The sequence below is a fragment of the Acipenser ruthenus genome, chromosome 54, assembly GCF_902713425.1.
Source record: "Acipenser ruthenus chromosome 54, fAciRut3.2 maternal haplotype, whole genome shotgun sequence".
Lineage (NCBI taxonomy): Eukaryota > Metazoa > Chordata > Actinopteri > Acipenseriformes > Acipenseridae > Acipenser > Acipenser ruthenus.
This window is the reverse complement of record NC_081242.1, coordinates 6589897-6661985: the sequence shown is the minus strand read 5'-3', so window position 1 is coordinate 6661985 and position 72089 is coordinate 6589897. Positions and strand designations below refer to the sequence as shown.

Genomic DNA, 72089 nt, shown 5'->3' with positions numbered 1-72089 from the left:
GGAAGCAGCCATGTTGGTGAGGGAAGCTTTTATTGACATCCCTAAGTACTGACTTCCTGTAGTCAGGGCAGTACCTGTAGAAGATATTGAAAGGGGGGAGAGGTGATTTTAAGTACGTTTCAATCTGCTTGTTTTGAAGCATAGTTTTAATGCACGTGTTAGATTAATGTTTACTTATATATATATATATTCATTGATTTGTTTCTTTTTGAATACTTTATTTATTATTGATAACTGTTTGCTGGTTTGTTTCTATATACCCACCTGCATAATGGTTTATTTTGGGGGAGGGGGAGGTCTGGAAGGGTATAAAGGCTGTTAGTTTTGTTCAGTCAGGATCGTCTTTTTGTGCAGATCAGAGGGCAGTTTTGCAGCTCTGTGGTTGGACTCAGTTATTGGAGTCAGTACCTGTGATTAGGTGACTAGAAATAGTTCTTTTTGGTTTTCACTTTTTCTTTCCTCAGATTGTTTGATATTTTGTTCAATTAGCTTTTTGTTTATCATTGTTCTTAAATAAAAATAATTGGTTTGGCACCAAACTTCTCTGTGATCCGTGTGCGCGTGTGTGTGTCTGTGTGCGGGTCAGTACCTGTGTGTGTGTGTGGTGTGTGTGTCAGTCAGACACACACACACAGACACTGAGACACACACACACTGTGACACTCACAAGCTGAAACACACACACACACTGAGTCACACACACACCGAGACACACACTGAGACACTCACACACTGAGACAAACACACTGAGACACACACACACTGAGACACACACTGAGACACACACACACTGAGAGACACACACACACTGAGACACACACACACTGTGAGACAAACACACACTGAGACAAACACACTGAGACACACACACACACTCTGAGACACACACACACACAGACACACACACACAGAGACACACACTGTGAGCCAAACACATACACACTGAGACACACATACAGGCACTGACACACCCAAACACACACACACACACACACACACAGGTACTGACACACACACACATACACACGCTAAGCGGGAGGACCTCATTTGCATACAAACTCCAGATTTAGCTGCCAGTTAAATATTTAACTAAATGTTAAATCTAGTTAAGAGATTTAAGAGTTATTGAGACACACACTGAGACACACACTGTGAGACAAACACACTGAGACACACACTGAGACACACACACACTGTGAGACAAACACACACTGAGACACACTCACACTGTGAGACAAACACACTGAGACACACACTGAGACACACACACACTGTGAGACAAACACACACTGAGACACACACACAGTGTGAGACAAACACACACTGAGACAAACACACTGAGACACACACACAGAGACACACACTGTAAGACAAACACACTGAGACACACACTGAGACACACACACTGTGAGACAAACACACACTGAGACACACACACACTGTGAGACAAACGCACACTGAGACAAACACACTGAGACACACACACACTGAGACACACTCACACTGTGAGACAAACACACACTGAGACACACACACTGTGAGACAAACACACACTGAGACAAACACACTGAGACACACACACACAGAGACACACACTGTGAGCCAAACACACTGAGACACACACACACACACACACACACACACTGAGACACTCACACACTGAGACACACACACACCGAGACACACACACACACACTGAGACACACAGTGACACAAATACACTGAGACACAAACACACCGAGACACACACTGAGACACAATGTGAGACAAACACACACTGAGACACACACACACTGTGAGACAAACACACTGAGACACACACACACTGAGACACACACACACACAGGTACTGACACTCACACACACACTAAGCGGGCGGAGCTCATTTGCATACAAACTCCAGATTTAGCTGGAAGTTAAATATTTAACTAAATGTTAAATCTGGTTAAGAGATTTAAGATTTATTTAAATATTTAACTAAATGTCAACTCTAGCTAAGAGATTTAAGATTTATTTAAATATTTAGCTAAATGTTAAATTTTTTTAAGAGATTTAAGTGTTATTGAGACACACACTGAGACACACACTGTGAGAGAAACACACACTGAGACAAACACACTGAGACACACATACAGGCACTGACACTCACACACTGAGACACAAACACACCGAGACACACACTGAGACACACACACACAATGAGACAAAAACACTGAGACACACACAGAGGGACTGAGATACACACACACTGAGACACACACACACTGAGACACACACACACTGAGACACACACAATGAGACACTCACACACACTGAGTCACACACACACTGAGACACACACACTGTGACACAAATACACTGAGACACACACTGAGACACTCACACACTGAGACATACACACACTGAGTCAAACACACACCGAGACACACACTGAGACACTCACACACTGAGACACACACACTGAGACACTCACACACTGAGACACACACACACTGAGACACACACTGAGACACACACACACTGAGAGACAAACACACACTGAGACACACACACACTGTGAGACAAACACACACTGAGACACACACAATGAGACACTCACACACACTGAGTCACACACACACTGAGACACACACACACACTGAGACACTCACACACTGAGACACACACACACCGAGACACACACACACATTTATTTAAATATTTAACTAAATGTCAACTCTAGCTAAGAGATTTAAGATTTATTTTAATTTTTAGCTAAATGTTAAATCTAGCTAAGAGATTTAAGATTGTAATATTGTGTTAAATCTTGTAACTAGATTTCTAAATGATATCTGAATGCACACATTTATAAAAAGCTGTATTTATTTTCTCCTCATTTCTGGCAGCCCATACTAACGGCTCTCGGAACTTTCGCATTTTTAAATCCTAACGGTCTCTGCTCAGCGGAGTGGAATGTTCAGGAGCCGGTTGCCTAGCAGCGTCTCCGCCTCCTTCTCTGCCCCGCCCCCTCTCTCCCTCTCTCGTTGCTCCAGCTAGGAGTTCACATTCAGCTTCCTTAGATTATATAGCGCCATTCTTTACTAACTTTTACAAATGAGCTTATTGGAGGCTTCGTGTTTTTAAGATGGTTCAGGTGCAGTCCGGGCAGACTGACTGCAGCATCATTACAGTATACAGCACTGCGCTCGGCTTTGTGTGGAGGCTGATACACAAAATAATGAACGACTGGTAAAGAAATCACATGGATTGCTTTTTAATGTTGAATGTGTATCTGGTATTCTAAGTATTACCTACAATTAATAACTCAGCTATATTCATATTCAGAATGGATACTTCCACCACAGCATAGCTACAAATGAACAGCCTGAAGACTGAAGACACTGCCGTGTATTACTGTGCTCGAGACTCACAGTGAAAGAAGTGAAGCCTGAGCCCTTACAAAAACCCACTCGTGTGAATCCACTCATTCATGTCAATGGAGAATTCATCCCATGTGCATGTGTTGTTTCAGTTAACACACAACGGCATCATTACAGTTACAGAGACAGAATATAACAATGTGGTTTAGAATATCCTACGTGTGGCTCAAGCCTTTACTCAAACACAAGCACTGACTATCTTCATTACAATGTCCTCCCCATTTCCCCCAATACAATAAAACAGCACAGTGACCCACACAGAGACAAGCAATCCAACAGTAAATTCACACAGACAGGTCAGACCCCTTCCCTAGCAAGTATTGGGACAGACTCAGGCTGGGGGAACATTACCCCAAAACAATGGGTTTCTGCAATGAAAAAGTCAATACAAAGCTCTAGTAACTCTCGTATTAGTTTGCTCAGGATTTCCAGAGACTGCTCCTCCACCCTGGTGTAGCTGCAAATGAACAGCCTGCAATCTGAAGACTGCTGTACCAGTGCATTGTCTCTTTCCTTCTCATTGTGTGATATTGCTTTACATGCAGCAGTTCTCATTTCCTGACAGTAGATGGCAGCTTCACAGGAACAGAGAGATCAGTCTGCTGTTCTGCCTGCAAAACACAGTCACACTTCACCACCTCAGCAGCTTCATAGGACACAGAGAAGTCAAGAAGCATTTAGGGTTTATTGGAAACAGTTTACGGCTGGATATTGTTAAAAATACAGCAAACAAAAAACCCAACTATCTCCCCCTCTCTTTCGCTCTATTTTCTTTCTCTAAAATATGATCATAATGTTTGTGTTTAAAATGCCACTGATCAACACTGTTCCAAGGTTGTGGATTTCCCCAGCCCCTCTATCATAGTCGAGGGATTCCAGTGTGCAGTGTTTCTGGGAGTCAGCAATATAAACAAGCTGCTTTAAATAATGCAGAGAAACATATGCAAATGTCCAGGGCTTCACTTCCTATTTAACTCTGCTGCAGTGCAGATAGGAGCAGGAGGAGAGGTAGCCTGTCTGCTGGTTACAACACTTTCTTCTTTCAATAACCACAATACTGCAGTACAATGGGGATTTTAACAGCTCTCTGTATAATAATGACAGCTCTATCAAGTAAGTATCTGACACTTGTGGAAATTAGCCTGCATTGATTCTGTATATTACTTGATGTTTTAGCAGTAGTTACTGTACGTTGTTTGCTTTTTTCCTCAAGGTGTCCGGTCTGATGTAGTGTTGACTGAGTCCGGACCAGCAGTTGTAAAGCCTGGAGAGTCCCATAAACTGTCCTGTAAAGCCTCTGGATTCACATTCAGCAGCTATGGAATGCACTGGGTTCGACAAGCTCCTAGAAAGGGTCTGGAATGGGTGGCTCTTATTTACTATGACAGCAGTCGTACAGTTTATGCCCAGTCTGTCCAGGGAAGATTCACCATCTCCAGAGACAATTCCAACAGCATGCTGTATTTACAAATGAACAGCCTGAAGACTAAAGACACTGCCGTGTATTACTGTGCTCGATACCCACAGTGATGCAATCAAACCAAGCAGCCGTACAAAAACCCCTCTCTTCAGGACTGCAGCACTGATCACTCACAGGTTCTGCTTTCTTTTTCATGGTTGAGTTGTGGTAGATCAACCATGAAATGTCTGTCTGTTAGAACACCAGACCACACTTTCTACAGGAAAATACAAACTGTAAAAGCGACCATGCTGAGATTGTTACCCCCCCCCCCCCCTCCCCCCTCCCTCCCCACCAGGTGTAATTTAGAACTTTATTCATTACACAAAACATCTCGGCTAAAAGCTCAAACACTTTTTCATGGTCCTCCCTACTGACAATCCCAGCTGCTGCTGGGGAGTAATCAGGTTTGGTTAATTTACCAATACTTGGTGGAGGGAAGTATTAAAATAGGTAGAGCCTCTAAGTTAGTAAATACCAGAACACACTATTGACATGTCCAGTGGCTTCCTCCAATATTCCAGAGTGCAATCCATCATAAATGGATACCATGTGAAAGGGCTGCAGTTCCATTGTCTGCCAATAGATGACGATGTCCTCAAAGGAAAGGTTCACATGTGTTTTAAAAGAATGATCTATAAAAAGGTTATTTTCTCAATCTAAGTCAAACTGCTATTTCCACTGGAGTATCTGAACAATAAGCAACCTCCCTCCTTTATAATCAACACGTCCAGGCAGTCAGCTTATTCTTTAGAGTGAAGGATTTTATTCCATCTTAATAACAATCCTCACCTCTCTTTACCAGGAAAAATAAAGACACAAACCCCAGAAATCAATGTGTTCAAATCTCTTCCCATCTGTCTGTCTAATGAATAGATAGCCCATTATAAAACACTATAGCCTGCTAGTACTAATAGTACACTAAACCTATAATGTTTTTACCCAGGTATATTTGCAGAGTATTGCTTTTTTTTGTAAGGGACATGTCATTCTAAAGTGAAGCATCTAAATGGAAGCAGTCAGTTACAGAATTGGATTGTGTGTTTCTGTCTTATCAGTATTTATTACACGATGAACTGTTTATTCAGAGACTCTTCAATGCTCCTCCTCTACACAATTGTTGCCTAATGATCCATTGAACTGTTTGCTGTTTTATATGAAAAAATCACAGCTCCATTTGAATGCACTGCACACAAAGCCTCTATGCAAAGCAGGTGGCAGCTCCTCTCTACTTAAATACCTGAAGCAGCTCTCAGTGTTAGTCTGAGGAGAGACTGAAGCATCTGATACAGTAGAAGCCAAGCCTTCAAACAATGCGTTTCCTGAGAGATTTACTGCTGCTCTGTATGGGTTTGCAGTGTAAGGAATCACAATCTAATATGAGAAACCAATTCTAATCAAAATTATTATTATTATTATTATTATTATTATTATTATTATTATTATTACAACTTGTGTGTGTTTGTTATTTTCAGATGCAGGCTGTGCTGAGGTTATAACCCAGCCCATTTCAGAAGTCGGAAAGCCAGGAGAATCTCTCAAGCTGTCTTGTAAAATCTCTGGATACTCTTTGACTGACAGCAGTAGCTGGTACGCCACAGGCTGGATTCGTCAGCCCCCCGGGAAAGCACTGGAGTGGCTGAGTACTATCTACTATGATGCAGATACACGCTATGCATCATCAATCCAGGGCCGGTTCACAGTCAGCAAGTCTGATTCCAGCAGCACTGTGTTCTTACAGATGAACAGCCTAAAGACTGAAGACTCTGCCGTGTATTACTGTGCTCGAGGCCCACAGTGAGGAAGTGCAATGCAGGACTCGTACAAAAACTATTCCATTAGATACATGTGCATAGAAAGAGGAAGTGTGACTGGTAACTGGTATTCTGATCTCTACATGAACTTCATGAAGTGCATCAAACTTTATTAAATGTGTTCAAAAGAATGAACATAAAGAGAGCCCCTGATATTATTGAGTCGGGTCACAGAGCTGAGGCCTGTGTGGAACACAGTTCTATTGTCTCTACAGAGAAGCTGTTCAGGATCAGTTCTGTTGGAAGGACTGGCTCACTCTTTCAGCTCCAGGACTCTTTGTTGTGTAGTAATGATTTGTAACAGCACAGGCTGAACCTTTAATTTAGTTAAGCTATTAATTTTTTTTCATCATTTTTTGCAGTTGTGCTTAATGTATTATGTCCATAGCCTATATATTATTATTTGTTTATTTAGCAGATGCCTTTATCCAAGGCGACTTACAGAGACTAGGGTGTGTGAACTATGCATCAGCTGCGGAGTCACTTACAACTACGTCTCACCCGAAAGACGGAGCACAAGGAGGTGAAGTGACTTGCTCAGGGTCACACAATGAGTCAGTGGCTGAGGTGGGATTTGAACCAGGGACCTCCTGGTTACAAGCCCTTTTCTTGAACCACTGGACCACACAGCCTCCATATTGATGCGTAACAAGTTTAGAGTGAATTCACTAAACAGTTCACCAGTCTACAAGTTACAATCTGAAGATAGTTCTCATTTATACACCTCTCCCCAATCAGAAATTAACACAGAATTCAATATTATATTAAAAAATCATAGAAACTATTTACAATATTCTGTGTCAGTATTTTTCAGTTCAATTACAGCATGTCTCGTCTCACTGCTTTCATCTACAAATCCTGCAGTGCTGAAGTAGGGGTTGAATCCTTCGCAAACTGCACACAGACATGACTTTGGTTTTTTTTCGCATAAAATGGTTGCTTGGTGTTTTTTTTTTGGGGGGGGGGGGTGGAGGTGGGGAGTCCAGTTCACAGTCTTCCAACAGGGTCCAAAACTCCCAGCGCGTCACTTTGCACTTGTTTCTATTCTCACGAGACCAGTTTCAAGGTCTCCTTCCCACTCATGCCCTGGCAACGACCCTGCAGTGGAAATGTACCCAGGATTCTCTCCTGCAGTACCAGCCCATCGGGGCAGTGGAGACAGAAACCAGCAATGTACCATTGAGGCTTCATTCACACACTCTGAAGCGTTTTCTAAGCTCTTTCAGTCACGTTTATTCAGAGCTAAAATAAATGCTATACTACTAACTGAAATAATCACTGTATTTGATAGACTGCTGTACCAGTGCATTGTCTCTTTCCTTCTCATTGTGAGCACAACACAGTGACCCACACAGAGAGACGTTCTCCAACAGTAAATTCACACAGACAGGTCAGACCCCTTCCCTAGCAAGTATTGGGACAGACTCGGGCTGGGGGGACATTACCCAAAAACAATTGGTTTCTGCAATGAAAAAGTCAGTACAAAGCTGTATTAAATATATTATTAGTTTGCTCAGGATTTCCAGAGACTGCTCCTCCACCCTGGTGTAGCTGCAAATGAACAGCCTGCAATCTGAAGACTGCTATACCAGTGCATTGTCTCTTTCCTTCTCATTGTGTGCTATTGCTTTACATGCAGCAGGTCTCATTTCCTGCCAGTAGATGGCAGTGTCTCCCTCAGAATGGCAGCACTGTAACAGTATAAAGATCTGACACATGTGCATTACTGAGCTTCACAGGAACAGTGAGATCAGTCTGCTGTTCTGCCTGCAAAACACAGTCACACTTCACCACCTCAGCAGCTTCATAGGACACAGAGAAGTCAAGAAGCATTTAGGGTTTATTGGAAACAGTTTACGGCTGGATATTGTTCAAAATATAGCAAAACAAAAAACCCAACTATCTCCCCCTCTCTTTCGCTCTATTTTCTTTCTACAAAACATGAACATAATGTTTGTGTTTAAAATGCCACTGATCAACACTGTTCCAAGGTTGTGGATTTCCCCAGCCCCTGTATCATAGTCGAGGGATTCCAGTGTGCAGTGTTTCTGGGAGTCAGCAATATAAACAAGCTGCTTTAAATAATGCAGAGAAACGTATGCAAATGTCCAGGGCTTCACTTCCTATTTAACTCTGCTGCAGTGCAGATAGGAGCAGGAGGAGAGGTAGCCTGTCTGCTGGTTACAACACTTTCTTCTTTCAATAACCACAATACTGCAGTACAATGGGGATTTTAACAGCTCTCTGTATAATAATGACAGCTCTATCAAGTAAGTATCTGACACTTGTGGAAATTAGCCTGCATTGATTCTGTATATTACTTGATGTTTTAGCAGTAGTTACTGTACGTTGTTTGCTTTTTTCCTCAAGGTGTCCGGTCTGATGTAGTGTTGACTGAGTCCGGACCAGCAGTTGTAAAGCCTGGAGAGTCCCATAAACTGTCCTGTAAAGCCTCTGGATTCACATTCAGCAGCTACTACATGGTCTGGGTTCGACAAGCTCCTGGAAAGGGTCTGGAATGGCTGGCTTATATTAGCAGCTCTGGTAGTAGTACAAGCTATGCCCAGTCTGTCCAGGGAAGATTCACCATCTCCAGAGACGATTCCAACAGCATGCTGTATTTACAAATGAACAGCCTGAAGACTGAAGACACTGCCGTGTATTACTGTGCTCGATACCCACAGTGATGCAATCAAACCAAGCAGCCGTACAAAATCCCCTCTCTTCAGGACTGCAGCACTGATCACTCACAGGTTCTGCTTTCTTTTTCATGGTTGAGTTGTGGTAGATCAACCATGAGATTCAGACTCTTGTCTTTAGAAAACCACATACTCAATTTCAAAGAAAACACAAACAAGTGGCAGCTTCTATCTGTCGTGTTTTACTTGTACCTGCAGTCAGGGCCAGCGTGACGAAGTGCAATGCAGGACTCGTAGAAAAACTATTCCATTAGATACATGTGCATAGAAAGAGGAAGTGTGACTGGAAACTGGTATTGTGATCTCTACATGAACTTCATAAAGTGCATCAAACTTTATTAAATGTGTTCAAAAGAATGAACATAAAGAGAGCCCCTGATATTATTGAGTCGGGTCACAGAACTGAGGCCTGTGTGTCTCAGTCACAATGCTGGTATTGAGTTCAGGATCAGCTCCATTACTGTGTGTCTCAGTCACAATGCTGGGATTGAGTTCAGGATCAGCTCCATTACTGTGTGTCTCAGTCACAATGCTGGTATTGAGTTCAGGATCAGCTCCATTACTGTGTGTCTCAGTCACAATGCTGGGATTGAGTTGAGGATCAGCTCCATTACTGTGTGTCTCAGTCACAATGCTGGTATTGAGTTGAGGATCAGCTCCATTACTGTGTGTCTCAGTCACAATGCTGGGATTGAGTTGAGGATCAGCTCCATTACTGTGTGTCTCAGTCACAATGCTGGGATTGAGTTGAGGATCAGCTCCATTACTGTGTGTCTCAGTCACAATGCTGGTATTGAGTTCAGGATCAGCTCCATTACTGTGTGTCTCACTCACAATGCTGGGATTGAGTTCAGGATCAGCTCCATTACTGTGTGTCTCAGTCACAATGCTGGGATTGAGTTGAGGATCAGCTCCATTACTGTGTGTCTCAGTCACAATGCTGGGATTGAGTTCAGGATCAGCTCCATTACTGTGTGTCTCAGTCACAATGCTGGGATTGAGTTGAGGATCAGCTCCATTACTGTGTGTCTCAGTCACAATGCTGGGATTGAGTTGAGGATCAGCTCCATTACTGTGTGTCTCAGTCACAATGCTGGTATTGAGTTCAGGATCAGCTCCATTACTGTGTGTCTCAGTCACAATGCTGGGATTGAGTTCAGGATCAGCTCCATTACTGTGTGTCTCAGTCACAATGCTGGGATTGAGTTCAGGATCAGCTCCATTACTGTGTGTCTCAGTCACAATGCTGGTATTGAGTTGAGGATCAGCTCCATTACTGTGTGTCTCAGTCACAATGCTGGGATTGAGTTCAGGATCAGCTCCATTACTGTGTGTCTCAGTCACAATGCTGGGATTGAGTTGAGGATCAGCTCCATTACTGTGTGTCTCAGTCACAATGCTGGGATTGAGTTGAGGATCAGCTCCATTACTGTGTGTCTCAGTCACAATGCTGGTATTGAGTTCAGGATCAGCTCCATTACTGTGTGTCTCAGTCACAATGCTGGGATTGAGTTGAGGATCAGCTCCATTACTGTGTGTCTCAGTCACAATGCTGGTATTGAGTTGAGGATCAGCTCCATTACTGTGTGTCTCAGTCACAATGCTGGTATTGAGTTCAGGATCAGCTCCATTACTGTGTGTCTCAGTCACAATGCTGGGATTGAGTTGAGGATCAGCTCCATTACTGTGTGTCTCAGTCACAATGCTGGTATTGAGTTGAGGATCAGCTCCATTACTGTGTGTCTCAGTCACAATGCTGGTATTGAGTTCAGGATCAGCTCCATTACTGTGTGTCTCAGTCACAATGCTGGGATTGAGTTGAGGATCAGCTCCATTACTGTGTGTCTCAGTCACAATGCTGGTATTGAGTTGAGGATCAGCTCCATTACTGTGTGTCTCAGTCACAATGCTGGTATTGAGTTCAGGATCAGCTCCATTACTGTGTGTCTCAGTCACAATGCTGGGATTGAGTTCAGGATCAGCTCCATTACTGTGTGTCTCAGTCACAATGCTGGTATTGTGTTCAGGATCAGCTCCATTACTTGTGGAAGGATTGGCTCACTTTTTCAGTTCCAGGGCACATGTTATTCTATAGTAATCACTGAGGAACTAGAAGGAAAGCACACTTAGTGTAAGGCTGAAACAATGCCCTTCTAATTCCATTAATTCCACTGCAGTTACCACATGCCTATGTTGTCACTTCAATGGAATGTGTGCCCTGTAAGTGAAAGTCTCTCTGCAGTCCAGTCTAGAAGCATTGTTCTAAACAGCTGTCCACATCACTGGAGGAGATTCATGCAGACTCACAGGGCTTCATTCTCCAGTGATCACACTGCACTGAGGAGGTTCATGCAGACTCACAGGGCTTCATTCTCCAGTGATCACACTGCACTGAGGAGGTTCATTCTCCAGTGATCACACTGCACTGAGGAGGTTCATGCAGACTCACAGGGCTTCATAATCCAGTGATCACACTGCACTGAGGAGGTTCATTCTCCAGTGATCACACTGCACTGAGGAGGTTCATGCAGACTCACAGGGCTTTATTCTCCAGTGATCACACTGCACTGAGGAGGTTCATGCAGACTCACAGGGCTTCATTATCCAGTGATCACACTGCACTAAGGAGGTTCATGCAGACTCACAGGGCTTCATTCTCCAGTGATCACACTGCACTGAGGAGGTTCATGCAGACTCACAGGGCTTCATTCTCCAGTGATCACACTGCACTGAGGAGGTTCATGCAGACTCACAGGGCTTCATTCTCCAGTGATCACACTGCACTGAGGAGGTTCATGCAGACTCACAGGGCTTCATTCTCCAGTGATCACACTGCACTGAGGAGGTTCATGCAGACTCACAGGGCTTCATTCTCCAGTGATCACACTGCACTGAGAAGGTTCATGCAGACTCACAGGGCTTCATAATCCAGTGATCACACTGCTCTGAGGAGGTTCATTCTCCAGTGATCACACTGCACTGAGGAGGTTCATGCAGACTCACAGGGCTTCATTCTGCAGTGATCACACTGCACTGAGGAGGTTCATGCAGACTCACAGGGCTTCATTCTCCAGTGATCACACTGCACTGAGGAGGTTCATGCAGACTCACAGGGCTTCATTCTCCAGTGATCACACTGCACTGACACAGGGATTATCAGCATCACCACAATCTAATAATCATTTCAGCTGTTAGAAATGGAGCTCTTCAGCGCATGCTTCTCATGTGCACTGCGATCGCTTCTTCTAATGATTGTATTAGGAATGACTTCCTCAGCATTGCTCAAGAGCACAGGGCATTTCAAACCATGTCCTTCTCACAGATGTCCAGTTGGAAGAGTCTGAACCAGCAGGTATAAAGTGTGGGAGCCCACCAGTCTGAATCTGCCCATTCATGTCAATGTGGAATTCATCACATCTGCTGTGTCAGTAAATACATAACGGCATCATTAAAGTAACACAGAGTGAATATATCACTGTGATTTCAAATAGCCAGCGATTGACTGAAGAGATGAATCCCCTCATGTGCTCCACATCAAGCAAGACAAGAGAGAGGTTTAAAAAACAAGAAGACTTTGAACAAGGACTGAGAGAATGAATAAAGGGTTACAAATCAAACATCTGTCCTGTTTCAATGTTTATTCAGTTTATTTTTCTTGAGCTCATAATAATACCTATTGGCAAACGGTATGAGGCTTTTGAGAGTTTGCTAAGTGTGATTTACAGCAACTCCACACACTGCAGTTCTCATCTCCTGACAGTAGATGGCAGTGTCTCCCTCAGAATGGCAGCACTGGAACAGAGCAAAGTTCAATGTGAAAACACTGCAGGCTGTGTATTACTGAGCTCCAGAGTAACAGTGAGAGCAGCCTGCTGTGCTTCCCTGCAAAACAGATTCACACTCCCCCACCTAATCAGCTCACTGCAGCATGGATGTGTGGAAGACTGCATGTGTGCAGCATGGATTTATGCACAGAATATCTGCTTTGAACGCATTTCTCCAGATCTCTAACATGCAGGATCAAGGAGATGGGATTACAACAGTTTACTCGTGAATTCTCAAAAGAAATATTGAAAAAGCTTCTTTCCTAAAATCAATAAGGGGTGTATATTTCAAGCCTGATGCCTGTGCCAGTTACCCTTTAAACAATGATCTGTGTGAATCAGTCAGGGCCCAGGTGTTTGTTAATAATCTGTGCTAATGGTCTGATTGTTCTATTAGTGCTCAATACACTGTCTAGGCTGAGTCTAAACTGACACATGGGACTGAATTAAAGAGGAGAAAATCCCTCCTTGAAATACTCAAGGTCCTGATTAGAAATGAGAAATGATCAATTATAAAACACATGGCTTGAGTTGATGAGAATAATCAGATTTGTTTGACACATTTCTCCAGCCCCTCTATCATAGTCGAGGGATTCCAGTGTGCAGTGTTTCTGGGAGTCAGCAATATAAACAAGCTGCTTTAAATAATGCAGAGAAACGTATGCAAATGTCCAGGGCTTCACTTCCTATTTAACTCTGCTGCAGTGCAGATAGGAGCAGGAGAGGTAGCCTGTCTGCTGGTTACAACACTTTCTTCTTTCAATAACCACAATACTGCAGTACAATGGGGATTTTAACAGCTCTCTGTATAATAATGACAGCTCTATCAAGTAAGTATCTGACACTTGTGGAAATTAGCCTGCATTGATTCTGTATATTACTTGATGTTTTAGCAGTAGTTACTGTACGTTGTTTGTTTTTTTCCCTCAAGGTGTCCGGTCTGATGTAGTGTTGACTGAGTCCGGACCAGCAGTTGTAAAGCCTGGAGAGTCCCATAAACTGTCCTGTAAAGCCTCTGGATTCACATTAAGCAGCTACTGGATGCACTGGGTTCGACAAGCTCCTGGAAAGGGTCTGGAATGGGTGTCTGCTGTTAATGGTGGTACTACATACTATGCCCAGTCTGTCCAGGGAAGATTCACCGTCTCCAGTGACAATTCCAACAGCATGGTGTATTTACAAATGAACAGCCTGAAGACTGAAGACACTGCCGTGTATTACTGTGCTCGAGACCCACAGTGATGCAATCAAACCAAGCAGCCGTACAAAAACCCCTCTCTTCAGGACTGCAGCACTGATCACTCACAGGTTCTGCTTTCTTTTTCATGGTTGAGTTGTGGTAGATCAACCATGAGATTCAAACTGTCTGTCTGTTAGAACAACAGACCACACTTTCTACAGGAAAATACAAACTGTAAAAGCGGCCATGCTGAGATTGTTACACCCCTCCCTCCCTCCCCACCACCAGGTGTAATTTAGAACTTTATTCATTACACAAAACATCTCAGCTAAAAGCTCAAACACTTTTTCATGGTCCTCCCTACTGACAATCCCAGCTGCTGCTGGGGAGTAATCAGGTTTGGTTTATTTGCCAATACTTGATGGAGGGAAGTATTAAAATAGGTAGAGCCTCTAAGTTAGAAAATACCAGAACACACTATTGACATGTCCAGTGGCTTCCTCCAATATTCCAGAGTGCAATCCATCATAAATGGATACCATGTGAAAGGGACTGCAGTTCCATTGTCTGCCAATAGATGGTGATGTCCTCAAGGAAAAGGTTTAGATGTGTTTTAAAAAAATGATCTATAAAAAGGTTATTTTCTCATTAGCAAGTCAAACTGCTATTTCCACTGGAGTATCTGAACAATAAGCAACCTCCCTCCTTTATAATCAACACGTCCGGGCAGTCAGCTTGTTCTTTAGTGTGAAGGATTTTATTCCATCTCAATAACAATCCTCACCTCTCTTTACCAGGAAAAATAAAGACACAAACCCCAGAAATCAATGTGTTCAAATCTCTTCCCATCTGTCTGTCTAATGAATAGATAGCCCTTATAAAACAGTAATATAAAACAATATAGCCTACTAGTACTAATAGTCCACTAAACTTATAATATTTTTACCCAGGTATATTTGCAGTATATTACTTTTTTATATAAGGGACATGTCATTCTAAAGTGAAGCATCTAAATGGAAGCAGTCAGTTACAGAATTGGATTGTGTGTTTCTGTCTTATCAGTATTTATTACACGATGAACTGTTTATTCAGAGACTCTTCAATGCTCCTCCTCTACACAATTGTTGCCTAATGATCCATTGAACTGTTTGCTGTTTTATATGAAAAAATCACAGCTCCATTTGAATGCACTGCACACAAAGCCTCTATGCAAAGCAGGTGGCAGCTCCTCTCTACTTAAATACCTGAAGCAGCTCTCAGTGTTAGTCTGAGGAGAGACTGAAGCATCTGATACAGTAGAAGCCAAGCCTTCAAACAATGTGTTTCCTGAGAGATTTACTGCTGCTCTGCTTGGGTTTGCAATGTAAGCATCTCCACTCCTCATGAAGTCATGTTAATGATTATTATCACTCCTCTAATCATTCTTATTAAAAGCCTTGTCTCTTCATTGTTTCCAGATGCACGCTGTGAGGTTGTATTGACCCAGTCTGGGGCAGAGCTGAGGAAGCCTGGAGAAGCTCTCCAGTTGAAATGTGAAGTCAGCGGGTTCACTTTGAGCAGCACATGGATGGGTTGGATCCGCCAGGCTCCTGGGCAAGGACTGGAATGGCTTATCTGGTATCACAGCTCTGGAAATGAGCACTACAACTCGGCTATCAAAGGAAGATTCATTCCTTCTAAAGACAGCTCAAACTTCTACTTGCAAATGAACAGCCTGAAGACTGAAGACACTGCCGTGTATTACTGTGCTCGAGACCCACAGTGAGGAAGTGCAATGCAGGACTCGTACAAAAACTATTACATTAGGTACATGTGCATAGAAAGAGGAAGTGTGAATGTTTACAGATGTCTGATCTGATATTGTTTTGAGGCAGTCTGGTTCTTAACTGAGAAAGTGAAGCCTGAGCCCTTACAAAAACCCACTAGTGTGAATCCACTCATTCATGTCAATGGGGATTTCATCCCATCTGCATGTGTTGTTTCAGTTAACACACAACTGCATCATTACAGTTACAGAGACAGAATATAACAATGTGGTTTAGAATATCCTACGTGTGGCTCAAGCCTTTACTCAAACACAAGACCTGAATATCTTCATTACAATGTCCGTCCCCATTTCTCCCAATACAATAAAACAACACAGTGACCAACACAGAGAGACGCTCTCCAACAGTAAATTCACACAGACAGGTCAGACCCCTTCCCTAGCAAGTATTGGGACAGACTCGGGCTGGGGCAACATTACCCCAAAACAATGGGTTTCTGCAATGGCACCACATTGATGGACAATTCTCTGTTCAGGGATGCTGAGATATTGAGTTGTCAAGGAGTCTGATCTTCTATATTTTAGCAGCTAACCAAAATACAATTTGCTAAGCAAGGGCAGGGCTTGTTTGTCTTGTTTTATGCTCTTTCAGTCAATACAAAGCTGTAGTAACTCTAGTATTAGTTTGCTCAGGATTTCCAGACACTGCTCCTCCACCCTGGTGTAGCTGCAAATGAACAGCCTGCAATCTGAAGACTGCTGTACCAGTGCATTGTCTCTCTCCTTCTCATTGTGTGCTATTGCTTTACATGCAGCAGTTCTCATTTCCTGACAGTAGATGGCAGTGTCTCCTACAGAATGGCAGCACTGTAACAGTATAAAGATCTGACACATGTGCATTACTGAGCTTCACAGGAACAGAGAGATCAGTCTGCTGTTCTGCCTGCAAAACACAGTCACATTTCACCATGTCAGCAGCTTCATATGACACAGAGAAGTCAAGAAGCATTTAGGGTTTATTGGAAACAGTTTACAGATGGATATTGTTAAAGATACAGCAAACAAAAAACCCAACTATCTTCCCCTCTCTTTCACTCTATTTTCGTTCACCAAAATATAAACATAATGTTTGTGTTTAAAATGCCACTGATCAACACTGTTCCAAGGTTGTGGATTTCCCCAGCCCCTCTATCATAGTCGATGACTTACAGTGTGCAGTGTTTCTGGAAGGCAGCAATATAAACAAGCTGCTTTAAATAATGCAGAGAAACGTATGCAAATGTCCAGGGCTTCACTTCCTATTTAACTCTGCTGCAGTGCAGATAGGAGCAGGAGGAGAGGTAGCCTGTCTGCTGGTTACAACACTTTCTTCTTTCAATAACCACAATACTGCAGTACAATGGGGATTTTAACAGCTCTCTGTATAATAATGACAGCTCTATCAAGTAAGTATCTGACACTTGTGGAAATTAGCCTGCATTGATTCTGTATATTACTTGATGTTTTAGCAGTAGTTACTGTACGTTGTTTGCTTTTTTCCTCAAGGTGTCCGGTCTGATGTAGTGTTGACTGAGTCCGGACCAGCAGTTGTAAAGCCTGGAGAGTCCCATAAACTGTCCTGTAAAGCCTCTGGATTCACAATCAGCAGCTATGAAATGGGCTGGGTTCGACAAGCTCCTGGAAAGGGTCTGGAATGGCTGGCTTGGATTAGCAGCTCTGGTAGTAGTACAAGCTATGCCCCGTCTGTCCAGGGAAGATTCACCATCTCCAGAGACAATTCCAACAGCATGCTGTATTTACAAATGAACAGCCTGAAGACTGAAGACACTGCCGTGTATTACTGTGCTCGAGAGCCACAGTGAAGAAGTGCAATGCAGGACTCGTACAAAAACTATTCCATTAGATACATGTGCATAGAAAGAGGAAGTGTGACTGGTAACTGGTATTCTGGTCTCTACATGAACTTCATGAAGTGCATCAAACTTTATTAAATGTGTTCAAAAGAATGAACATAAAGAGAGCCCCTGATATTATTGAGTCTGGTCACAGAACTGAGGCCTGTGTGTCTCAGTCACAATGCTGGGATTGAGTTCAGGATCAGCTCCATTACTGTGTGTCTCAGTCACAATGCTGGTATTGAGTTCAGGATCAGCTCCATTACTGTGCGTCTCAGTCACAATGCTGGTATTGAGTTCAGGATCAGCTCCATTACTGTGTGTCTCAGTCACAATGCTGGTATTGTGTTCAGGATCAGCTCCATTACTGTGTGTCTCAGTCACAATGCTGGGATTGAGTTCAGGATCAGCTCCATTACTGTGTGTCTCAGTCACAATGCTGGTATTGTGTTCAGGATCAGCTCCATTACTTGTGGAAGGATTGGCTCACTTTTTCAGTTCCAGGGCACATGTTATTCTGTAGTAATCACTGAGGAACTAGAAGGAAAGCACACTTAGTGTAATGCTGAAACAATGCCCTTCTAATTCCATTAATTCCACTGCAGTTACCACATGCCTATGTTGTCACTTCAATGGAATGTGTGCCCTGTAAGTGAAAGTCTCTCTGCAGTCCAGTCTAGAAGCATTATTCTAAAGAGCTGTCCACATCCCTGGAGGAGGTTCATGCAGACTCACAGGGCTTCATTCTACAGTGATCACACTGCACTGAGGAGGTTCATGCAGACTCACAGGGCTTCATTCTCCAGTGTTCACACTGCACTGAGGAGGTTCATGCAGACTCACAGGGCTTCATTCTCCAGTGATCACACTGCACTGAGGAGGTTCATGCAGACTCACAGGGCTTCATTCTCCAGTGATCACACTGCACTGAGGAGGTTCATGCAGACTCACAGGGCTTCATTCTCCAGTGATCACACTGCACTGAGGAGGTTCATGCAGACTCACAGGGCTTCATTCTCCAGTGATCACACTGCACTGAGGAGGTTCATGCAGACTCACAGGGCTTCATTCTCCAGTGATCACACTGCACTGAGGAGGTTCATGCAGACTCACAGGGCTTCATTCTCCAGTGATCACACTGCACTGAGGAGGTTCATGCAGACTCACAGGGCTTCATTCTCCAGTGATCACACTGCACTGAGGAGGTTCATGGAGACTCACAGGGCTTCATTCTCCAGTGATCACACTGCACTGAGGAGGTTCATGCAGACTCACAGGGCTTCATTCTCCAGTGATCACACTGCACTGAGGAGGTTCATGCAGACTCACAGGGCTTCATTCTCCAGTGATCACACTGCACTGAGGAGGTTCATGCAGACTCACAGGGCTTCATTCTCCAGTGATCACACTGCACTGACACAGGGATTATCAGCATCACCACAATCTAATAATCATTTCAGCTGTTAGAAATTGAGCTCTTCAGCGCATGCTTCTCATCTGCACTGCGATCACTTCTTCTAATGATTGTATTAGGAATGACTTCCTCAGCATTGCACAAGAGCACAGGGCATTTAAAACCATGTCCTTCTCACAGATGTCCAGTTGGAAGAGTCTGAACCAGCAGGTAATAAGTGTGGGAGCCCACCAGTCTGAATCTGCCCATTCATGTCAATGTGGAATTCATCACATCTGCTGTGTCAGTAAATACATAACGGCATCATTAAAGTATCACAGAGTGAATATATCACTGTGATTTCAAATAGCCAGCGATTGACTGAAGAGATGAATCCCCTCATGTGCTCCACATCAAGCAAGACAAGAGACAGGTTTAAAAAACAAGAAGACTTTGAAGAAGGACTGAGAGAATGAATAAAGGGTTACAAATCAAACATCCTGTCCTGATTCAATGTTTATTCAGTTTATTTTTCTTGAGCTCATAATAAAACCTATTGGCAAATGGTATGAGGCTTTTGAGAGTTTGCTAAGTGTGATTTACAGCACCTCCACACACTCCAGTTCTCATCTCCTGACAGTAGATGGCAGTGTCTCCCTCAGAATGGCAGCACTGGAACAGAACAAAGTTCAATGTGAAAACACTGCAGGCTGTGTATTACTGAGCTCCAGAGTAACAGTGAGAGCAGCCTGCTGTGCTTCCCTGCAAAACAGATTCACACTCCCCCACCTAATCAGCTCACTGCAGCATGGATGTGTGGAAGACTGCATGTGTGCAGCATGGATTTCTGCACAGAATATCTGCTTTGAACGCATTTCTCCAGATCTCTTACATGCAGGATCAAGGAGATGGAATTAAAACAGTTTACTTGTGAATTCTCAAAAGAAATATTAAAAAAAGTTTCTTTCCTAAAATCAATAAGGGGTGTATATTTCAAGCCTGATACCTGTGCCAGTCTTTGCAGAGGGATTCCAGTGTGCAGTGTTTCTGGGAGTCAGAAATATAAACAAGCTGCTTTAAATAATGCAGAGAAACGTATGCAAATGTCCAGGGCTTCACTTCCTATTTAACTCTGCTGCAGTGCAGATAGGAGCAGGAGGAGAGGTAGCCTGTCTGCTGGTTACAACACTTTCTTCTTTCAATAACCACAATACTGCAGTACAATGGGGATTTTAACAGCTCTCTGTATAATAATGACAGCTCTATCAAGTAAGTATCTGACACTTGTGGAAATTAGCCTGCATTGATTCTGTATATTACTTGATGTTTTAGCAGTAGTTACTGTACGTTGTTTGCTTTTTTCCTCAAGGTGTCCGGTCTGATGTAGTGTTGACTGAGTCCGGACCAGCAGATGTAAAGCCTGGAGAGTCCCATAAACTGTCCTGTAAAGCCTCTGGATTCACATTCAGCAGCTATCACATGGGCTGGGTTCGACAAGGTCCTGGAAAAGGTCTGGAATGGGTGGCTTATATTTACACTGACAGCAGTGGTACATTTTACGCCCCTTCTGTTCAGGGAAGATTCACCATCTCCAGAGAGAATTCCAACAGCATGCTGTATTTACAAATGAACAGCCTGAAGACTGAAGACACTGCCGTGTATTACTGTGCTCGATACCCACAGTGATGCAATCAAACCAAGCAGCCGTACAAAATCCCCTCTCTTCAGGACTGCAGCACTGATCACTCACAGGTTCTGCTTTCTTTTTCATGGTTGAGTTGTGGTCGATCAACCATGAGATTCAGACTCTTGTCTGTTAGAAAACCACACCCTCAATTTCAATGAAAACACAAACAAGTGGCAGCTTCTATCTGTCGTGTTTTACTTGTACCTGCAGTCAGGGCCAGCGGGACCATATAGGCAGAACAGGGCGGCAAATTGAAGGGGGCGGCAAAAACGCGACAGAATTACATGTTATACTTCACATTCCTTTAATCGTAAAATGCTCCACATCTCAGATCACTGTTTCTTGTTCTGCCGGGGTGAAATCTGCTCTCCCCTGGGAACAGACTCGTGGCTGTTGAGCCCGTTGCTAATCAAAGGACGCTTTGAAGTTCCTTGCGTAATCAAAAGGGGCGGGGTTTCATTCGCCGCACCCCTCGTTCCAGCGCCCCTGGTTGTTTGATATTTAAGCATTTTCATAACACATCAGTAAAGATTCTTTCATTCTTTAAAGGATCTGCCTGTATTAAAATGTACCGGATGATCTGCTGTGCACGATTATATGATCACTAACCTACACGTTAGATCCCAGTTTTATAGTAGTTAAGGAACGCAGTACGGTGATGTACAAATAAGGACCAATGAAAATGCGATGTGTTTGAAGCAGCCTGCGTATCCTGTATCAAGTGTTATTTATAACTCTAAGCTCATGCATGGGGGTAGAATCCATTGATCATAAATATTGTCATTGTAAAACCTGTTTGTAACCAGTGATGATTGGATATAGTCGTATATCGTTTTGTGACGATGTAAAAACACATAATGTGGTGTACAGTAATTTGTTTACACGTTGATCTATATTGTAAGGATCGTGGCGATGGCCTCGTCCTGCACATTGGGTTTGTCTTGTGTGTCTTGTTTGTTGGGTCTCGTTTAGTGTTCTGTGTATTGCAGGGCTGTCGCGAGGGGTACATTTTGACCTTCGAAGGTTCGGAACACGTCACCGAAGGAAGGTTCGAACCTTCGATGGGGCTCATTTACATAATTTATTGGTGACGTCACCCTAGCTGCTTGTTTATATTTGATTGATTTACAGGTAATCCATATCAATGGAATAAAACACTTACATGTAGTTTAAAAATACGTTATCTAGAACAGCAATCATATTTCATAATTTAATAAGCACATGTACAGCGTGTAACGTCTTCAGGTTGCTCATTGAATTGAAAAAGTAAGACTTCATTTCCCAGCGTCGCTCTCCCTTTTCACAGCTGCGCTTGCGCATTGAAGTGAAGACTAAAGACTGACGATGCGTTCACTTAGATCATTCTGCGCAGATTCTGACCAGTTTAGCCAATGATCTTCTAAAAATTGGTCAGATTCTGCACAGAATCTGCAGAGAATGGTCTCCGTGAACACACCCTTAATCAGCCTATCAGTGCGTCTGTACTGGCTTTTCTGTGACCTGCTGTACTGTGCGGAGCAGGTGGGACACAGGCACGGCTGCATTGTTTTCATTCAGGTTGCTAAAATCTAGTTTTCAGCATTAGACGTAAAATACCAAAAATGGACGACAAAGCAAAACAAGCACAGTATATTTCGGGTGAGGATCGTGTCGAGACATTCCCCAAAGAAACTGTACATTAGTTTTGTATTTTCTTTTTCAATATTCACCCTTTGTCCCCGGGTGACCTCACTGTATTTGATAACTGCATTCTTTACACTGTCCTGCTTATTACCTGCTACAGTACAGTATTCAAAAATATGATTTTGTGAACAGTATGAGGCTTTTGAGGGTCCGATTCTGTCATGATCACGGGCCCAACAATACAAAGCTCTAGTAACTCTAGTATTAGTTTGCTCAGGATTTCCAGAGACTGCTCCTCCACCCTGGTGTAGCTGCAAATGAACAGCCTGCAATCTGAAGACTGCTGTACCAGTGCATTGTCTCTTTCCTTCTCATTGTGTGCTATTGCTTTACATGCAGCAGTTCTCATTTCCTGACAGTAGATGGCAGGGTCTCCTACAGGATGGCAGCACTGTAACAGTATAAAGATCTGACACATGTGCATTAGTGAGCTTCACAGGAACAGAGAGATCAGTCTGCTGATCTGCCTGCAAAACACAGTCACACTTCACCACCTCAGCAGCTTCATAGCACACAGAGAAGTCAAGAAGCATTTAGGGTTTATTGGAAACAGTTTACGGCTGGATATTGTTAAAAATACAGCAAACAAAAAACCCAACTATCTCCCCCTCTCTTTCGCTCTATTTTCTTTCTCCAAAATATGAACATAATGTTTGTGTTTAAAATGCCACTGATCAACACTGTTCCAAGGTTGTGGATTTCCCCAGCCCCTCTATCATAGTCGAGGGATTCCAGTGTGCAGTGTTTCTGGGAGGCAGCAATATAAACAAGCTGCTTTAAATAATGCAGAGAAACGTATGCAAATGTCCAGGGCTTCACTTCCTATTTAACTCTGCTGCAGTGCAGATAGGAGCAGGAGGAGAGGTAGCCTGTCTGCTGGTTACAACACTTTCTTCTTTCAATAACCACAATACTGCAGTACAATGGGGATTTTAACAGCTCTCTGTATAATAATGACAGCTCTATCAAGTAAGTGTCTGACACTTGTGGAAATTAGCCTGCATTGATTCTGTATATTCCTTGATGTTTTAGCAGTAGTTACTGTACGTTGTTTGCTTTTTTCCTCAAGGTGTCCGGTCTGATGTAGTGTTGACTGAGTCCGGACCAGCAGTTATAAAGCCTGGAGAGTCCCATAAACTGTCCTGTAAAGCCTCTGGATTCACATTCAGCAGCTACTACATGGACTGGGTTCGACAAGCTCCTGGAAAGGTTCTGGAATGGGTGGCTCGTATTAGCGATGGTGGTGGTAGTACATACTATGGTCCTTCTTTCCAGGGAAGATTCATCATCTCCAGAGACAATTCCAACAGCATGCTGTATTTACAAATGAACAGCCTGAAGACTGAAGACACTGCCGTGTATTACTGTGCTCGAGACTCACAGTGAGAGAAGTGAAGCCTGAGCCCTTACAAAAACCCACTCGTGTGAATCCACTCATTCATGTCAATGGGGAATTCATCCCATGTGCATGTGTTGTTTCAGTTAACACACAACGGCATCATTACAGTTACAGAGACAGAATAGAACAATGTGGTTTAGAATATCCTACGTGTGGCTCAAGCCTTTACTCAAACACAAGACCTGAATATCCTCATCTGCTCCACAGCAAGCAAGATAAGACACAGTTCAGAAAACCGAAAAACACACAGCAGTAAAGTAACAAATGCTTTGATGGGTCATTCAGTGAACCAATCAGATATGGGACTGCTGGTTCAGTGCCCTTCAAGGTAGCCACTGTGGAGAAACTACAGTCCAATATAGAACATGTTTCTGAGAGTTTACACCATGCCATTAAAACACCCCTCCCTCTCTCCCCCCTCCCTCTCTCCCCCACTCCCACTCCTCACACAGACACACAACCCCCAACAGCAAACACAGGCCAGGCTCCCCTTCCCTACAACAAGTATTGGGACAGACAAGTAAAGGCACATACAGATGGGTTTCTGCAATGGTGACTTCCAAGACTGGTATCACACTGATGGGTCGAGCCTCTATTCAGGGATGGAGAGATGTTTATGTGATAGTTATATGTATTAAACTGGAAGAGCCACTAGAGGGCACTGCAGCACCTTTCTTTGGCTGAAGCTGAGGGAACACAAAGCCACTTTTTCAGGGACAGTGGCTGGAAAACTGGTTCCAGGAGACCTAGTTTGAGGCAACTTTGCTGAATCAAACCCCAAGTCTCCCCTGGTGTGCCGTGCAGGGGCCTGAAACCTAGTCTCCTGAAACCAAGCTCCAAGCCTCAAAGTGGCTTCATGTTCCCTCATCTTTAGATGGACACACTGCAAAAACAACACACACTTTAGTTAGTTTGTATCTTTCTCAAATTCATGAAGAAAATCAGCCAGAGAAGTGCATCACAATCAAAATGAATCAAATACAATGAAAGCACAGAAGCTGTTGCATTGTGATATTATCTGTTGTCTTGACCTCATTCAGAACCAAGCACAGAATCATCCACAGTGAACCCACTGCTTTTCAATCACTGCAAACGACCCTGGCAGCGTGAATAAAACAGGAGCGTGATGTATTATTAATATCATTTCAAAGAATATTCTCATAGCAGAATCCAATAATACAATAACATGCAATCACAAATCCACAGTCTATTGTATTGTAAGCAACTGAAAGCAAACTGTAACAGGGGTTCCTGTCTTGTGTTCAGTGAACTCTGTATCCTGCTGAATTTATCCAGCCGTATGCAAACTCAGAGCCCCCACTTCCTATTTAATGCAGAGCAGAGGCACCCAGAAGGCAAGTGCCAGGGACCCGGGCAACGGTATAGAAGTGACACACAGTGTAGCGTCTCATTACTGAACAAGACATGGGAGGCATTGCACAGCTCTGCATCGTACTGTACTGCTTGGCAGGTAGGAGCCTGGACTGACTGAATTACAGTCATTCACACACACACACACACTGTAAACCCAAGTCATGGGCTTGTGAATAATATATGGCTTTTGCAGCAGCCATTTCGAACAGCGTTGTGTGTTGCTTTGAGGTCAGTGAAGGGTTTTGATGTGCTTTTCTGCTTTCAGGTGTTTGGGCGGACATTGTGTTGAAGCAGTCCGATCCTGAGGTTAGAAAGCCAGGAGACTCTGTGAAACTGTCCTGTCAAGGCTCCGGGGAAGATGAGTATGGGTATTCCTTCAGTGATTCTGACATGAGCTGGATTCGACAAGCTCCTGGGAAGGGGCTGGAGTGGCTGGGTTACATTAACAGTGATGGTGACAGAACAGAGTATGCCCAGTCTGTCCAGGGAAGATTCACCATCTCCAGAGACAATTCCAACAGCATGCTGTATTTACAAATGAACAGCCTGAAGACTGAAGACACTGCCGTGTATTACTGTGCTCGAGACCCACAGTGAGGAAGTGCAATGCAGGACCCGTACAAAAACTATAGCAATATTATAATGTGGATAAAAAGGGGAACTGTGAATGCTAATTAGTATTGTGGCATCTACATGAGCTTGAATAACTCATATCAGACTGTATTAAATGTGATTAACAATAATAGAAGGAAGAGACTCCTGTAGCACTGATATTTAGTGCTGTGAACCCGACTCCCCCCATGATCCCCTTTACACTCGTGGGAAACTTGTAAAGAAATAATACAGAAAGAAACCCAAGCCCAGAGAATCCCAACACAACACTGAGCTATTGCATTGAAACAAAAGGAATTGATGAGAAATAAAGAGAAAGAAAGACTGGATGGCACTTTCATTCCAGGGAACATATTCCATAGTATTGAGTGAGAAACCACAGTGGAATGATTCATTATACCGGGATCACTTGGGAATGAATCAAGCATGGCTTTGTGATCACAGTACTGTCCTTGATAACTGCTGCCTTTTATACCGCTGTGTATAATTAGTTCATCTTTGTTATGCAGATCAAAGTGAACCGCAGATGAAAAAAAAACAAACAGAATCTATCAGGTGCACCTTTTCCACGTGTACGCATGCGCGATTTCGATTGCGCGCATTCCCGCTCTGATATCCAGGTGAAGCAGGAGAGCGCTCTGCGCTGCTCGTGGTCTTTGCTGTTTGCAGCTTGTGGTATCAATCAGTGAAGCTCAGTGTTTCTGCGTTTTTTACAGGTATAAATGCTCCGGTAAACATGAATAGTCATCACACGGTCATACTTTGACGGTTTGTGTTTTATTTATTACCGCGGCTGCATTTTCGTATCAGCCGGCTGGTTGAATATGTGTTCGGTGTTTGAAACATTTCATACTAGCAAAAGAAAAACGAAGGGAGAAAACACAAGAAAGGACAGAAAGAGCAAAGAGACAGAAACTTCTACAGAGCGCATTTGGATACTTTTTATACTGGCTTTAATAAAAAAAAAACTTATTGTTAGTAATGAATTATAGTTTTCTCTTGAGGTTAATGGTTTTGATACTGTAAACATTTTAAACAGCACACATAATTATGCTGAGGTGGGAAGTAAATAGTCACGTGATAAACATTTACAGCGCAGACTATTTTGTATTATTTATAATGACTTTGCCCAATAGGAAGCGAATACGAGTGTTTCCAAAGATTCCTAAATACTGTCTTTTAATTCTGTGCCTCCAAAGACATGTACTTAGGTTTTAAGAATGAAGCGTACTGTTTGGTTTTGTGTCTCAGCAGTTTGTCAGTCCCAGACTCTTGTGAAAAATTATATGTTAAATAAACGGGGGGGAATGCGTTAAGCAGATTATTACCATAAAACACAAAACAAATTCAGATAGGGAAGTATAACATGCAAACACCAAACCTCTGCAATGCATCTATCCATGCTGTTCTGAAAACCAGGAGCAATAACTCCTCAGAAAAAACAACAGTTTGCAGGTGTAGCTGCAAATGAACAGCCTGCAATCTGAAGACTGCTGTACCAGTGCATTGTCTCTTTCCTTCTCATTGTGTGCTATTGCTTTACATGCAGCAGTTCTCATAGCCGGCCAGTAGATGGCAGTGTCTCCAACAGAATGGCAGCACTGTAACAGTATAAAGATCTGACACATGTGCATTACTGAGCTTCACAGGAACAGAGAGATCAGTCTGCTGTTCTGCCTGCAAAACACAGTCACACTTCACCACCTCAGCAGCTTCATAGGACACAGAGAAGTCAAGAAGCATTTAGGGTTTATTGGAAACAGTTTACATCTGGATAGTGTTAAAAATACAGCAAACAAAAAACCCAACTATCTCCCACTGTCTCGTTATATTTTCTTTCATCAATATATGAACATAACTTTGTATTTGAAATGCCACTGATCAACACTGTTCCAAGGTTGTGGATTTCCCCAGCCCCTCTATCATAGTCGAGGGATTCCAGTGTGCAGTGTTTCTGGGAGTCAGCAATATAAACAAGCTGCTTTAAATAATGCAGAGAAACGTATGCAAATGTCCAGGGCTTCACTTCCTATTTAACTCTGCTGCAGTGCAGATAGGAGCAGGAGGAGAGGTAGCCTGTCTGCTGGTTACAACACTTTCTTCTTTCAATAACCACAATACTGCAGTACAATGGGGATTTTAACAGCTCTCTGTATAATAATGACAGCTCTATCAAGTAAGTATCTGACACTTGTGGAAATTAGCCTGCATTGATTCTGTATATTACTTGATGTTTTAGCAGTAGTTACTGTACGTTGTTTGCTTTTTTCCTCAAGGTGTCCGGTCTGATGTAGTGTTGACTGAGTCCGGACCAGCAGTTGTAAAGCCTGGAGAGTCCCATAAACTGTCCTGTAAAGCCTCTGGATTCACATTCAGCAGCGCCTACATGAACTGGGTTCGACAAGCTCCTGGAAAGGGTCTGGAATGGGTTGCTCTTATTGGGTCATACAATAGCCCTATAAACTATGCCCCGTCTGTTCAGGGAAGATTCACCATCTCCAGAGACGATTCCAACAGCATGCTGTATTTACAAATGAACAGCCTGAAGACTGAAGACACTGCCGTGTATTACTGTGCTCAAGGCCCACAGTGAGGAAGTGCAATGCAGGACTCGTACAAAAACTATTCCATTAGATAGATGTGCATAGAAAGAGGAAGTGTGACTGGTAACTGGTATTCTGGTCTCTACATGCTGCTGATGAATTCACACTTTGATAAATGTGTTTCATGAAAATAAAATAAAGAGAGACGCTGTTCTGCTTTGATAATTACCCTAATATTGAATTAAAATGTCACTGCTGTATTTATTTTGAAGTGATCATCAATATGTATAATTCCACTACTCTAACAGAAATGGGAATTTTCACAGTGAACCACATATTACACAACAATGGGAACGTTTCACTGAAATCATGAAATCTGTGAGAACCATGAAAAAATACAGCCTTACTTATATGGTACTGTGAAAGAGTGGGGGGATCTGCTGTGAGAGAAACAGAGAGACAGAGACAGAGAGAGATGGAGAGACAAAGGGACAGACAGAGAGACACAGGAACAGAGATAGAGAGATACAGAGACTGAGAAACAGAGAGACAGAGGGACAGATACAGAGAGACAGAGAGACTGAGATACAGAGAGACAGAGAGACAGAGATACATGACCTTTGTGATGAAGGGCTTTGTAGGCCAGCAGGAGAATTTTGAAAGTAATCCTGAACTTTACAGGGAGCCAGTGCAGCTGGGAAGACAGGGGGGTGATGTGATCATGTTTTTTCCATCTGATAAGGATCCAAGCAACGGCACGGGCAGCAGTGTGGAGTAGCGGTTAGGGCTCTGGACTCCTTACTGGAGGGTTGTGGGTTCAATCCCAGGTGGGGGACACTGCTGTTGTACCCTTGAGCAAGGTACTTTACCTAGATTGCTCCAGTAAAAACTCAACTGTATAAATGGGGAATTGTATGTAAGAATAACATGATATCTTGTAACAATTGTAAATTACCCTGGATAAGGGCATCTGCTAAGAAATTAATAAATAATAATATGTATCTTTTGAAGGTATTATTATTATTAATGTCTTAGATTAACTATGTAGACCATTTATGCTTTCAAAGGCTTCTTTTTTGTAAACAGAAGAGATTGAATTATTTTAACCTGTCCTCCTAGCTCATGTCACTGAGTCCTGGGATCAGCCTACCTGCTCTTCTCTGTACTTTCTCAAGTGCAATGATGCTTTTTTGTAGGTGGGGTTCTAACTAGGGCATTGTATAATCTTAGTATAACCTCTCTAGACTTGTATTCCCTGCCTTTGGCAAAATAGCCTAACATTCCAGTACCATTGACACTCACTCACCTTCCCCTTAAGCAAGGGCTGAAAAATGATTCAATTGTTAATTAATGGGTAGATTTTTCTATTCAGAAAGACAACGAGGTGGGAGGGTAGTTTGGGTTCCAGGTTGACAGTGACAGATGAGGCTTGTGTAATTGCAGTGTGAAGCTGTGGGATTGAGTGACAAACAAACAGGTTATGTGAAGGAGTCCATCAGTCACTCTGCCAAAAAAACCCCAACATATTTAACGTGCTTGTAGCTGATAAATAATTTCATAAACCTTACTGGTTGTGTCATAGCTATTCTTTACAATTGCAACCCTTGGTTATTGCACACAGGGTTGGTCAATTCCTGTTAAGCCATTTCTAATTCCTTTTTCAAAGCAATTTTCAATTCCTAGTCCCTTTTAGTCAGTTCCAACACAGCATTGATCCAAATTGCAAGTAGCAGATCAAATGAGCTTCTCACGGTGACAATCAGTTATTTAATTTAATTCACTGTTTGTTACTCAATTAAATGGTCTTCCAATGAAAGCAGTTTCACAATCACAACACTTGGTATTTCTTTTAAAATGTCACTTCGAATTGCTTCGAAGGAATTGGTTATCTAATTTAAAATGGATTTGGAAATGGAATTGGATTTGACCCTAACCCTGCACCCAGCAGAACAAGACGTCCCCTCGTTTGACCTTGTCTGCTTAATTATTGAGTCCCAATCAATAGCAACCTGACAGTGTGAATTGAATATAGAAACTGTCATCATCAAAAAACATGTTTTATCCGAGATTATTTCTCTTAAATTTCTTTTATCCTTTTGATATAAAAAATCATTTTAATTTCACCGCCTCATTTTCGCTTTGCTGAGACGGCGCGTTTCTATGGAAACAAGCAGTGAATTGTGGGATTGCTGTCCTGGGCAGGAGATGAACCGATTGGCTCTTCAATCATTTAACTGTCAACCCTTAACCCTTTCAAGCATGCAATACTGAAAATAGCTTTGGTCACTTAATCAATATATTTTTCAATGACATTTTTTTCAACTGTTTTCCATTGCTTATATGGGGGGTGGAAATCTCATTATTATTATTATTATTATTATTATTATTATTAATAATAATAATAATAATAATAATAATAATAATAATAATAATAATAATAATAATAATAATAATAATAATAATAATAATAATATTTATTTCTTAGCAGATTTGCGGTTGTAAACAAAAATACATTTCAAGAATCACAGTACAAGTAATAATACAATTAAGAGCAAGATAAATACAATGACTTCAGTTCTAGCAAGTACAAGTGTGACAAAATACGATTCAATAACGGAGCAGATAACAGTGTCAGAGATAGTTACATCAAGATATAATGAAATACAAAATACTACAGATTAAATAACACTTGACAGATTACAGTACTCTAAAGTACAGGGTTAAATGCAGTAAAATAGGGAGCAGATAGGAGCAAGTAAAGTGCATTTAAGGAAGAGTGATAAGTGTCCAGATGGAAAAGAGGAGTTTATGTGTCCCTACATGAGGTCACCATGCATTAAAGGGTTAAATCACTCAATGTGGAAGTGAATTGCCTTTCATTGGTCCTCAGTTGTATAGATGAGGGCAAATGAGAGAAAACCAGCAGTTCCAGTGTCAGGATCTTGTCTTGTGTAGGGAGATCAGCCCAGGCCAGTCTGCAGTTCTGAGTTGTGGAGTCAGCCTGGGAAACCCTTACTTTACCAACAGGAGAGACTGAACTATGAGCTGGGAAACACAACACTCCCAGTTCACCAAACTGCCTAGATTGTGAAGAAAAGCAAAATGTCTGACAACATTGCACACATTCCAAATAGATGTGGAAATCTAGGGGGGGTGGGGTGCATTGTTACAATTCAAAACTAAACAAGGAATTCAGACCACCCAAGTGACCCTCAACTTGACATTAGAACCCGCAGACCGACGACAGTCATTGTACAACCTGCAAAATCAAACTGACGTGTGAGATAAGAACATAAGAACATAAGAAAGGAGGAGGCCATTCGGCCCATCTTGCTCGTTTGGTTGTTAGTAGCTTATTCATCCCAGAATCTCATCAAGCAGCTTCTTGAAGGATCCCAGGGTGTCAGCTTCAACAACATTACCGGAGAGTTGGTTCCAGTCTCTCACAATTCTCTGTGTAAAAAAGTGCCTCCTATTTTCTGTTCTGAATGCCCCTTTATCTAATCTCCATTTGTGACCCCTGGTCCTTGTTTCTTTTTTCAGGTCAAAAAAGTCCCCTGGGTCGACATTGTCTATACCTTTAGGATTTTGAATGCTTGAATCAGATCACCGCTTAGTCTTCTTTGTTCAAGACTGAATAGATTCAATTATTTTAGCCTGTCTGCATACCTTTTAAACCTGGGATAATTCTGGTTGCTCTTCTTTGCACTCTTTTTAGAGCAGCAATATCCTTTTTGTAACGAGGTGACCAGAACTGAACTGAACTGTGTGGGGGATTGCTTCTCAGAAACTTAGCTTGGTATTTTGTTGAAATTACCTACCAGATGGTTTTAGCTGCACACACAGCACTTCCTCCATCCTTGAAGGTTTCTGGCAACATTCACCCTTCTTACTGGATTGCCAACACGAGGGAGGTATGATTGCCTTTGGTATTTTTTTTATATATCTAGAAGCAAAACCAATTAAAAAACCCTCCTTTGTTTTCTTTTGTTTGTGTTTTATTTGTACACCTATAAAACACATATCCAGGCTTGGCAGTTAAGAGCCCTGTGCAATATTTCAATGGGACACATTTGGCACACTTCAATATTAGATGCACAGTAAAGTATTTGTGCCGCTCGTCCTCGCAATACATATGTGTTGGATACAGCACAGCATGCTGCTTTCGTTTTTAGCAGCAGTTTTTTTTTCAACTCACCGAAAAGCAGTTTTCAGAGTATCACACTTTCCGAAAAAGTCGCTCCCACCAAACACATCCAGGTTGACCGATCCAAAAAGACTCATAGCAGAAACTGCTGCAAAAGGTGCTTCTACCAAGTACTGACTTAAGGGGCTGAATACTTATGCAACCAGTAAATTTCATTTTGTACAGTTTGTTTGAAAAAATGTGCATACATTATTTGCAATTCAACAAAATGTGAAAACTTTGCAGGAGGGTGAATACTTCTGCAAACCACTGTAATGTATATATATATATATATATATATATATATATATATATATATATATATATATATATATATATATATATATATAATTTCCACAGGGAACTACATTTTACACGGCAGTGGGTATATCTTGTGAAAATTGCGGCAATCCAAATCTTATCTATGGTAACAACAAGGTGTCCAAGATCAGGGGGGTCTACTCAAGTTACAATGTAAAATGTGATAGAATTGCAGGATAGGTGAGCTTTAAATAAACATCACCACTCACCACAGAGAACAGCTTCATTGCCAGACACATATTCAAAATGTGAAGAAAACAAATGGGTGTCACTCAAAGAATAGGAGCAACAAAACAATAACTGCTATGGTTCAAACTTCATGTCTAGGAAGCTTCTGACTTGACATTGCCTTGAATAGGCGTTGTGCTTGAATTAGACCACATCAACACGTTATGTATTTAAACAGCACACTGGGTGGGAAAACAGGTCTACCGGCTTTGCAAAGCCAAGTTTCCTGGCTCAGTTCCAAGTCACGCTACTCAGACCCATCCACATTAAATGATTCTTGTGTAATAGGCAGTTACAGAATGCAGTTAGATATGTTTTTGATTGCCTCTGATGACAGGAAAATATGCATTTAATAATAGTAAAACAGCAACAGCAATCCACAAACACATAGTGTACATACCGAAGTCAAAACATCACCTGTCTGTAGCTAACAACATACTTCCTATTGTTATAATACAAGTGCAAGATCATCAGAAGCAAGGGCTGCAAACAGATCTTTAACCTGGTGCAGTACCAGAGATCATTTTTAAAAATGAAAATACAGAAGCACTTTACATTAAAGCCTCATTTACGAAGTGGTGTGTGACAGAAATAGAAATGAGTTTTGGTTGTAAATCTCCTTCCAGGGGGCTCCCGAGTGGCGCATCCAGTAAAAGCACTCGCTAGAGTGCAGGATGCGCTCTACAGCCTTGACGTCGCGAGTTCGAGTCCAGGCTATACCACAGCCGACCGTGGACGGGACCTTCCAGGGGGCGGCGCTCAATTGGCCGAGCATCGCCCGGGGAGGGAGGGTTAGGTCGGCCAGAGTGTCCTCGGCTCACCGCGCACCAGCGACCCCTGTAGTCTGGCCGGGCGCCTGCGGGATTGCCTGTAAGCCCCCCGAGAGATGCGTTGTCCTCCGACGCTGTAGCTCTGAGGCGGCTTCACGGTGAGTTTGCAGTGTGTAAAGAAGCGGGCGGCTGACGGCACACGCTTCGGAGGACAGCGTGTGTTCATCTTCGCCCCTCCCGAGTCAGCGCAGGGGTGGTAGCGGTGAGCTGAGCCTAAAAAATAATTGGGCATTTCAAATTGGGGAGAAAATAATAAATACTAATTGGCAACGACTAAATTAAAAAAAAAAAAAAATCTCCTTCCCGACCTGTGAGGGCACTAAGCAGCGAAAGTAGAGTTATTTGGACGGGTTGGCCTGACAGTTCTTTCCCCGGGCTGGGAAGTCGGTCAGTCTGGAAGAAGGCAAGACTCCGTTGCAGGAACGTATTGACCCAGAAGACAGTAGAGACAGCTGCAGTCGTTTACCAAGGGGTCATGCGTGACAGCATAAAGGGGACTGAGAATCACAATCTACTCCTTCGCTTGGTTTTTTAGAAACAAGAAACTGGAAGGACTGGGAGAACCCTAAAAATCAGAAAAAGGATTTGTGAGTGTTTTGTTTGTTTAGTAATTGTCTTTTGTTTTTGTAATTCACTAGATGGCTAACACGTCTCCGGAGCTATCACCTTGGGTCAGCAGTACCCGGAACAACACTCCACCACAGTCACTGTATAATTGTTATCACCCACCACGAGCACTACTGCACGCACCCAGACTGGTGACCGTGTATTGTATTATTGTGGGGCGGATAACGTGTGTTTATTATTTGGACTGCAATCCATGTATTATTGTTTCTTTCGTGCTTTACACATTGGTGTGTATTGACGGAGGTTTATTGTTTGGTCGCCACACCGGGAGTTATAAATAAAAGACCCCCTTTTCCAAAACGGATTATAGTTTCCTGCTCTGTGATTATTTCCGCACGGCATCACCTCTGCACCTGTTTCCAATCAGCAGCCACTTTGATGCATTAAAAAAAAAAAACGATTACAATGCAAACGGTGTGCTTCCAATTACAGTTTTTCTCGATGCTTGAGCACATTTGTCCAAACAGAATTCACTTTTTCAAAACAATTAACACGCAGCCTCAAACTGAAACACATTGGCCAAAATGACACATTTCATTTGCAAAACGCACTAAGACTCTCAAAACATTAAATACATGACACAAAATCAACCACCTCCATCAAAACATGCAACTTGTTATCTGATGGAAAGTTATTTCAATCAATCGCTACACAATGGCCCAATAAATACTAACTATCAATATACCCTAACGTGGTTAACCCTCTTTTATGAGTCTGTGCCATTTGTTGATACTATAATTATAGTATGTACCATAAAAGGCAAGTAAACATATTATCACAGCATGGGCTGTATTCTTTTTTCCTAAAATGATTTTACCAAAGATGACCAATGCAGAAAGAATGTCACTCAAGAGCATGAATATCCAGAAACAAAAGGCTTTATTTTTACCTATTTTCATTTTGTCCTTTACAAATTCAATGATGCTGTATATACAGAGAATAAAATACACCAAGCTAACAAATCACTGCAAAAGCAAAGCAATGTCAAAAAAGGCAACACAAATACAGTATACACCACATTCAGCCCATTCGTTCATGTCAATCAGGCCACATGTTTTCATCAACACCACACTGGATGTTTTCCCTCGCAATGCAGCGAGGAAAAAATCTCCTTGCATCCACGCTTGGCAGTCCTCTGCAGTGATTGCCAGACAACTGGCATTCATTGCATCTAGGAGGGACATCTGGTCATGTGGACGGTAATCATAAACTTTCCACCTCCATGCAGAGAAGAATTCCTCGATTGGTTTGAGAAAAGGAGAGTATGGAGGGAGACATTGCATCATCATTCGTGGGTGGGCAGCAAACCATTCAGTAACCAGACGGGAGTGCTGGAAAGCAACATTGTCCCATATGATGACGAAGCGGGACATGTCAGGCCTCACTAGCCCTCTCTCTTCTGGTGGTACCACTCTCTGGTGCAATGCATCAAGAAATGAGAGGAGACGTTCTGTATTGTATGGGCCAATTGTAGGGATGAGGCAAAGAACACCATCGCTGGAGATAGCGGCACACATGGTGATGTTGCATCCCTTTGCCCTGGCACATTTACGCTGGCACTCTAACCAATGAGGTTCCTCCCTCGTCTCCTTACTTTTGAAAGGTTGAAGCCGGCTTCATCCACATAAATGAATGTATGGGGTGTTGTGTTTGCTTCAAGCTCCATTATTCTCTAAGATAAAAAATACAATAGAAACACAGTATTTAAGTATACATAATGTAAATCCATTGTAAAATATTCCAGCTGCATGCAATGCAATGTTTTACTGTAAGAAAAGGCATTACAGTGACAAACCCTTACCTGTACATACTGGAGTCTAGTCTCCTTCATGCTGTCACTGTTTCTTTGGAATGGGACCTTGTAAAGTTGTTTCATTCCCACTTTGTGTCTTTTAAGGACCCGATCAATAGTGGCTAAACTCACACTGTTGACATTTCTGAACATGTTGTGATCTTGAATGACTGCTGTCTGGATCTCTCGCAATCTTATGGAATTGTTGGCAACAACCATATCCACTATGGCAGCCTCCTGTGCCGCAGTGAAGACTTTACCTCTGCCACCAGCGTGTGATTGTCTTTGAATTCTATAAATATACTAAATATGTACAAACTGTGACATTTTGATGGTCACATGAAGGACATTGACAGAACAACTGTTTTGCACATATATTGTACTGTATACAGTACAGTAATACTGAAATACAGTGTGGTATAGCATTGTAACTTACCTATTCTCATTCTTGAATATTGTTACTATTGATGTACAGCTGATCTACCCGCTGCCCAGCCTCTCTCATGGAAAGGCCATGATTGACAACATGGTCAATAATTGTGGCATGAATTTCATCTGAAACATTAGCTCTTTGTATTCCCCTTTGAGCTACTCCACCACCACGCATCTGAACCCCTCTTCCTCTATGGGCCCCTCTACCTCTCCTTTGTCCTTGCCCTCGCCCTAGGCCTCTTACTTGGTCCATTCTTGAAAACAGCAACTCAGACGTGACCTCTTTTATGCATGAATAAGGACTGATTGCTGATTGAACAATTGTGCAAAGAAGTTTTGCACACATGCAGAAGAGGTTCACATTCATGGGAGCAATTTGTATCAGCTGTGACCAAATGTTTTAATTTTGTTTGACATGATTTACTCAACTGAGTTTTGCATCTTTTGTAGAGAGCTGTGTTTACTGTTTTGCAAAAATGTGCTTAGCTTTTGCATTGTGTGTGAAAGCAATGAGAAATGACACACTGTTTTGCAAAAAAGAATGCTGTTGTGCTCATTAGGTTATGATAGAGATCAAGTGGACCCCAGTTTCATTAAAAGTGTCTTAGCAATCGAGAAAAACTGTAATTGAAGACATTGGAATTTCAAGCCACTCCTAGGTGGAGACGTTAAAAGCATTCCACATAAGGTATTATTATTATTTTTTAACAGATGCCTTTATCCAAGGCGACTTACAGAGACTGTTGCATCAGCTGCAGAGTCACTTACAACAACGTCTTGCCTGAAAGACAGAGCACAGGGAGGTTAAGTGACTTGCTCAGGGTCACACAGTGATCCGTGATTGGAACCGGAGACCTCCTGGCTACAAGTCCTTTGCTTTAACCATTGGATCACACTGCCTCCTGAAGGTAGCGTTGTAGTGAGCGCTCCAGATGAGCTGTGTACTGGGTGTTTTACACATGATAATTAAACTGTGCATGTAAATACGCAGAGCAATGCTGCTGCGCCGCTGCAGTTCGCATGTTATCAAGCTTGTACTTCATTGTTCCCCGGCATCTCAATGGTATATTGTGAATACACTGCATGCGGTAGCTAGAGAAATAATGGGACAACTTGTAGAAGAACATAAGAAAGTTTACAAACGAGAGGAGTCCATTCAGCCCATCTTGCTCGTTTGGTTGTTAGTAGCTTATTGATCCCAGAATCTCATCAAGCAGCTTCTTGAAGGATCCCAGGGTGTCAGCTTCAACAACATTACTGGGGAGTTGATTCCACACTCCCATGGTTCTCTGTGTAAAAAAGTGCATCCTGTTTTCTTTTCTGAATGCCCCTTTATCTAATCTCCACTTGTGAGCCCTGGTCCTTGTTTTTTTTTTCATGTCAAAAAAGTCCCCTGGGTCGACATTGTCTATACCTTTTAGGATTTTAAATGCTTGAATCAGATCACCGCTTAGTCTTCTTTGTTCAAGACTGAATAGATTCAATTATTTTAGCCTGTCTGCATACCTTTTAAACCTGGGATAATTCTGGTTGCTCTTCTTTGCACTCTTTCTAGAGCAGCAATATCCTTTTTGTAACGAGGTGACCAGAACTGAACATGACTGTGTGGGGGATTGCTTCTCAGAAACTTGGCTTGGTATTTTGTTGAAATTACCTACCAGATGGTTTTAGCTGCACACACAGCACTTCCTCCATCCTTGAAGGTTTCTGGCAACATTCACCCATCTTACTGGATTGTCAACACGAGGGAGGTATGATTGCCTTTGGTATTTTTTTTTTATATCTAGAAGCAAAACAAAAAAACCTCCTTTGTTTTCTTTTGTTTGTGTTTTATTTGTACACCTATAAAACACATATCCAGGCTTGGCAGTTAAGAGCCCTGTGCAATATTTCAATGTGACATATTTGGCACACTTCAATATTAGATGCACAGTAAAGTATTTGTGCCGCTCATCCTCGCAATACATATGTGTTGGATACAGCACAGCATGCTGCTTTCGTTTTTTGCAGCAGTTTTTTTTCAACTCGCCGAAAAGCAGTTTTCAGAGTATCACACTTTCCGAAAAAGTCGCTTCCACCAAACACATCCAGGTTGACCGATCCAAAAAGACTCATACCAGAAATTGCTGCAAAAGGTGCTTCTACCAAGTACTGACTTAAGGGGCTGAATACTTATGCAACCAGTAAATTTCATTTTGTTTGAAAAAATGTGCATACATTATTTGTAATTCAACAAAATGTGAAAAGTTTGCAGGAGGGTGAATACTTCTGCAAACCACTGTGTGTATATATATATATATATATATATATATATATATATATATATATATATATATATATATATATATATATATATTATATTTATATATTGAATTTCCACAGGGAACTGCATATTACACGGCAGTGGGTACATTTTGTGAAAATCGCGGCAATCCAATTCTTATCTATGACAACAAGGTGTCCAAGATCAGGGTCTATTCAAGTTACATTGTAAAATGTGATAGAATTGCAGGATAGGTGAGCTTTAAATAAACATCACCACTCACCACAGCGAACAACTTCATTGCCAGACACATATTCAAAATGTGAAGAAAACAAATGTGTGTCACTCAAAGAATAGGAGCAACAAAACAATAACTGCTATGGTTCAAACTTCATGTCTAGGAAGCTTCTGACTTGACATTGCCTTGAATAGGCATTGTGCTTGAATTTAACCAGATTATTATTATTATTATTATTATTATTATTATTATTTATTTCTTAGCAGACACCCTTATCCAGGGCGACTTACAATTGTTACAAGATATCACATTATTATTACATACAATTCCCCATTTATACAGTTGGGTTTTTACTGGAGCAATCTAGGTAAAGTACCTTGCCCAAGGGTACAACAGCAGTGTCCCCGACCGGGGATTGAACCCACGAGCCCTAACCACTACTCCACACTGCTGCCATTAACACGTTATGTATTTAAACAGCACACTGGGTGGGAAAACAGGTCTACCGGCTTTGCAAAGTCAAGTTTCCTGGCTCAGTTCCAAGTCACGCTACTCAGACCCATCCACATTAAATTATTCTTGTGTAATAAGCAGTTACGGAATGCAATTGTTATCTAATGAAAAGTTATTTCAATCAATCGTTACACAATGGCCCAATAAATACTAACTATCAATATACCCTAACGTGGTTAACCCGCTTTTATGAGTCTGTGCCATTTGTTGATACTATAATTATAGTATGCACCATAAAAGGCAAGTAAACATATTATCACAGCATGGGCTGTATTCTTTTTTCCTAAAATGATTTTACCAAAGATGACCAATGCAGAAAGAATGTCACTCAAGAGCATGAATATCCAGAAACAAAAGGCTTTATTTTTACCTTTTTTCATTTGGTCTTTTACAAATTCAATGATGCTGTATATACAGAGAATAAAATACACCAAGCTAACAAATCACTGCAAAAGCAAAGCAATGTCAAAAAAGGCAACACAAATACAGTATACACCACATTCAGTCCATTCGTTCATGTCAATCAGGCCACATGTTTTCATCAACACCACACTGGATGTTTTCCCTCGCAATGCAGCGAGGAAAAAATCTCCTTGCATGGCGCATCCACGCTTGGCAGTCCTCTGCAGTGATTGCCAGACAAACGGCATTCATTGCATCTAGGAGAGACATCTGGTCATGTGGACGGTCATCATAAACTTTCCACCTCCACGCAGAGAAGAATTCCTCGATTGGTTTGAGAATAGGAGAGTATGGAGGGAGAAATTGCATCATCATTCGTGGGTGGGCAGCAAACCATTCAGTAACCAGACGGGAGTGCTGGAAAGCAACATTGTCCCATATGATGACGAAGCGGGACATGTCAGGCCTCACCAGCCCTCTCTCTTCTGGTGGTACCACTCTCTGGTGCAATGCATCAAGAAATGAGAGGAGACGTTCTGTATTGTATGGGCCAATTGTAGGGATGAGGCAAAGAACACCATCGCTGGAGATAACGGCACACATGGTGATGTTGCATCCCTTTGCCCTGGCACATTTACGATGGCCCTTTCCACAATGAGGTTCCTCCCTCGTCTCCTTACTTTTGAAAGGTTGAAGCCGGCTTCATCCACATAAATGAATGTATGGGGTGTTGTGTTTGCTTCAAGCTCCATTATTCTCTAAGATAAAAATACACTAGAAACACAGTATTTAAGTATACATAAAGCAAATCCATTGTAAAATATCCCAGCTGCATGCAATCAATGTTTTACTGTAAGAAAAGGCATTACAGTGACAAACCCTTACCTGTACATACTGGAGTCTAGTCACTGTTTCTTTGGAATGGGACCTTGTAAAGTTGTTTCATTCCCACTTTGTGTCTTTTAAGGACCCGATCAATAGTGGCTAAACTCACACTGTTGACATTTCTGAACATGTTGTGATCTTGAATGACTGCTGTCTGGATCTCTCGCAATCTTATGGAATTGTTGACAACAACCATATCCACTATGGCAGCCTCCTGTGCCGCAGTGAAGACTTTACCTCTGCCACCGGCGTGTGATTGTCTTTGAATTCTATAAATATACTAAATATGTACAAACTGTGACATTTTGATGGTCACATGAAGGACATTGACAGAACAACTGTTTTACACATATATTGTGCTGTATACAGTACAGTAATACTGAAATACAGTGTCGTATAGCATTGTAACTTACCTATTCTCATTCTTGAATATTGTTACTATTGATGTACAGCTGATCTACCCGCTGCCCAGCCTCTCTCATGGAAAGGCCATGATTGACAACATGGTCAATAATTGTGGCATGAATTTCATCTGAAACATTAGCTCTTTGTATTCCCCTTTGAGCTACTCCACCACCACGCATCTGAACCCCTCTTCCTCTATGGGCCCCTCTACCTCTCCTTTGTCCTTGCCCTCGCCCTAGGCCTCTTACTTGGTCCATTCTTGAAAACAGCAACTCAGACGTGACCTCTTTTATGCATGAATAAGGACTGATTGCTGATTGAACAATTGTGCAAAGAAGTTTTGCACACATGCAGAAGAGGTTCACATTCATGGGAGCAATTTGTATCAGCTGTGACCAAATGTTTTAATTTTGTTTGACATGATTTACTCAACTGAGTTTTGCATCTTTTGTAGAGAGCTGTGTTTACTGTTTTGCAAAAATGTGCTTAGCTTTTGCATTGTGTGTGAAAGCAATGAGAAATGACACACTGTTTTGCAAAAAAGAATGCTGTTGTGCTCATTAGGTTATGATAGAGATCAAGTGGACCCCAGTTTCATTAAAAGTGTCTTAGCAATCGAGAAAAACTGTAATTAAAGACATTGGAATTTCAAGCCACTCCTAGGTGGAGACATTAAAAGCATTCCACATAAGGTATTATTATTTTTTTTTAACAGATGCCTTTATCCAAAGCAACTTACAGAGACTGTTGCATCAGCTGCAGAGTCACTTACAACAACGTCTCGCCCGAAAGACAGAGCACAAGGAGGTTAAGTGACTTGCTCAGGGTCACACAGTGAGCCGTGATTAGAACCGGAGACCTCCTGGCTACAAGTCCTTTGCTTTAACCACTGGAGCACACTGCCTCCTGAAGGTAGCATTGTAGTGAGAGCTCCAAATGAGCTGTGTACTGGGTATTTTACACGTGATAATTAAACTGCGCATGTAAATACGCAGAGCAATGCTGCTGCGCCGCTGCAGTTCGCATGTTATCAAGCTTCTTGTACTTCATTGGTCCCCGGCATCTCAATGGTCAATTGTGAATACACTGCATGCGGTAGATAGAGAAATAATGGGACAACTTGTAGCTTGCTTGGGAATTGTCAGAAACATGTACATAGGAACATAAGAAGAACATAAGAAAGGTTACAAACGAGCGGAGGCCACTTGGCCTATCTTGCTCGTTTGGTCGTTAGTAGCTTATTGATCCCAGAATCTCATCAAGCAGCTTCTAGAAGGATCCCAGGGTGTCAGCTTCAACAACATTACTGGGGAGTTGATTCCACACTCACATGGTTCTCTGTGTAAAAATGTGCATCCTGTTTTCTGTTCTGAATGCCCCTTTATCTAATCTCCACTTGTGAGCCCTGGTCCTTGTTTCTTTTTCATGTTGAAAAAGTCCCCTGGGTCGACATTCTCAATACCTTTTAGGATTTTGAATGTTTGAATCAGATCGCCACGTAGTCGTTTTTGTTCAAGACTGAATAGATTCAATTATTTTAGCTTGTCTGCATATGACATGCCTTTTAAACTCGGTATAATTCTGGTAGCTCTTCTTTGCAGTCTTTCTAGAGCAGCAATATCAATTTTGTAGCGAGATGACCAGAACTGAACACAATATTGTAGATTAGGTCTTACTAATGCATTGTAAAGTTTTAAAATTACTTCCCTTGATTTAAATTCAACACTTTTCACAATATATCTGAGCATTTTGTTGGCCTTTTTTATAACTTCCCAACATTGTCTAGATGAAGACATTTCTAAGTCAACATAAACACCTATCATAGATTCCTTCTTCAATTTTAGTATCTCCCATACGTTATTTATAATTAGAGCTTCTGTTTTTTGGGTTTTATTAATTGTATTTTTCAGTGTTTATTTTTAGCTATTTTGGGGTTTTATGTATATCTTTTTTTGGGGGGCTTTCGTTTTTGATATAGTGTAAGCAATTAGTGTTTTCGGTTACTTTCCAAAATGCTTGAGCGTTTTTCTTTTTTGTGTGTCAAAATATGTATAGTAACTGGACAGAACTTGCACACTTAAGTTGTACCCTCTTTCCTTTGCTGTCTTCCACAGCGAAATCCCTCTGGTCACAGGCACATTCTTCTGGGGTTTTTGTGAGAGGCATTTTTGTACATTTCACAACAATTCTGTTTTAAATGCTCTGTATCCCAACTGTAATACAGCTTTAAACCCCTCTAACAAGCCTCCATCCTTATTGTAATCTAGTTTAAAATCTTGCAAATGGAGTCTCCAATAGAAATGTAGGAATGTGCTGTCACTCAGTAGCTGGGGCGGGTTTAAAGTATTCCGAACGAATCAATGATGGATGCAAGTCAGGAAGGCGGGACATTGCCTAGCAGCACTGGGAAATGTATTTATTATTATTTTTGTTGTAGGTTTTATTTTTAATGGGAAAAGGGTAAAGTAAGTGTCAATAGATGAACCATTTCCACAGTTTTTTTGGTGTTTTCTGGTGTTTATTGGCTATCCAATAATATAATATTAGAGGATAAACGACAAAGCTCAGCTGAATACAGTAACAATCAAGTGCTGATGGATCCATAACCCACAAAAGCACATTCTTCCACAAATTTAATATTTAAAAAAGTAGCTCCTACTTTTGCAATGTTCTAATTGTTTCCAGGTAAACTGACAAAGTTCTCTGTGTTGCTGCTCTGATCACACAAACACTGTGTTTAACTTGAAATAATTAAACCAACTGTGCTCTAAATTACTTAATTAGACTAATAATTGGTAATAATTATTAGGAAGATAGGACGCCTAAAAAGTTCCACAACCAGTTTTTGCACATCAACCTGCAAATGTACAGATTCCTGCAAAACAAGAACAGGTTACCAGCCCGGAGTGTGTGTATAAAAGCAGCTGTTCTCTCTCTCCACCCATTTCACCTGGATCTGTCTCTGCAGAACACCATGAAGGTCGTGTTGGGCATCCTGGTTCTTCTCCACTGCGCAGCAGAGGGTATCACATACATTATATTCTTCCATTGTATTTGAATTGACCTCAATCAATGGGTTTTCTTGTTTTTTGTTTTTTTTTACAGGGTGGATTTTCATAAATAAAAACTAGCATACTGTAAAACTTGAAATAACTGCCGGGTCTCAAATAATCACCTGTCTCTAATATGCGCTGGGTCTGCTGGCAAATACTGTAAGTAAACACTGGTGGTGTTTAATTGAAGTTTTATGGTACGCACTTGGAAGAAAGTAAAGACAGGTGGAGACTTGTTTTATGTATTTGATTTTCAGATATAAAGCTGTTTGAATGTATCGATTTCGCAATTGATATTTCTTAACGTATCCAGATAATGTCTAATCAGAGTCTTAGTACTACTAACTTCAAAATCTATTTAAAAAAACACTGTTAGAAATAAAGGAAAGCTTGTCAGTTCAATGGCAAACATGTCAACTAGAAAAGTCTTTTTATCGTCTTCAAGTGAAGTCGTTGATATTTTTACTCCAAAGTCTAAGCTACTCCATCTTTCTGAAAAGGTAAGACCAACCTTTCATATATTGTATTGTATTACATTGTTATATTTTGCTTCTTCTTGTAATTGATCTTCCTTAACCTATCCAGATAATGGTCAAATTGTCTAAACAGCACCCAATCTTAACACTGACAACCTTACATGTAACCTGCTGGTTTATATTTTGCTAGCCTTGTTTAATTCTTGAAAGGTAGAGGTCTATGATTGAGACATGTTTTGTTTTAGGGAGGCGGGATTAAGATCCACCTCTCTTTTGACCCCAATAGGTTTGGAATGTGTTTAAATGCAAAGTGTACAGCATATTTGTTTTGATACATTAAATCTATTTTAGATTCACAGCTTTGATACAGTATAGTAGGGGAGACCGGGGCTGGTTGTCACAGTGCTCACTAGATGGTGCAGGCTGGTGATACTAACACTGAAATGTGTGTTATATTGTCTAGAACTCAACCATCTTGTAATTTGAGGTCAATTCCATCCAGCATAAAGGTTAGCGCATATTTCATTTTTTTCATACCCAAAGTAAAAAATGTATATCTTATTATTTATGTTATAACTCTTAGTAGTATAGGAGTTTGTTTGAACTGATTGCCATGTCAATAGAACCAGATACTGGCTATCTTTTTGTGTAAAAACAAAACCAGTAGGTTCTCCCCGTAGTACTGAGAGAATTCAATTGTCATGTGCAGTCGGGTTGGGGCAGGTGGTCACATAGTTTTTGGGGTTGGTTGTAAATCCTATAGGAAGAAGTCTCTTTCTTTCTACTTTTTTTACACCAGCATGTGGGATATGTCACCATATAATGCTTATTTAAGTTATTTACTGTGTGTCCTCCAGTTCTGTGGAGGCTGTGGTATTATTTTGTAGCATGGGGCAACATTTCTCATATATATAGGTCTATATTTTTTATGTTCACATAAAAAGTAAAAATATATTTTTTTCTGTCATTGTACACAGTAGAAACTTTATGTTATTTAAAAAAACAAAAAAAATGTTGCATTATTGTCTACTGTAAAACCAAGGAAATACTTTGTGACAACTAACCCCCTATCGTGTGACAACCAACCCCAGTATGGGGCAGCTTGTCACAGGGGACCGGCGCATTTTCAACCGTCTAAATATCATATTTGGAATAAAGTTACTCTGAAATAAAAAACATCAATTTGTACGTGAAGAGTTATTCTTCAATATAACGAGGAAGCTCACAGAATGTCACCAGATCGAGGAAAATAATAAAGAGTAAAAAGTGTGACAACCAGCCCCGGTCTCCCCTAATTGATGTCTTTATATTATAAAGCGACAAGCTGAAGATGGGATTGTGGTGCTATGCTCCAGTTTAGAAAATAAAAACGAATCAGTCAATAATATTGCTATATGTAGTTTATTATAACAAGCAAAAATAAAATGAAACTTTTTTAGAAGTACTGTTAATGTACAAACGCCATTTGTTGGTACAATTTCCTCAGGAACATGACATTTAGAGTTGAGTAAAATGTCTAACCCGTCTGGTGTGTCTGGAAGGTTGAATAGCACACAGTTACAGGACTATTACTAGCCTTCCAGTTTCCTGTGCATTTAGCGTTGGAATCTGTGAGTGTCTTAAAGCTGTTTTGACGTTCCTGATACACTATTGCCTGACCCTCAAGCAGTTTTTTGGTCAAACCCAGTTATTGGCGACTAAATTAAGACTCTGATGAACATATTGAGCAAGATCAAGTATACTGACCCTTATTAAAGTTTCCCATAGTAGAAGCACAGCAAAGCGTAGTGAAAGAATGGTAAAGCACAGGTATGCATTGCAAAGCCAAGCGAAGTATGGTAAAGCATATTAAAAAGGCATGGTAAATGTATTGTATAACTATGGGAAAACTGCTAAATTACTGTAGAAACTGAACGTAGTCAACGTTTATAAGGATACTGGTGATGGTAGAAAATCTTACCATGACTGTGTTACACACCCTGTCTGGTAAATTGTTTGTTTCTTCAATAAATCATTTTAGACAGAGACTAGGATAACAAATTGAAATATATGTATCCTCGGAAGTGGACAGGGCTAACACCAGCCTTGATTTTTATCTCAGAAAGTGACCAGACAGCAGGGTTGGTGATTTTAATTTTTTTTTTTTTGAAACCACTAGATTGGCTTTTAAATTGGCCAAGCAGCCTTCATTTTTGATTTTACAAGCAGAACATACAAATGAGATTGCAACAAAGTTAATAAGCGCTTAAATTTAATTAAAACTATATATATAAGTAAGCAATAAGACACGACAGGGTGTTGGTTGTGCTAGAATACACGCATGCCCAGGGGCATAGTAAGGCAGGAGGCCGTAGTTGCTGCGACTTGTTCTTGCCTGTTGATTGTACTGTAATAATGAAACGGCTTGGAATGCGTACCAGCCAATCAGGATGCAGATATCTCCCAACCCACTTTATAATGAAAAATAACCTGTTTGATGCAGCAGTGTGGAGTAGTGGTTAGGGCGCTGGACTCTTGACCGGAGGGTTGTGGGTTCAATCCCCAGTGGGGGACACTGCTGTTGTACCCTTGAGCAAGGTACTTTACCTAGATTGCTCCAGTAAAAACCTAACTGTATAAATGGGGAATTGTATGTAAAAATAATGTGAAATAATGTATAATGTGATATCTTGTAACAATTGTAAGTCGCCCTGGATAAGGGCGTCTGCTAAGAAATAAATAATAATAATTTAAATACACTTTTGTAAAAGAGCAAGAAAATGACAAAACAAGAAAAAGAGAAAAGTTGCTGACCAAAAACATACAAAGTCGTACAGTATTGTGCAAATGTATCGGAACACCTCAAGATGTTGCTCCTCCAACCCCTCTAACCTCATTTCTCTGCCTCTCCCCCCCTCCCGCACACTCTCTGGTGCACTCTGGAACTGTCACTCTTCTGCTAACAAAGCTGATTTCATCTCTGCCTTTGCCTCCCACCTCTCGCTCGATTTCCTTGCTCTCACTGAAACCTGGCTGTCCCCTGATAACACTGTTACTCCTGCTGCCCTGTCCTCTCTCTACGTCCTGTCCCATACCCCGCGTCTCACCGGACGGGGAGGTGGGACGGGTCTTCTCCTCTCTCCCTCCTTACTCTTTTCTGTCCCCTCTGATCTCACCTCCCTCTCTGTCACTACCTTTGAATTTCATGCAGTCCAACTAACCTCTCCCTGTCAACTCCTGCTCATTGTTTTGTACCGCCCCCCTGGGCCTCTCACTCACTTTCTGGATGAACTCGACTATCTACTCTCCTCCCTCCCCTCTCTGTCTACCCCGACTGTCCTGTTGGGTGACTTCAACATCCATCTCTCCAACCCCAGCCACTCTGCTGGATTCCTCCCTCTCCTTCACTCCTTCGACTTCTGTCTCTCTCCGTCCCCTCCTACCCACAAAGCTGGCCGTCAACTGGACCTCACCTTCTCCAGGGCCTGCTGCCCCTCCAACCTCTCTGTCACCCCCCTGGACCTCTCTGATCACTATTTCATCTCTTTTTCTCTGTCTCTCCCCCCTCTCCCTGCTCCTCCTACCCCCACTGTCACCTCTCGCCGTAACCTCCGCTCTCTCTCCCCCTCTGTCCTTGCCTCCACTGCTCTCTCTCACCTCCCTCCTATCGACTCCTTTTCACAACTCTCCGTAGACTCTGCTACCTCCACCCTCTTCTCCTCACTCACCTCCTCCCTCGACTCCCTCTGTCCCCTCACCTCCCGACCCGCTCGCCCCTCCCCTCCCCATCCCTGGCTCTCCTCTGTGCTCCGCTCGGCAAGAATCACACTGCGATCTGCTGAAAAGAAATGGAAGAGAACCAAACTCCCTGCTGCCCTAGACCTTTACCGCACTCTTCTCTCCTCCTTCTCCTCTACTCTCTCCTCTGCTAAATGTGCTTATTTCCAATCTGTAATCCAAGCCTCCACTAACAACCCACGTAAACTATTCTCTACCTTCTCCTCCCTCCTAAACCCTCCCCCCCCTCCTCCTCCCTCCTCTATCTCCCCTGACGACTTTGCCTCCTTCTTCTCTTCTAAAATCTCAGATATCCGCAAACTCTTTAACACCTCTCCCTCCCCCGCACCCCCTCCTGCTCCAACCCCTACACCCACTACATCCCCTACTAACTCGCCCTCCCTCTCCACCTTCTTGCCCCTCTCAGACTCTGACCTCTCCTCCCTGCTCCAGGGTCACAAACCCACCACGTGTGCCTTGGACCCCCTCCCCACTCACCTCTTTCAAGCTGCTGCTCCTGCTCTACTCCCCTTCATCTCCTCCCTCCTCAACACCTCTCTACTTTCTGGCATCTTCCCCTCTGCCTTCAAAAAAGCCTCTATCACTCCCCTCCTCAAAAAACCTACCCTCGACCCCACCTCCCTCCAGAGCTACCGTCCTGTCTCCCTCCTACCCTTCCTCTCCAAAACCCTCGAGCGGACTGTACACCGCCAGCTCTCTGCTTTCCTGTCCAACCACTCTCTGCTTGACCCTCTCCAATCTGGCTTCCGCTCTGCTCACTCCACTGAAACCGCCCTTCTCTCTGTCACCAACTCACTTAAGTGTGCCCGAGCTGCCTCTCTCTCCTCTGTCCTAATTCTCCTCGACCTCTCTGCTGCCTTTGACACTGTTGATCACTCTATTCTACTATCATCTCTTGCTGACCTGGGGATCTCTGGCACTGCTCTGGCCTGGTTCTCCTCCTACCTCTCCAACCGCACTTACCAGGTAACCTGGCGTGGAGCAACCTCCACACCTCACCCTCTCTTGACTGGAGTCCCCCAAGGGTCAGTCTTGGGTCCTCTCCTGTTCTCTCTCTACACCCGCTCCCTGGGCCCCCTCATCGCATCCTATGGTTTCTCATACCATTTCTATGCTGATGATGCTCAGATTTTCCTCTCCTTCCCCACCTCTGACTCCACCATCTCCTCCCGTATCTCTACCTGTCTGTCTGCTATTTCCTCCTGGATGCACTCGCATCACCTCAAACTCAACCTCTCTAAATCTGACCTCCTTTTCTTTCCCTCCTCCTCCCCCTCCTCTGATCTCTCTATCTCTGTTCCTCTGGAATCTACCACACTCTCTCCCTCTTCCTCAGCTAAAAACCTTGGAGTCACCCTGGACCCCTGCCTCTCTTATTCCCAGCACATCTCCACTCTGGCACGCACTTGCCGATTCTTCCTGAGCAACATCCGAAGAATCCGACCCTTCCTCACCAACTATGCTACCCAGCTCCTGGTCCAGGCCCTGGTACTCTCCCGCCTAGACTACTGCAACTCCCTCCTGGCTGGCCTCCCTGCGTCCGCCACCCGTCCGCTCCAGCTCATCCAGAACTCTGCTGCTCGCCTGGTGTTCTCTCTACCTCGCTTCGCCCACGCTACTCCACTACTCCGCTCGCTCCACTGGCTCCCGATCACCGCTCGCATCCAGTTCAAGACTCTTGTACTAGCCTACAGATGCCTTGATCAGACTGCACCCAGCTACCTCCAGACCCTCATCTCTCCCTACACCCCCACTCGACCTCTCCGCTCCGCCTGCACTAGAAGACTGGCTCTACCTCCGCTACGCTCCCCTGCCTCCCGAGCCCGCTCCTTCTCCACCCTTGCTCCGCAGTGGTGGAACGACCTTCCTACAGATGTCAGGACTGCCCAGTCCCTGACCACATTCCGGCGCCTCCTTAAGACTCACCTCTTCAAACAGCACCTGTAGAACTCCTCTGTTGTATCCTGGGACACTATCACCCTTCATTTAAATATGCTTTATTTTGCTCTTATCTGCCCCCTATTTTACTGCATTTAATCCTGTACCTCAGAATATTGTAATCTCCCAAGTGTTTAATCTGTAGTATTTTGTACTTAATCATATCCTGATGTAACTATCACTACTTAATCATATCCTGATGTAACTTTCACTATTATCTGCTGTATTATTGAATTGTGGTTTGTCACACTTGAGAATTATTGTATTTCTTGTTCTTATTGTATGACTTATATTGTAACACTTGAATGTATTTGTATTTGCTTGCGATTGTAAGTCGCCCTGGATAAGGGCGTCTGCTAAGAAATAAATAATAATAATAATAATAATAAGATGTGTCATTTCTATGTTTTATATTCCTACCTGTGTGATTTACATTTTTCACTCAGTAATCAGTGATATACAAACAAATGATAGACCACGTTGTGCTTTAATCTTAAACAGCCATGTGCTCCTTTTTCTCTATGTTTTTTTAATGCACTGCATTTGTGGCCTATTGAACTCATCAGTATATTAGTCCAGTTTTACAATTTAGACTAATTTGCTTATTTTTACAATTTTCCAAGATTTTCACTTCCAGTGGTTTGATTTTATCTGTACAAGAACAGATAAAATTTTATCTGTCTACAGAAGCAACCGGGAGTTCTAATTTTTTTTTTTTTGTTTGTTTGACTGCATATATATTTATTATAAAACATGTGAGATAAATAGAAATGTCTTTGGGGGGAAAATCAGTTTATTGGACAAATAGTACAAAATAAACAAAAAAATAGACATAATAATAAAATCAGCACATATTAAAAATACAACATACACATAATATATACAACACGTTTATCTGTGAAAATAATAATAATGATATTTTAATAAGCGCGGCATATTTGAAGGCGTGCGCACAGATATCTCGCGCACATGAGTATAAATGGCCGTTAGTGTGCGCGCGCAACTGTAACTGCCTGCCGTTCTCGTCAACACAACATCGGCTCGAGCGAGGTGACCATTATAAAACTGTTGAGGCTCCTCTTTAAAACACTTAAAATGTCAAAAAAAAAACTGAATAACCGCCACGTTTGGGTTTTCTGGGTGAAGAATAAAGAGGTCAGTATTACCTATGAAAATGTGTTGAAGACAAAGAGCTCCTGTCAGATCCAGAGCGGACTAGCCTTGTAGAACACGGATCAATTCACATGAAGAAGCCCAAAGATTACCCGGCAAGAGTTTTAGCAGTGAGTGGTAAGTATACATCACAGTTACCTTTTAATAAGTTGTATATTTAATAAGTGCTTTAATTGTAATTAAAAATGTATAAAAATATAGCTAGCTACATTCACCTCACACTTTACGCGGTATGTATTATGTAGGAAATAAATAAAAATAAACATGTAAACTGGCAAACTATAGGGAGGCGTATTATTTATTTATGTATTATTTATTTATTTATTTATTTATTTATTTATTTATTTATTTTACATATGTAAACGAAGCTACTATGTCAACTGTCATTTTGAAGGACTGAGTGGAAGAGCGGGAGAAAGGAGGATTTTTTGCATGTTCTAATAAGATAGAATCAAAATGATCTTGGTAGTGTATGAAGATACTGTACTGTGCGATAGGTCGATATTCGTTGTTTAGTTTGTTTATAACACAAGTTTAAAAAACGTATTTAAAATAAATAAATATATTAAATCAATTAATTCAGGGATTATTTTATTTGGTGGATCTTCATTTCAAACAGACTACCATTGACGCGGATTAATTTAGAACCGAGGTGTCTCTCTGTGCTCCGGTATATATAAAAAAAAAACATTAGCTAGTGATGTTAAATATTACATTATTTCAGACATTTTGGAATTACATAAATCAAGCATATGTAATTCTAATGTCTGAAATAACATTATTTAACATCACTAACTTTTTTTCTTCTTTTGTATTTCTACTTTAAAACGGAATAACAAATTATACTAATAGGCTTTGTACAATACGTTGGTAAAAAAGCAAAACAACAAAACAAAACAAAAACATTTTATGTGATATTTATGTTTTTAGTCTAGTGTCGACTCTAAAAAGTAAATAAAAAAAATATGCATACTTAAACCATATATAATGTTGACATGTACTCATTTAATTCAGCTGGAGATATATTTCAGACGTCTCTTATTTTGTATTGCTGTTAAAAGTAGTTGAAAGAGACGCATTATATTTAGTTTTCTTTACTGTATTTACTGTAAAAACAATGGGGTACTTTAATTTTGATATTTAAACAATAGCATTTTTGGCAACATAAGATAGAAATTTTATTCTTAAAACGTAACATTTTATTTCTACAAAAAAAAAAAAAGAATGAGTGGAAACTGAATCTCAAGATTATTCCACACGGGAAAGCCCACTGATAAAGAAGATAAAGAGAGTAAAAAAGAGGCCAGCAAGATTTTCCTCTGACGAATCTGAGGAGGAAAAGGCGAGGATCAGAACTTAAAAAGGTACATATAAAAATAATTCGAACAATACAACTTGTCTGTGTTGAGGTTGTCTGATCTTTATGTCAAGACTAGTGTAGATATCAGTCAGTAATTATAAGTGACTGATGACATTTACCATTAAATATATGCAAACATTTTAGTATGAGAGGAACTGATGACTCCAATCTCCTACTTTGTGTATGTACATATCTTCATAGTTTAATTTGCTCCGAAATTACAGTATTATACTAATGTTAAAATATTTAGTAAATAATATGTGTATTTTAAGATGGGTAATTTTTCTGTTCTGATTTTTTTTTTTTTTTTTTTTGATAAGGGGTGACGCTGTGTGTAAAGCAAATGCTGATCTGTTTGATAAAGTAGAAGCTAGCAACACTGGGCAGGAATCTCTTCACCAGATGTCCAAAGACTTGCTATTGGAAAAAAATGTTTTTTTGGAAAGAGATTTGGCAGAAAAGGAAAATAAAATCAAAACAACTCCAAAATATAAACATGGTGCTACAAGAAAGTATGTAATTGACAAATCAAAATCATTAAAAAATCTATATTTTGCTTTTTTCTTTCCATCGTAACATGAAAATACTTGTACTTTTAAGCATGCTTGCTAGTACAGTTACATTTACTTGAAAAAGTTGTATTGTTCGTATTAGTCTGTCAATGTGTTTTTACTATACAAGAACACTATCAAAAAAGTTAAAATATTGTATTATAATGCAATATCAGCTAATGACTGTAATATTAACCAAAAGCTTCTGAGGACACAACTCCCTGGTTAAGCCCCTTAATATAAAATACACAAATATATTTTTTGAGAATTCATTTCTTAAATAATACAGTAAAATCAAGCATGTGCAACCAGCCAATGCAGATTGCTTTCTGTATGTTCTCCCTGTGTTCGTGTGGGTTTTCTCTGGGAACTCCGATTTCTTCCCACAGTCTAAAGACTTTTTTACCAAAGCTGGCTAGGTAGATTAAAATGCTAGGATGAAGTGGTTACAGATAATGGATGGAATGATGATATAAGGGCAGCTACTTATAAAAAATGACAAGACACCTGATGACTGTTGTATTAAAAAAAGATGAATTAACTGAGTCATCTGTGACCGGAAAAAAGGACACACAGAGATGATGCAAGGCAGTCGCTGGATCCTGTCAAAGTTAGCTTAATAGTCGGTAATGTATTAGTTGACATGTTAGTTACACTTATTACTTAAGAGGAACAAGGGAACATGCAACACAGAAATATGTGTTTTGTGAAACTACTTATTTGTCAGTTATGCCTCTTTTTTAAGTTTATTGAACACTTATTTATCCAATCAAATGGTAGTTACTATGTTCTAGTTATTAAATGTTGTAACAAAAAAAGATACAGGGTGCTAAATTTAAGATGTACCAGTAATTCCTGACTCATTTTTGGGGAGGGGGAATCACAAAAACTAAATTTAAAATGCATTTAGAAGGATACAACCTCTATGGTGCATATCAGGTAAACATTACACAGCTTTTTGCAGTAAAATACTACAAATCCTAAGTAAAATTATTAAAGTATCAATGTATATTTTAATACAGTTGAACCCTGTTTATCTGCCCCCCCCCAACCCCCCCCCCCCCTCTAATGCGCACCTTCAAATATCAGCGGGGACTCGAGCAAAAATATATATATATTTTTTAAACATACCTGTTTATTTTTAAATCGTATTGTAGGTGCCATGTTTCCACAAGACGGAAAGTTCATGCCATTTTTGCTGCCAGAGTGGTAGAAAAGTCCACTTGTTCCGTGCATATGCTAATTAGTCTTAGTATGGAGCTATTAGTATCTATTACCTTTTTGCATTATAGAAGTAAGAGTGAAACAGTACTGACTATAACAGAACAATGGAACAAGTTATTTATTACTTTATTGTTTTTATGACGTTGTGATGTTAACATACTCTAAATATTAAATCTGTTATTTTGCAGAGCAAGAGCGACATTTTTGTAAGGGCCACATTTCCTCACGTGAAGGATTCAGCCATCAAAGCCTGCATGGCCCAAAAGTTGCGGGATGAAAGGGTTCTTAAAAAGGAAAAGCAAGATCCATCCATCCATCTATCCATTATCTGTGACTGCTTAATCCTAACCCTGGTTCTCAACCCTGGTCCTGGGGACCCACTAGTACTGCTGGCTTTTGTTCCAACTGAGCTCTCAATTACTTAATTGAACACTCAATTGAACTAATAATTTGCCTAATTAAACATTTGTTTTAACAATTTTGCTTATAAAAAGTTAATTAATCGGTCATTCCATGCCGACTCAACCAGAAAAGTCTGTCTCAGATTTTGTTAGAAAAAATGATTGGTTCGCTGTTTGAATGGTTAGCTATTTTTTCAATGTATTGTTGCCTGTATTTGTGCCTAATAAAAATTAATAATTAATTTTATATTGTCATGGCTATGAATCGTATATATTGTGGGAATGATATTACAGCAACAGTGTACCAATCAAATTACATTTGTTTAATTGATTTTAATATATATAAATATACTTTAATAATTCTGATCACAACTACCTGAGTCAGGCACTAATGTGTCTGCCAATGTGTGCCTCGTAAGTATATGTGTAATGCTTATATTTATGTGAAAATTCACATGTTTTTTTGTCTGTTTTCTGTAAGCTGGTGCCACTCCAGCATCTCCTGTCGCGTTGCGTGTGGTGTGAAAGATACTTATCAAAAGTATAGGTTCTATTCATTTTGACGCATCGCTGCACAGTTTCAATTGTAGCAGCCTTGAGGTACGGTTTTTGGGCATGTTTCCAAGCAAAAAAAAACACAAACAAAAAAAAAACAGTTTGGTCAATTGCTTTTTAGTGTGAGAAACCGACCAATGGTAATGTAAAAAACTTTTTTAATTCAAACCGAACACAAAAAGCGAGTCAAGTTAAATTGATCCAATTAAATCTTAATTAAAAGAAAACAATTATTTGCAAACCGGGTTATACAATGTCTACAGTAAATTGCTAAGGTTCTCATGACTAGTTTTATGGAAGTGTTTTTAAAGCATTTCAGATACACAGCGTGTCTGGTAAATTCTTTGTTTCTGCACTAAATCATTGTATAGAGACTGCTCTAGGATAACTAATTGAAATATGTTCAGAAAAAAGAGCATCAGTATAATATGAAGTACAAATTAAAAGAACCCATTGCTGGTACTGGGAATCCAATACTGGTACGTATCCTCGGAAGTGGACAGGACTAACACAAGAACTGATTTCATCTCAGAAAATGACCAGACTGTGCTGAACTGCTTAATTAACAAGGGTGATATGAATGTGTCATTTTAATTCTTCTTGTGCTTTCCTCACAGTGCAAACCCTGTCATGCTATACTTGTGCTGCTGGGACTCCTTACACCACTTGTATGACCAGTGAAAACTGTGCAGCTGATATACCATCGTGTTTCAGTGCTTATACAATCACAGGTAAGACCAGTGCAGACGCACTCTCCTTCTCCAGCTCCATAAACATTTCTGATTTCTAAGGCCCTGCCTCTTGGAGCTTTAAATCAAACCCAATTTCAACCATAGCATCTCACGAAGCACTTTGAATAAGTGAAAGCGTGCTACCTCATAATGAGTGAGCCAGTATAAACCCCATTATTCTGTACCTTCATACTAGCAATCATTCAGAGTGAATTATGTGATATATTTAGGTCTTCTGATTTTTGGTTTTAACGGATACAACCCGATAAAACAACAGGAAATACCGGAAAAACTGTGAAAATGGTTAACAATTCACGTTGACTTTACCCCTTTCCCATTAAAATTAAAACTTACTACACAAATAACTAGAGTTACTAGCAACAATAAAGGCTTCCAAGCAGTTATCGTGAAAGTTAAGCGCATTGGTTATTATAGATGAAACGTTATCGTCACAACTGTGCTAACTGTGTCATTTTGGCACAAATATGAGGAGACTTGAAAATTCCCAGAAATTGTCATTAAATCTAAGATGGCTGCCACACCATGTTACCAAAGGCCGCCATATTGACCATGGCACAACATCCCATAGTCCTCTACATCCGTGTCAACTTTCGTGCATTTTGGGGCAGCCGATAAGAAGTTATAGTTAGTTTTATAGCCAGTTGCGTATGTTGATGATGTTTGACGTTAAGGAGAGGTCAGAGGTCACGGGCGATGACATTTTTTCAGAGCACATATGACTTGCCTATACGTGTTCCATTATAACTTTGACCCTGTCGGCACGCCCTAGGAGTTAAAATTTCAACGTAAATTCCAATATGACCGCTGCGCTGTGTGAGCAATCGGTTTCAATCTTCAGCAGTTATTGCTTTCCAGTGGTCTGTACAATTGTGTTGACATTGAAGAGCATAAGTGCAATGGTGTTCTTGTTATGGGTTGCAAAAGTTTTTTTTACAATTATGAATATGGCCGCCAAACCATGTGACCAAAATGTGTCATTTTCATATCACCAGTACTTTGTGAGTCTCTATGGTCATAAAGTTTCATGACTGTAGTGTGTTGCACCTTGGATTTATGCACGAATGTATGAAAATAGAGCCGTCGTGAAACGGTTATTTGCGTGCTGCGGCCATGTTTTTTAGCGAAAAAGCGTGGATTTTACAAACAATAGAAAGGACCTGGTCATGAACATGCGTGCCAATTTAGGTGTTGATTGATGTTGCAGTTTAAGACTGTTGAATATTTAGCGCCAATCCAGTGTAGCGGGCAAAGTAATTGCTCAATCGACCTCGATTGAACATATGTTTTTTATAGGCCATTGCTGCACTATCTGCTGCCATTGTCATAGTTCCACCTTAAGTTGTTTTTAACGGCAAGAGTTTTGAAAAATTCCCAAAATTTCCACGAGATCCAATATGGCGGTTGAACCATGTGACTTTTTCATTCGGGGACGCCAGTCTGGTTGTCCAGCCATAGGCATCTACTTACGTATGCGTTTTCATAACTCTGCAATGTTGTTTGTGTGGAATAATAATAATAATAATAATAATAATAATAATAATAATAATAATAATAAACATAACAATAACAATAGGCTTCCCAGCCTTTGGCTTGGAAGCCTAATAATAATCCTAACAAAAACAATAGGCTTCCCAGCCTTTGGCTTGGAAGCTTAATAATAAATACATTTCCCAGTGCTGCTAGGCAATGTCCCGCCTTCCTGACTTGCATCTATCATTGATTCGTTCTGAATACTTTAAACCCGCCCCAACTACTGAGTGACAGCACATTCCTACATTTCTATTGGAGACTCCGCTTGATGAAGAAGTTTAAAAGAATGAAGAATCTTCATTTCATTCTCACATTGGGTGGAACATTTTTTTACCAAAAATGTGTGTTAAGGAACAAGATAATGAAGCAAACAATGACAATGTTTTATAGAAAACTAAAATCAGGGATTTTACACTGTGTATCAAGGGAAGTAATGTTAAAACTTTACAATGCAACTCCCCAGTAATGTTGTTGAAGCTGACACCCTGGGATCCTTCAAGAAGCTGCTTGATGAGATTCTGGGATGAATAAGCTACTAACAACCAAACTAGCAAGAGGAGCTGAATGGCCTCCTCTCGTTGGTAAAATTTCTTCTGTTCTTATGTTCTTAAAAGTAATAAGTAGGGTTACATTTCCACAATTTAAAAAAAGGTCCAATGTTGAACGATAGACAAAGCATCTTCAGTTTGTGGTTATGGGATCTCTGAACAGTTTGAATTTCTTTCTGCATTGCTCTCTTAGGAAGCACCATCACTGTTAAAAAAGGCTGCACGCCCACTTGTGTACCTGACCCACAAACATTCTGTTGCACTACAAACAACTGCAATGGTAAGCCTTTTACTTGTACTATTCATGTTAACACTAGCATGCCTCCTGCTGTTGAAATCAGTACTTTAGACAAGAACTCTAAAGAATGTCTCCCCAATTGAGAATATAAAGATCTGAATTTAGCTTACATTTCATTTATAGTCAGAAAGCAGGGATTGTATTGCACCAAATACAGACACTTTGTTTTTAACAAGAGGTAGAAACTTTGATGTAAAGCTGTGTCACAAAGTTCACATCTGGATGCAGCCACAATATGTACTATTAGCTTGGGATCCGCTGACAAATGGCTAATCTGATTTGCATGTGCACTGTACACGCACACGCACATGCACACTTGAATGTGAAAATACCTCAAAGTCCATAATGTTATACCAAATAGTTCTACATTTTCCTTAATTTAATTTAAATTGTATTTTTACTAAATCTGCTGAAAATGATGTTATAAATCGCATTGTACACAGGGACATTTTAACATTGTAATCCTCCTTTTTTCATTTAAAATGTGAAGCCTATTGAAAGACCTTTTGAAGATTTAAGGAGACAATGTCAAAAAGTGTTTATGTTCCGAAGGAGATTACTCAACCACCTACCATTGCAGAGATATTATTGTACTGAATTCATAGAACAAGTTGAAACCATAATAACCATTGATAAACAATAGACTCTTTAAACTGGGTTTTATGGCAGTTTTTATTTTCATGCAATTTCATTTGTGATTAACTTGCTACATTTCAACACTACTAAAACATGTTTTATAATATAATATAATATAATATAATATAATATAATATAACAGTTGCTTATCATCCCCAGTACTTCCCAGCTCTGCAGTTGAGGGCATCCTTTCAGCCCTAGTGAAGCAATCTATTTGCCAGTCCCTACTGCAATATTTACCAGGTCCCACATTCTTGTTTTTTAGTGGTACAGCTGCCATGCTACACCTGCCTTAAAACGAGTGATGAATCAACATGTACTATTACCATCTGCGGCTTCTCAGAGATTGTGTGTAAGAACACCTTCGAGAAAACTGGAACAGGTAAGTGGTGACAGCGGGGTGCCCTGTCTGTCTCGAGACTCTCTCTGTCCCTCTGCCTGTTTCTCTCCATTCATTGCTTCATTGCTTTCTCTCTTATACTTTGCTCTGCTTTTACTTAGTTAAAGTGATATAAGGGTTATACTGTGTGTTTAGTTACAAACATCAATCACATATATTAACACTATTTTAAAATTATCATATATTAGAAAACATAATATACATTGTCATATATATACTGTATATGATTATATACATTGTCTATGTAAGAAGTCTTTGAAATGCTGTCCTGTATGTCATATACAGCATTATTTCTACCACAACGTGCGATTACTCCATGACGAAGATGAAACTCTTTCTTCTTGGTCTCTCATCACTTCCCGTGCTGCTGTTCAGTTTCACTCCAATGCTCAACAGTAGTTGGATATTTTGAAATACACATGTTGAGCTTTCAGTATCCCTTTTTAGGACCAACTGCCACCTACTCTGTGTCAAAGACCTGTGCTACCAGAGCGACTTGTATTAATCAACAGGATGCATTTCCTCTATTGTTATGCTGCGGACAAGCCAGGTGTAATGGTAAGACCCTTTGTGTTAATCTGGTAGTTATTTATTTATATTAAATAATTATGTTATCTAATATGTGTAAGCTGTGTAAGCTGCTTTGGATAAAAGTGTCTGTATGGAAGGATGGTGGGTAATTCACTGAAACACACGGGAGAGGTTTTATTTGAAAACCCTGCACTGGTGCCCAGTTTTAATATTTTGGATATTTCTTTTAGGCCGCAGAGGGCGCTGTTGTCCGTGGCCTGAGTACCGACAACGGTAAACAGGACCACAGAAATACCAATACTGGTAAACAGTTAAAAGCTGGCATACTCACAGGTGCCAAAATAATAATGAAAACAAAAGGAGAAATGAAAAAGGAAAATAAAACACAGTAATAAAACTATAAAATAAAGGTGCTGCTTACGCAGTGCCTCCACTGCCGCTAAGCCGGTCAGCTTGGGATCTCCGTCCTACGCTGTTATGCACTCTACACTGGGGTGGCCAAGGTTCCCCTATCACTACACACGACCCATCGGGTACGTAACAATATATTTTAATAAATGGTTTATTTATTACTGGCTGTCTTCATCAGCTGTGCTTGCCTGTTTTTGTCACTCGCTCCAACCACTGGCGTTCCTGCCTGGTCTATGTTTACACTGGCCTTCTCAGCCAGCGTCTCTGTATATTCCCAATCACGGCCACCCAAATGCACAACCAAGTGCAGTACAATCCCCCAAGGCCCGCCTCTCAGCCACTCAGAGAGAGGGAAAGCCAACACACCCTCTTCCCCACCTCTCCATGACTGACAGGCGGATCTACGAGGCTGCTGCCCCATTTCTGCAGTACAACACATGCGCCAGAGAGTCAACACAGATCTCTGTTTTAGTAAGGAAGCAAGTACCACTATTTATAGGATTTATAGTGTTCTGAAATACTGTCTACTTAGGTTTATTTAATGTTTAAACAGGTCCGCGAAATCTTAATTTTATTAAAAAACATACCCATGAAAAATACATAAATTTACCGTGATTTAAGTAGACCCCTATTTATGAGTCTGATTTCTCAAGTACCGTTACCACAGATAATCCCCAATGAAATGCATGCACTAGAATGTCAGATTAATACATAGTTATTAATAAACGGTACCATTATTTATTCTCTTACCTGATGGGGAGCATTTACACTTGCTTCTTAGTAAATGGGATTTGAAGCCATTTGTACTTAAGATATTTATTTGATTGTTTATAAATTTCACACCACTGAGTGTTGTAGTGTAATGGATTCGGTTGTAGGGTCTGTAAGTTTTATGTATTAAGTAGTTCTATTTTTAAACTGATATAGAGATTGAAGATGTTCTTTATAAGAGTAAAGGAACCATGTGTGTCTGTTAAGACTTTCATCTTTATAAACATCTGTAAAGCGCTATATTATTATTAATTAGTCATTTAACAGATGCTTTTATCCAAAGCAACTCAACAACTGCTGCTGCAGAGTCACTTCCAATAGGACCTCCTTTGTTTTATTGTTTTCAAGTCCTAATAAAAATGCCCCCCCCCCCACCAAGATGATCATGGATGGGTCTACTGGTAACTGGAATATTCCATATTTCATTTTAGGTAAATGCAATTCGTATTTGTAAATGATTTAAGTTTAGCAGACCCCCTTCCAATAACCCAGTCTACCCTTTTATTTGAGAATGATAAATCCCCACAGCTTTGTTTGATACTTCTTGGTGGTTTTACAGTGATATTCATATGCTTCACATGTGATGAAACAACCGATGAAAGTTCCTGTACTCCAACTTTCTGTGAAAAAGGAACATTCTGCAAGAGTGACTACAAACTGAACGGGGCAGGTAAGCGCTTCTCCTTCATTTGGGGTTTCTATTCTTTGTGTTTCCAGTTTGGTGCTTGTGAATTCCAGCTGGTGAACGGAGGCCATTGAGAGCAGTTGTGTTCATGTCTAAGGAGTCCATTCCTAGCAATCCTTTTTGTAATCCTCAAATCTAACATTACATACACCTCACTGCTTCATTGCTACTTTGCAGCCACATTTCCCATGTTTAGAGATTTAAAATACATAACATTCTTATCATTAACTGACTATTATTAAGCATGGTAGAACCCTGTTTTAGAATAACGGAACACATAACTTTGTACAGTATCTTATGCCTCACATATTAACTTTCAGTGGACACTTTCTTTTTTCCAAAGCATGGAATATTGTCCCACATGGAAAATTAAAAGCAGTATAGTGGAACCATAATATGTAGATGTTACTGTAGAGTCACAGAGGATTTGATTCTGTATAAATGCCTTGCTTATTGATTTGTCAGATTCACTGATTTGGCACTAGCTGGTTCTGTCACCACTAACCTTGCTTTTCTCCACCTTACAGGAGTGCCTGTTGTCACTAAGTCCTGTGCAGCTGATTGCAAAGCTGTTGACAATACAGCAGACAAAAACGTGAGGACAACTTGCTGCAAAACGGGATTTTGTAATGGTAAGGCTGCTATTAACTTATAAAATGGTTCAATCCCATTTTTTCACTTTAATCTCGGATATGTATATAGTTTAAAAACACCATGGGATGTTTTATTAATTATATTTTTATTAAATATTTGAAGCGAGACAATGTAGGTTTACGTTACAAAATGAGAAACAATGTGTTATAAAAACCGTTTATAAGGTTTAAAATTCATATTCAAGTGATCTAATCCCTAAATCCTCTCCATTTGTATAATGAAGACAGCCCTTCACCCCGCTCAGATAGTTATTTCTACAGGAAGAGGTTTGACTTTCTTAATCTTGCCACATAAAGCATCAGGCTCCTAGTTTAATTAGCCATTACAGATCGACCACAGTTTAGCTCAGTTGAATAGCCCTCCATGCCTTTGATTCTGGATGGCAGTGCAATGAGCTGCTGGAGACCTATTCATTAAACCCTTGTCTTTGTCTTTCAGAAAACGCCTTGAGTTGCAACACTTGTACTAATGAAGCTGACGAACCTAAATGTGCAGCAACAGCCTGCGCTGCAGCTGACACACGATGTCAGAGCACTTATACCCTCACTGCCCCAGGTAAGCTGTGATCACAAGGGGAAAGGTGACTGATACCTGTGTCTCTGTCGCCAGCTCGTTCCTCCTCTGCACATTTAAAAGGACAAGGGCCTGTGGGTCCACTCCATAGTAAATGTATGTTGTGGTATTTGTGAAGTACAGTGAGAGTCTTGAAGGTTGCAGGTTCATGATTACACTCTGAGTTGACTTATAAACAATAAAATTAATACAATAGTTAACTGTGGTTTTCCAGACCTGTAATTTGCTCTATATGGCACTTTATCACAGACCTTTTTGCACTGTATTTTAATAAGGGGTTGATATATCACCCAGGCTGTGGGAATCACCTGTGAGATTAATAAAGAGTTCATACGATGGTGGTATTGAGATCTATATTTACATACATTACATGCAGTGGTGTTGTGCCTTCCAGGACCCCCTTGACAATGAGAATACATTCAATGTCAATTGATTGCTAAGGGTGTCTGGTGCTGAATCTTGTTTGTTGTATTACTTTTATAGATGTTCCAGTATCAAAGGCATGTGCTGAGGCTTGCACACCATCCGCTACTGTGAAGTGCTGCGGTACATCTCAGTGTAACGGTAATGCTAACGTTATTGTTAATTATACAATGGCAGTCACTGAGGCGGCACACTGATTGGTCACATGTTCACATGTTCTAACTGGAGAACTTTAACAAAACACCACCTGGAGGCAAACAAACAAAACAACGGGAATCAGAAATAAAATAAAAAATAAAAGGGCTGTAATCATCCTCCAGTGTAGCTGCTCTCGCTCAAACTAGAAACCTTATTGAATCCTTGCACTACACTGTCTCTTTGTGTAGTCACACAACTTCACCCTGGTAAATGGGATCTCATTGCAGAAAGAGATTGCTAAAAAATAGTTATCGTTCAAGTTAATAGTTATAACTCAGCTGCATCCGGGTTAGGCTTTTAGCAGAGATACTGAGATGAGATGGGCTGGGTAACAGTCAATGATAAGGGGAGCACTGAAATGTTCACATTTACAAATGTCAGGTAGACAGTAATGTTTTATCAATAGGACTTTATCAATGTTTCATTATGAAGAGATTGATAAACGTGTTGAAACATTATCAGGTATGTGTCTAATTGAGCCAGCCGTAGCCCAGCCTCTCCTTCCTTATTCATTGGCTCTCCCTGGCTTGTTTTGCAGTGGACCTCTTGAAATGCTACACCTGCACTGACTTGACAGATGAATCTAATTGTAAAGATATAACAGTCTGTGGGTATGGTGACAAGTTCTGTAAAACCACTTACAAACTAACTGGAACTGGTAAGTAATGATCCCGAAGGGCCGGGTTTCTCTGACTATAACAAGTTTAACTGGCTTCTCTTTCTCTCGTACATTCCTACTTAGTGTTGGGATTAACATAGATTTTTCCAGCAGCTTCTTTCTAAATAAGGACAAGAACATATTTGCAGTCATCACAAGAGACAAGTTTACATTGCACTAATGTTTCCCACATTTAAGTCACCATTCAATCAGCTAACAATAGTATTCAAGACAGATAAATGTATCTCTACAATCAGGGCTGTTTTGAAAATGTACCTCCACCTACAAATCCAAGCTAAAATACTTTTTATTACAGGCTTCACATTGTTTTTATTCTCTAATACAATGTTTGAAATGGCAAGAGTAACAAAGGCCTGTGTCAATTGATGAGATAATAGTTATAGAATTATGACTAACTTTCTTTTTGCATTCATTGATAGGTGTCACCGTCAGCAAGGGATGTGCATCAACTTGTACTGTAACAACAGCTTTCCCGCGAGATGAGTGCTGTCAGGGAGAACTGTGTAACGGTAATACAGATACTATTGTAATATTGTTAATAAAATCAAAACTACAGGTGTTCAAATACATTTTTTTTGACTGCATATATATTTATTGTAAAACGTACATATATAAACAGAGCAGTCAGTACTTTTTTTTACACCTTGCTTAAAACAACTATGAAAGCACTTTTATCTGTCAAATGGCAATTATTTAAAATGTTGATTAAATGCTGTAAATAAAAAAAAAAAAAAACAGAATGAAGAGCTCCCTCAATTTTCAAGTACCATTACCACAGATAATCCCCAATGAAATGCATGCACTAGAATGTCAGATTAATACATAGTTATTAATAAACGGTACCATTAATTATTCTCTTACCTGATGGGGAGCATTTACACTTGCTTCTTAGTAAATGGGATTTGAAGCCATTTGTACTTAAGATATTTATGTGATTCTTTCTAAATTTCACACCATTGAGTGTTGTAGTGTAATGGATTCGGTTGTAGGGTCTGTAAGTTTTATGTATTAAGTAGTTTTATTTTTAAACTGATATAGAGATTGAAGATATTCTTTATAAGAGGAAAGGAACCATGTGTGCCTGTTAAGACTTTCATCTTTATAAACATATTTATAGCTCTATATTATTATGAATTAGTTATTTAACAGATGTTTTTATCCAAAGCGACTCAACAACTGCTGCTGCAGAGTCACTTCCAATCGGACCTTGTTTGTTTAACGTCTCATCCGAAGGACGGAGCACAAGGAGGTTAAGAGACTTGCTCAGGGTCTCACACACTCAGCTTGACACGATGGTTGAGCTGGGATTGAATCTTTAACCACTGGACCACCAAGCCCCCTACTTACTCAAACATATTGTTTAAACTAGGTCTTGCTTGTTTTACAGATAAATTGATTTGCTTCAAATGTGCTGAAACAACCGATGAAAGTTCCTGTACTTCGAGTCCATGTGCAGCTGAAGCATTCTGCAAGAGTGACTACAAACTGAACGGGGCAGGTAAGAGCTTCTCCTTCATTTGGGGTTTCTATTCTTTGTGTTTCCAGTTTGGTGCTTGTGAATTCCAGCTGGTGAACGGAGGCCGTTGAGAGCAGTTGTGTTCATGTCTAAGGAGTCCATTCCTAGCAATCCTTTTCGTAATCCTCAAATCTAACATCACATACACCTCACTGCTTCATTGCTACTTTGCAGCCACATTTCCCATGTTTAGAGATTTAAAATACATAACTTTATTATCATTAACTGACTATTATTAAGCATGGTAGAGCCCTGTTTTAGAATAACGGAACACATAACTTTGTACAGTAACTTATGCCTCACATATTAACCTTCAGTGGACACTTTCTTTTTTCCAGAGCATGCAATATTGTCCCACATGGAAAAATAAAAGCAGTATGCTGGTACCGTAATATGTACATGTTAGTGTAGAGTCACCAAGGATTTGATTCTGTATAAATGCCCTGCTTATTGATTTGTCAGAATCACTGATTTGGCACTAGCTGGTTCTGTCACCACTAACCTTGCTTTTCTCCACCTTACAGGAGTGCCTGTTGTCACTAAGTCCTGTGCAGCTGATTGCAAAGCTGTTGACAATACAGCAGACAAAAACGTGATGACAACTTGCTGCAAAACAGGCTATTGTAATGGTAAGGCTGCTATTAAACGTTAAAACAGTTCCACCCAAGCCTTAAAATCCACCAAATTGATACATTTTTGGTTTGCTTGTGTATGTTTTATTTTCACATTAATCTTTGATATGTATATAGTTTAAAAACACCATGGGATGTTTTATTAATTATATTTTTATTACATTTTTGAAGAGAGACAATGTTGGTTTATGTTACAAAATGAGAAACAAGGACACAATATTACTAAAGTGTTATATTAACCCTTTTTATTGTTTAAAATTAATATTCAAGTGATCTAATCCCTAAATCCTCTCTTCGTTTGTATCACGAAGACAGCCCTTCTCCTCGCTCACATAGTTATTTCTACAGGAAGAGGTTTGACTTTCTTAATCTTGCCACACAAAGCATCAGGTTCCTAGTTTAATTAGCCATTACAGATCGACCACAGTTTAGCTCAATTGAATAGCCCTCCATGCCTTTGATTCTGGATGGCAGTGCAATGAGCTGCTGGAGACCGATTCATTAAACCCCTGTGTTTGACTTTCAGGAAATGCCTTGAGTTGCAACACTTGTACTAATGAAGCTGACGAACCAAAATGTGCAGCAACAGCCTGCGCTGCAACTGACAAACTATGTCAGAGCACTTATACCCTCACTGCACCAGGTAAGCTGGATCACAAGGGGAAAGGTGACTGATACCTGTGTCTCTGTCACCAGCTCGTTCCTCTTTTGCACATTTAAAGGACAAGGGCCTGTGGGTCCACTCCATAGTAAATGTATGTTGTGGTATTTGTGAAGTACAGTGAGAGTCTTGAAGGTTGCAGGTTCATGATTACACTCTGAGTTGACTTATAAACAATAAAATTAATACAATAGTTAACTGTGGTTTTCCAGACCTGTAATTTGCTCTATATGGCACTTTATCACAGACCTTTTTGCACTGTATTTTAATAAGGGGTTGATATATCACCCAGGCTGTGGGAATCACCTGTGAGATTAATAAAGAGTTCATACGATGGTGGTATTGAGATCTATATTTACATACATTACATGCAGTGGTGTTGTGCCTTCCAGGACCCCCTTGACAATGAGAATACATTCAATGTCAATTGATTGCTAAGGGTGTCTGGTGCTGAATCTTGTTTGTTGTATTACTTTTATAGATGTTCCAGTATCAAAGGCATGTGCTGAGGCTTGCACACCATCCGCTACTGTGAAGTGCTGCGGTACATCTCAGTGTAACGGTAATGCTAACGTTATTGTTAATTATACAATGGCAGTCACTGAGGCGGCACACTGATTGGTCACATGTTCACATGTTCTAACTGGAGAACTTTAACAAAACACCACCTGGAGGCAAACAAACAAAACAACGGGAATCAGAAATAAAATAAAAAATAAAAGGGCTGTAATCATCCTCCAGTGTAGCTGCTCTCGCTCAAACTAGAAACCTTATTGAATCCTTGCACTACACTGTCTCTTTGTGTAGTCACACAACTTCACCCTGGTAAATGGGATCTCATTGCAGAAAGAGATTGCTAAAAAATAGTTATCGTTCAAGTTAATAGTTATAACTCAGCTGCATCCGGGTTAGGCTTTTAGCAGAGATACTGAGATGAGATGGGCTGGGTAACAGTCAATGATAAGGGGAGCACTGAAATGTTCACATTTACAAATGTCAGGTAGACAGTAATGTTTTATCAATAGGACTTTATCAATGTTTCATTATGAAGAGATTGATAAACGTGTTGAAACATTATCAGGTATGTGTCTAATTGAGCCAGCCGTAGCCCAGCCTCTCCTTCCTTATTCATTGGCTCTCCCTGGCTTGTTTTGCAGTGGACCTCTTGAAATGCTACACCTGCACTGACTTGACAGATGAATCTAATTGTAAAGATATAACAGTCTGTGGGTATGGTGACAAGTTCTGTAAAACCACTTACAAACTAACTGGAACTGGTAAGTAATGATCCCGAAGGGCCGGGTTTCTCTGACTATAACAAGTTTAACTGGCTTCTCTTTCTCTCGTACATTCCTACTTAGTGTTGGGATTAACATAGATTTTTCCAGCAGCTTCTTTCTAAATAAGGACAAGAACATATTTGCAGTCATCACAAGAGACAAGTTTACATTGCACTAATGTTTCCCACATTTAAGTCACCATTCAATCAGCTAACAATAGTATTCAAGACAGATAAATGTATCTCTACAATCAGGGCTGTTTTGAAAATGTACCTCCACCTACAAATCCAAGCTAAAATACTTTTTATTACAGGCTTCACATTGTTTTTATTCTCTAATACAATGTTTGAAATGGCAAGAGTAACAAAGGCCTGTGTCAATTGATGAGATAATAGTTATAGAATTATGACTAACTTTCTTTTTGCATTCATTGATAGGTGTCACCGTCAGCAAGGGATGTGCATCAACTTGTACTGTAACAACAGCTTTCCCGCGAGATGAGTGCTGTCAGGGAGAACTGTGTAACGGTAATACAGATACTATTGTAATATTGTTAATAAAATCAAAACTACAGGTGTTCAAATACATTTTTTTTGACTGCATATATATTTATTGTAAAACGTACATATATAAACAGAGCAGTCAGTACTTTTTTTTACACCTTGCTTAAAACAACTATGAAAGCACTTTTATCTGTCAAATGGCAATTATTTAAAATGTTGATTAAATGCTGTAAATAAAAAAAAAAAAAAACAGAATGAAGAGCTCCCTCAATTTTCAAGTACCATTACCACAGATAATCCCCAATGAAATGCATGCACTAGAATGTCAGATTAATACATAGTTATTAATAAACGGTACCATTAATTATTCTCTTACCTGATGGGGAGCATTTACACTTGCTTCTTAGTAAATGGGATTTGAAGCCATTTGTACTTAAGATATTTATGTGATTCTTTCTAAATTTCACACCATTGAGTGTTGTAGTGTAATGGATTCGGTTGTAGGGTCTGTAAGTTTTATGTATTAAGTAGTTTTATTTTTAAACTGATATAGAGATTGAAGATATTCTTTATAAGAGGAAAGGAACCATGTGTGCCTGTTAAGACTTTCATCTTTATAAACATATTTATAGCTCTATATTATTATGAATTAGTTATTTAACAGATGTTTTTATCCAAAGCGACTCAACAACTGCTGCTGCAGAGTCACTTCCAATCGGACCTTGTTTGTTTAACGTCTCATCCGAAGGACGGAGCACAAGGAGGTTAAGAGACTTGCTCAGGGTCTCACACACTCAGCTTGACACGATGGTTGAGCTGGGATTGAATCTTTAACCACTGGACCACCAAGCCCCCTACTTACTCAAACATATTGTTTAAACTAGGTCTTGCTTGTTTTACAGATAAATTGATTTGCTTCAAATGTGCTGAAACAACCGATGAAAGTTCCTGTACTTCGAGTCCATGTGCAGCTGAAGCATTCTGCAAGAGTGACTACAAACTGAACGGGGCAGGTAAGAGCTTCTCCTTCATTTGGGGTTTCTATTCTTTGTGTTTCCAGTTTGGTGCTTGTGAATTCCAGCTGGTGAACGGAGGCCGTTGAGAGCAGTTGTGTTCATGTCTAAGGAGTCCATTCCTAGCAATCCTTTTCGTAATCCTCAAATCTAACATCACATACACCTCACTGCTTCATTGCTACTTTGCAGCCACATTTCCCATGTTTAGAGATTTAAAATACATAACTTTATTATCATTAACTGACTATTATTAAGCATGGTAGAGCCCTGTTTTAGAATAACGGAACACATAACTTTGTACAGTAACTTATGCCTCACATATTAACCTTCAGTGGACACTTTCTTTTTTCCAGAGCATGCAATATTGTCCCACATGGAAAAATAAAAGCAGTATGCTGGTACCGTAATATGTACATGTTAGTGTAGAGTCACCAAGGATTTGATTCTGTATAAATGCCCTGCTTATTGATTTGTCAGAATCACTGATTTGGCACTAGCTGGTTCTGTCACCACTAACCTTGCTTTTCTCCACCTTACAGGAGTGCCTGTTGTCACTAAGTCCTGTGCAGCTGATTGCAAAGCTGTTGACAATACAGCAGACAAAAACGTGATGACAACTTGCTGCAAAACAGGCTATTGTAATGGTAAGGCTGCTATTAAACGTTAAAACAGTTCCACCCAAGCCTTAAAATCCACCAAATTGATACATTTTTGGTTTGCTTGTGTATGTTTTATTTTCACATTAATCTTTGATATGTATATAGTTTAAAAACACCATGGGATGTTTTATTAATTATATTTTTATTACATTTTTGAAGAGAGACAATGTTGGTTTATGTTACAAAATGAGAAACAAGGACACAATATTACTAAAGTGTTATATTAACCCTTTTTATTGTTTAAAATTAATATTCAAGTGATCTAATCCCTAAATCCTCTCTTCGTTTGTATCACGAAGACAGCCCTTCTCCTCGCTCACATAGTTATTTCTACAGGAAGAGGTTTGACTTTCTTAA

The 72089-nt window shown here is 40.6% G+C and overlaps 1 protein-coding gene and 3 gene segments (V, D, J or C); all 4 read left to right on the top strand.

Moving 5' to 3' along the window:
* The first annotated feature begins 6153 nt into the window (after positions 1-6153).
* LOC131723253 (immunoglobulin heavy variable 5-51-like) lies at positions 6154-7064 on the top strand. The segment is given in 3 exon segments: positions 6154-6237; positions 6354-6666; positions 7055-7064. Coding segments are annotated over 3 exon segments (369 nt in total).
* An 8603-nt stretch (positions 7065-15667) lies between these two features.
* On the top strand, positions 15668-16285 carry LOC131723252 (Ig heavy chain V region-like). The segment is given in 3 exon segments: positions 15668-15758; positions 15853-16146; positions 16266-16285. Coding segments are annotated over 3 exon segments (360 nt in total).
* A 9302-nt stretch (positions 16286-25587) lies between these two features.
* On the top strand, positions 25588-26892 carry LOC131723251 (immunoglobulin heavy variable 3-11-like). The segment is given in 3 exon segments: positions 25588-25688; positions 25857-26174; positions 26873-26892. Coding segments are annotated over 3 exon segments (384 nt in total).
* A 17934-nt stretch (positions 26893-44826) lies between these two features.
* On the top strand, positions 44827-64856 carry LOC117398245 (extracellular matrix protein A-like). Its single transcript, XM_059016880.1, has 10 exons — positions 44827-44891; positions 50558-52402; positions 56994-57107; positions 59400-59486; positions 60406-60522; positions 60988-61098; positions 62813-62923; positions 63469-63570; positions 64031-64147; positions 64649-64856. The coding sequence occupies exons 2-10, from the start codon at positions 52357-52359 to the stop codon at positions 64783-64785; spliced, it is 942 nt and encodes a 313-aa protein (XP_058872863.1). The 5' UTR covers positions 44827-44891; positions 50558-52356; the 3' UTR covers positions 64786-64856.
* Positions 64857-72089: the final 7233 nt, after the last annotated feature.

Coding starts and splice junctions, on each gene's coding strand:
- LOC117398245 (XM_059016880.1), top strand. CDS start 52,357: ATGAAGAAGCCCAAAGATTACCCGGCAAGAGTTTTAGCAGTGAGTG. Junction 57,108..59,399: donor CAGTGCTTATACAATCACAG/GTAAGACCAGTG, acceptor TTGCTCTCTTAG/GAAGCACCATCACTGTTAAA. Junction 62,924..63,468: donor CTACAAACTGAACGGGGCAG/GTAAGCGCTTCT, acceptor ACCTTACAGGAG/TGCCTGTTGTCACTAAGTCC.